The sequence below is a fragment of the Gymnodraco acuticeps genome, unplaced genomic scaffold (assembly GCF_902827175.1).
Source record: "Gymnodraco acuticeps unplaced genomic scaffold, fGymAcu1.1, whole genome shotgun sequence".
Lineage (NCBI taxonomy): Eukaryota > Metazoa > Chordata > Actinopteri > Perciformes > Bathydraconidae > Gymnodraco > Gymnodraco acuticeps.
Window position 1 is genome coordinate 8009865 of NW_022991154.1, and position 54441 is coordinate 8064305.

General features: G+C 40.8%; 1 protein-coding gene and 1 long non-coding RNA gene across 2 annotated transcripts; one reads left to right on the forward strand and one right to left on the reverse strand.

Annotated features, from left to right (window-relative positions):
• The first annotated feature begins 5573 nt into the window (after positions 1-5573).
• On the forward strand, positions 5574-9441 carry LOC117560530. The gene is made up of 2 exons (XR_004571180.1): positions 5574-5613; positions 8179-9441. It is a non-coding gene; the product is annotated as an uncharacterized LOC117560530 (long non-coding RNA).
• Positions 8047-41057, reverse strand: st3gal3a (ST3 beta-galactoside alpha-2,3-sialyltransferase 3a). Its single transcript, XM_034237435.1, is given in 13 exon segments — positions 8047-8548; positions 13366-13512; positions 13839-13985; positions 23994-24180; positions 24358-24440; positions 31231-31316; positions 33665-33725; positions 33727-33760; positions 39232-39324; positions 39444-39486; positions 40645-40657; positions 40955-41011; positions 41013-41057. Coding segments are annotated over 13 exon segments (1101 nt in total). The 3' UTR covers positions 8047-8443.
• Between the last annotated feature and the right edge of the window lie 13384 nt (positions 41058-54441).

Here is a 54441-nt window from a genome sequence, read left to right on the forward strand (position 1 = left end):
CATCTTCATGTCTATTTCTTTTTTACTTTGCTGCTACCGTTAGCGCCGTTAGCACAGCTGGGTGTCTTGCTTGAATGCTGGATGTTTAATTAGCTTTTCAATAACATCGATAAATGCTAATTAATGATAACATTTAACAAAAAAAGATATACTAGAATTTCACTCACTGAAATAATTGGAGCATAGACTTCTTGGAAGTTTTGTGTTAAACGTACAGCAAACCATATCATTGGAATTATATTTTAGTAATAATGAAACTAAACTCTTTGAGGCAGTACTGCCCAGCTATGCTTTTAGCTAAATGCTAATGTCAGCTAAACCCCCCCCCCCCCAAATGCAGACACTCACTATGACTCGCGCATGCACAGTTGTGGCATGACCACCAAAACAGTAAGATATGGACACAAGATGTGTGCAACTGTATATCCTATCCATTTGAACATGATTTAAGTGGTGGGGGGCGACCTAACATCCTCTAGGGGGGTCTGGGGGCATGCTCCCCCAGGAAGATTATTTTTTTAAATATTGAAGTTAAAAGCATCAATCTGGTGCACTTTGCGAGCAAAATTAAGAGATCTATGGATACATCTCTCAACATCAATATGAAACAACTTTTTTTTACTGTCATATATATTTCATACCTGTTTTTCACCTATTCTCTTATTTTTTTATAACTATAATGATCATATAAAGGTGTGCCTTTACCTCACTGAGCTGAGGTTATCAGAGCCGCTCAGTCTTTCAGGAGAGTCTCTCCCCTCCCGCGGCCGCTTACACAGTAAATTCCAATGTTAATAAAAGCACACAGAAGCTGTATACGTTTTTTGGGAGTTTGATTTATTTTAAATGAACACAAATACTAAAATCTAATATTGCACACTAAAACCATTTATTTTAAAAATAGAACTATTTCACATAAACCTCTGTTTTTTACAGAAGTTGAACTGGGGCAGTTCAACTAGATTTTTTTTGGGGGGGGGGGTGCCATAGTGTATGGGCGCTGTACGCAATATAGGCGCAGTTCTGTTAGTATAAGATAATAAGATGTACTTTGTTGATCCAAAATCGGGAAATTGTGTTGTTATGAAATTTCAAAAAAATGTCGCCGCCCCCGATGGGTTGATGCCAGGTTGATGCACCCTGACAACAACCAATGAGAAGATGGGCTTTAAGCGCCACAGGCAGAGTGCCATGTAGTTCCGTTATACTGGAGAGCAAGCAGACATCTCTACAGATGATACTGTATCTCCATCCCTCTACAACTCATACCAAAACAATCTAGAATCATGAAAATTACTTCAAGTCCTTGTCCTATAAACCGAGGTATCAGAAATATACACGTTGACCTTGATGAAAGAGGAAAAATGAAACAATATGTATCTACCTTTTCTAGTCTCACTCACCAAATGTTGTTGTGTTTTTTCAAATGTCATGCTGTTCGATCCTCAGGTCATACTTAAAGGATTTGTTTTGAAAGTAAGAAATACCTTAAAGACTGTAGTTGGTCATCTTCAAAAAAGGACTCTTTAAATCCTGTCTAGTTCTTTTTTTACTAAGAATAATAGATGTTTCATTGATGACATGCTTTTTCAGTCCTTAGTATTGCTCTCACATTGACCAGGCCCTGCGATGAGTAAGACTAACATGACAACGAGTGGTTAAACTTAGCTTGTTTGTCTTTGCTTAGCGGTCATTAAAGTGTAACACAGATTTGAACAGCAATGCCTTTCCTTGCATGAGTAACAGTGAGTCACTCACGCCTCGTGTTTACCTCCATTCACTCATAAACATGTGACTACTGCTTATAAAACAGCAGCTGCATACTGTGAGAGGAGCTAAGATGGGCAGGGAGTGACAGTGTAGAGAACAACAACATCACATCTTTTTGAATATTTAATAGAATCAAATGTCTTGACCTATTCAGGGGTCCCAGGGTGCAGTTCTGTACTGTGTTCGCTCAGGTCCACCCGTTGCCTTTTCAATTCAAGATAGCAGCACAAACAGAACTAAGAATAAACTGTACCATCAATTAACAATACATGCTCATGGTTTCATAGTCCATTGTTTATTTATGGCACAAAATAATTGTGACCTGACCTCACATTATCTGCTGTAATACTATATCTAAGGTAAATCATTACGACTGTTATACAGAACAATACATGTATAGGTAAGGCACTAAAATATTTCTACATAAGATTATAGTGACTATATATAAAATTGAGTTGTTCTATGTTGTATAGATCGATATTGATCTATCCATTTTATTCTTTTGATAATGTAAATGTTTTTAGTGGTGGAAGAACCCAGATCCTTCATAGTCATAAAAGTAGCTTCAATATTGCAAAAATGTCCCCATTAGTGGTAGGCTAATGTTTTATTCAAATTAATGTATGCATAATGTGTGTCATAAGAAATCAGATGAATTCCCTCCGGGTGTTCCTGATTACCAAGGACTGTACACATGTCAAGTCAGTGACCTTTAACCCCAAAAATCGAATAAATTCAATCTCGAGTTGTCGGGAAATGTAGGCCTTATCTAGAGTGATTCCCTTCAAGTGTCCTGAGATTTTGAGTTCATGAGCACAGGAAGAACTTCCAAACAAGAACAGAAGTTTGGAAAGAAAATACGTAAGGACAACCCTCAACTATAATGTCAAAGCACGAAAAAAACAACAGACTTGGCAAAATACAGCATACTTATATCTTTATTCTTTAACGTGATTTTTATGCACAGCTTTCAAGAAATATGAATACTTTGGCTTGAGCCTCTGACCAGCATAACGTCCATATAACAGCCTTAGTTGAGAATGCAGGCCAGAGTGAATAAAGCAACACAAACATACAGACAGCACAATACAGTAGATCTCAGTGAATACATTGAGTGATTGATCATTGATATAGTGACACTGATGGTGACTGATGCTGGGCCTGAGAGTGAAGTGAGTGAGGGCAATAAACAGCAACATCTTAATAGAAGGAGAAAGGGTCATCGATTTCACATCCAGCATCACCATGACCCCCCCCCTGTCTATCAATGTTAATCAGTGTTTAATCAACCTTTTTTCACATAACAGCAGCAAATGATTCCACTCAAAGTTGGACACCGTTCTGTGAATGTTAACAAATTGAGAATACCCTGTGGATTTTTTTAAACCAACAAAATGTAATTTTAAATGTATTTTTCCTCATTAAAAAAACACAATGTTCACCCTTGAGTACTAACAAGCATGTTACACACATTTCCTTCCCCATGAAACATTTGATTTTGATCATAACCTGTTTCGTCATTTCAGTTGTAAAAATATGTAGGAAAAAAACAGAGCCTGTACTGTTTAATTTAAAAGTTACAGCCTGGAATATTTCCATTGAAATCGATATCACTATCTTTAGCGAAATGAGTTAAACGGTGATGGGGCCTATAGCTCGCTATAGAATGGCCTTTCATTTGCGCTGGGTGTCTGTGAAAACATTCATATGAAAAATCAATAGTCATACAGTTTGGATCACACATCTGCAATTATGGCTTATCACCAAATAGAGCACATTGGAGATCTTCGAGAACTTTTTGTACTAACTTGTCTGGCTTTCACGACTGCTGCATTTCACGAGTCTTCCAAAAAGCAGTCAACTAGTCCATAAAAAGAGATACATCACATTTCTTTCACCCAATAACAACAATCAATTCTTATCAAAAAGGTCTAAAATGGAACAAGTAAAGGGCTGCAGTATTGTAGGCTCTTGTTCTCCTGCTGACACATATTCTATATTGTTTCAAGTTGTTTCACCAACTGTTTTACGGTTTACATAAGATGTAAAGGTTGATTCATGAATGTTAGGTTAGAGGAAGTATTTTCCACTCAAAATAAGATGTTAAAAATACATTTGGTTTTCACAGCTCAGTTTTGTTTGACCAATGCAGGATTATGTTTTAGAGGAACATAAAAACACATGTCATATAATCAAATGGAGATTAATATCATTATTATTTTGACGTTTAGTGCATCTGAAGTTGTCCGATTTTCCTAAATATAGTATTTAAGTGAATGTTGCTGCAGAAGGCACTCTTTGCAGCTAAATTGTGATTGGACAGAAAGAAAAATATATGTTTTGAATGTCCTTCTCCAAAAACTGGATTGGATACAGTTTGAAGGCCGAGAGGACTGCAGAGCCAAAAGATAAACGGGTTCCCAAAACATTTAGCACCAATTTGCTATGATCTGCTTCAATAGGGACACTTTTCGGGAATGAAAAAACTAACTCCCAAGTTATACAATATTCCACCCTATTATGCAACACTATGGGGCAGAGTTCCCGTTAGAATATTTTTTCGCCGGTCAACATGTCCGTTAAAGTTTAAATCTTCCGGACAAAATGAGAATGAGAATGCCTGTCAAAGGTCTTTGTTATTTATTGAGCTTTAAAACAAATTGATATGATTCGATATTAAACAAACTAATCATAGCAGATTAACTACATTATTCAAAAGTGAACAGTAATTTACGGGAGAAGATGGATGGATGGATGGATGGATGGACGGGAATAATAAACGGAGCACTCTCCCTCTCCTGACAGCCCGTCAGTATCATGCAGCTCGCGGATCAGTAATGAGTGACCCGACAGTAAAACTAAACATATCTATAACTAGTTACGGTAGTTTGAGAGGTAACTAAAATAGCTACGTGTGATATTCTAACCTGAAGTGTGTTTTGTCCGCTCACCGCTGCATGTGATCATGCAGAGCTGCGTGTCGACTCGTCAGCAGCAGCTGATCTCTCTCTCTCCCGTCAGATTAGACTCGCGTTTATGTCCATATCGATCAGATCCAGCTAGTTCTAGCTAATGATATGACTACCTGCTTATTAAAAGACACCTAAACAATAAGCGTCGCTATGCAACCGGGTGAGGCCGCAAAGTATAGCGCAGCATTATGCATTTGTTTACATGCCCACTGGAACCCCGAGGCATTACCAACAGATCAACGCACAATCAACCCATCCAGGACATCTCTTTCTCCACATTACGTGTTAGACATTAGAATTGACTATTCTTATCTGTCACATAAATGGCGCAAGTTGCGCAAGTGATGTGGTATTGCGCTAAAAGGAAATTATTTTGAACGGACACTTTGACCGGAGAGATTTAGATTTGCCGGTCTTCAGCATATTTTACCGGTCGTAGTCCGGTAATTACCAGCTAACGGGAACTCTGCTATGGGGACATGGAATAGCGAATCATTTTCAATACATTTGGTGTCTGAATAGGCGCTTTCACACCACAGTACTTTCCCCACAAAGGTTTATCAGAATTTAGTTCATGAGAACTCTTTAGTTCTCATGAACTAAATACAGATTACGTTCACACCGGAATAAATCCCTGGGGGAGGATTAGGCAAATTAAACGAGATGGGTCTGGCTGCAGACCGCAGCAAGGAGGCGGATCGTATAGGGGGGTTTCCTAACTTTTTTTATCCAATAGAATAATGACACTCAGCAGAAATACATACTGTAGGTGGCAGTAATGCAATTTAAGGGATTCCAGCTGCTTTTATAAATCCTCGCAGAATAAGTCATTCGTTCTTTCACGATGGCCGAACAACAAGTTGAAACAGCGGTAATAGTATTTTCCAGAGATGCATGTTTATATTTATTGTAATGTCATTTTTCTTAACACACAATTGTCTCGTTATCAAAGTACAACATCGACTATCCAACCTTGTTAAGCGTTAATAAAGTAAATAATAGTTGTATGTGGTAAAAATGTTTGTGGTATTAAATGCTAACTTAGCATGATGGTATAAACACGTTGGCCTATAGTCCCGTTTGCAACCAGGCCTACTCTACTGTTGAAATAACGTTAAATTTAGATCGTCAATAGATTATCAGGCTCGATAACAATACGGATTTGTGTTACCAAAGCTGATCATCTAATTGACCTAAGGTTAGCGTATATGCTGTGATGCTAACCAGCACTTAGCATGATGCTAGTGTACTGTTGTGTACTGTTGTATTATCTTGGAAATATAAGTAGGCCTGCCCTACATACTGTAACTTAATCAAATAATATGGTATGGATTCGGATAGACAACATGGCTAGCTTGGTTGGTTGAATTGAGTAATAAGATGTGCGGTACTGATTAAGGTTGTAACTGTAACAGTTTGTAACTACTAGTTGTAATGAACCAGACGAGAGACGGACGCATCCTTTCAGTAAATGTCGGCTGCTAATCAATATGTAAAAATAACACTTCGGATGTGTCTTCTATAATTATGTAACATTAGTTATGGCATCATCAGAAATGTGGTAAAGTAATATGATTAGAGAAGAGTCACTGGTCATCTAACACATGCTTAATAGCTCACCTAACACTATTAAAGACAGGTTAAAGAATGTAACATAATAAAAACTTCCTAATATCGATAAGCAAAAACACTAGTTATATTATACAAATGATGTGACCCCTTGAGCTGCATAAACTAATAAGAAATCCAATTAAAATATAAATATCAAAGCTCATTCAAAAACTCGGAAGGCTACAGGGGACATGGGCGCAGAGGACAACTCTCTGGGATGTACTCGGAAGATGAGCTGGCAGGATTCTGCAGCATTGACTGTTTCTATGATGCTGGAGGCACCTTCCAAGAATAACATGTTTGTTTAATAAATACTTTCCTCTTTGTATGTACTATATATATTTCTTATTTTTTTATTAATCTTACCACATGAACAAATGAATGATACACATCAGGACAGTAACTTAAACTTCAGTATTTTAGGTGTACAGAAACCTCTACTCATGTTGTTAAATGATATACAGCAATATCTTCCATAAAACGTAGTTGATTGATTTGAATAATAATTACTACCACTGCGCAAACAGTGAAAAATGATATACCTACAATTTATGAATTTGTCTTCTCTGTGGGTTGTATACTCTTCATTCTTTATGCAAATTATTTATAATTATTATTTTTCAAAGTTCGTTTATGATTCATTCAAAGCATTAAAATAAATGAGAAACAGAGAGCGTCATATACCTTTAAGAAATACGTGGGGGCGGGCTTCATAACCCTTTAGGAAACGCCCCTATACGATCCGCCTCCTTGCTGCGGTCTGCAGCCAGACTCTATAGAATTAAACCGATGACGTCTCTTCTTCTTCTTCTGCTTTGGGTTTACTGGCAGGCCGCAAACAACTTCACGGTGTATACTGCCGCCCAAAGTCCCCGGAGTTGGGGACTGGCTTCAGTAGAAGCTGCTGGGACTCCCAGCAGCTTCTACTGAAGCCTTCCGAGTAAATCGCCAGAACGCCGACACCTCCTCATCTCCACCGCTCCCATGTTTTATTTTGTGTTGCCATAAGTTAGTTTCTCTGCGTACGTGCGCCGGGCTAATGCTAATGCGAGGATAATAAAATGCCGGCTTCACAAAACTTTTTGGGAGTTTTACGGGGCGTGGTTTGCATTCCGCCCAGCCAATCAGACATAGGAACCTTTTTCTCCCACGAAAGTACCTGCTCTCTTGCAGGGACGGAAAAGGTTCTCATGAACTAATTTTAGTTCCGGCTCCTTTTGGTGTGAACGCAACATTTCGGAACTATGTCGGAACTAAAGTGGGAAAAGTACTGCGGTGTGAAAGCGCCTATCGATTATGTTTATATCTCTGTTAGAGTAGCCATTATTGATATAAGGAACGAAAACACAATGTAACAGCTGATTACACACTTCGATAGTGTTTAAAAGGTTAAATCAGTAACACATGATAAGCATCATATTATAAATATTAGCGTAGTTTGATTGCCTTTTGTTTACATTCAAGTTAATTTCCCTCTTCAGAAATGGAAGCTTAATGTCAGGCTGAGTCTGTAGGGATTGTAGTATGTTGCTAAAGAACAAACATCACTCTTCAGCGTCCGTGGAGGGAATGTGATGTTCGTGAAAAAAGGCAGCTTATTAGCCTCATGCTAAATCTGAGCGACTCAATGAAATGATTGCCTCGTCGCTCTGACACATGGTCCAGGACGGTTGAGTCGACGGAAACTGGAGGATAAATATGTGACGATATGTTTAATGCAACTTACATTCAGATCTGTGAGCAGAAGGACACTTGTAGAGTTATACTTGGCACATGCTCAATGTTTTGAACCCAACATCTCTTCATCCTATCCTCCTCTCCTCAGCCTGCAGCAGATCTAGGTGCTGATCCCCAAAACGGAAGATATACCTGAGCCGGGGCACCACATTCCAGTAAATATGCGGCTAAGAGGAGCTTGAAACAGAGGCATATTGCTTGAAATATTTCAATACAGCAGCAGGACAGTGTGTTCTGGTCTCTCTGCACTGACCACAGTGTGACAGCTGCTGCTCTCTGCTGAGAGCCTTCTCTCTTCAGGTTACAGAGCAGGTAGAGGTGCGCTGCATTCACAAGTCTTGCAGTGGAGAGCATCAGCATCCTGCTCCACAGATTCCGTTGGTCCTGTCCTGGATGACTCCAGCCTTCACCAGCTTCAGCAGGAACTTCTTCTCTTTCGATATGTTGTGAGTCCAGGACTACAGAGAAGACAGAGACACAGGACAGGAGCTAGTTGGTGGACAACACTCAACAGGCTACCTTCTAAATGTCTCACTCTTTAAACCAACATTTTATTAAAAATAAATACAATTTCCCCTTTCAATAAACCAAGCACAAAAAGGTTGTGTATCAATGAGCATTGATACACATATTTTTGAGTTTTGTTCACATCCGTAAAAAGGCCAATAACCATGGTGGCCGTCAGGTGCAAATTCGCTACAATGGCCCAAAACATTCCCATTGGAAGAAATGCGCTGCAGCTTCAAAAATAATGCAAATATAAAATCACAAATGTGCCAAAACACATGGAAATGAAGAATCATCTTCACCAACTTGGAAACAAATTCACTAACCTGACTAAATATGTGCAGCGTTTACTAAAAGCGCTCCTTTAGCAAAATGCTGCAAATACAAAACACTGCAAACTAAAAAAAATGCCCATATTGCTGGAACCGGTTTTGGGATTATAAAGTTTGCCAACTGTAACTCTTGATGGAAACAGTTTATGATTCATTCCAATATTATTGCAGATCTGCTAGTAGCTAGCTTTCTAAACCAGTTAACCTAGTTCGGAAGGAATGATGTGATCACATTGTTATAATAAGCCAATCAAACTTACATTGTAGGAAACTTCCCACCAACAGTGACTGTTGGCCATCTTTATAATCCCTGAACGTCAAGAAGCACTCTTGTTTCTGCTAATGAAAATGTTTTGGCCCGTTTGCAATTGTCGGCCACCGTAGATAACCCTTATTTAGAAAGGGAAAATAAGTAAAGCTATGTCATGCCGCTTACGCTGCTGCTTACTTTTGCTCAGCTTGTTTCTCTGATAACTTAAGACCCATGAATAAAATCCTTCATCCATTTCAAATGTCGAGTTAAAAGATTTAAAAGTGTGTGGTTCAAATACTGACACATTCTCAAGGGCATATGTCATCATACGTCTGACAGACTTCTCTGGGTTTGAAAATTGTTGAAAACATTTGGAATAATGTAAAAACACAAAACTGTTTAGGATATTTAGGATCATCCTATACTCCTGCTGCGTACTGTCATGGGATGACAAAAAGCTATCTCCATAAGCTAACACTCGATCTTTGTGGATACGTTATCTGGATAATGACATCTGATCACAGGTCCCAAGGTATACACCGGGTCCTAATACTGTAAGAGAACACTTAGTCTCCTTTCTCCTCGCATTGTGATCACATCTTGGTATGGTGAGGGTCTTGTGACAGCCAGAGACAGCCGAAGGCATCTGCTTTAAGTGACCTAGGCTAATATTTCTTATACTGTAAAAAAGTAACAAGAAATTGTCTGTTTTGTCAGCAAAACATAAAAATAAAAAACATGCTTGTTTAGCAAAGCTTTAAACATTTATGTTATATTTGAAATTGTGGTAACTGAAAATAATAGTTTTTTTTATTTTTATTTAAATTAAGACTGTGAATGAATATGAAAAACGTTAACATATTCACACACACACACACACACACACACACACACACACACACACACACACACACACACACACACACACACACACACACACACACACACACACACACACACACACACACACACACACACACACACCAAAGTTAGACACCAACTTCCTTCCCTAACTACAGTGCGGAAGCTGCATGTAATGCACCGACTGGAGACCACTGACCATCAGCAACAACCACCACTACCTCAATTTAAGGACACTATACAGAAGGCGATCATAGCAGCTCTCCGTGACAGTGGGTTTGTTAACGCTTTGGATTTGTGTCGGCAAATGTTCGTACTTCATTCCAATAATTCAGAAATCAATCATCTGATTTCTTACCAGTTTATGTATTTATTTATTACTACACCACACGTGTATTTGTTCTATCTCCCACCAATTATACAAGTAAATACCAGTATTTTAAACCTGTGATTAATCAAGACTACTCACACATTATCATTGCGATTACATTTGTATTATTGATTGACTAAATGTATTGCAATATAAAAAAAGTAATCATTGACACTATGTTATCCAGTTTAAAAGAGATGATGAAGACTATCCCTATTCCGATGGATGGATTTTGCTACTTGCCAAGAGAAAAAAAACACAGTCCATGTTGGCTAATGAAGGAGTGTAGGAATGAGTTCCAGTCTCAATTATACATGGCAGCGGCCCAGCAGCTCTGCGCCTCTTCCGACTGAAACACAAGTCTGTGTCAGGCGGTGAAAATAGGATGAAGGGATTGCATGTCTGTCTCAGTAACCTGGGCTGAGAGTGATTTATGAGCAGGCTGGACACTGTGAAGTGGACTGAATGGCGGTTTAGGCCCTGTATGCATGTAGTGCGCCGTGACTACACCCAGCAACGTTCCTATACTTGAGATTTCATACACATCCAGGCCACTAAGCAGCATGCTGGGTAAATCCCTCCTGAGAGGCATATAAATGAGAGAAAGGTCACAGTAAACTGTTCCAGTGCAGCATAAACGTGGAAGACTAACAAATACGATATCGGTCGATCGGTTGCTAACATTTGATGAGTGTTGTGGATTAAGAGTGGGATAATGAGCAGGAAATATGGAACCTGAACTGTAAACTAGTTTGGGTTACTAATGTGTCAAAAATGTTGCAAAAAAACAAACACGGTTTCTCTCCTAAATAACTTCAGTGAACCAGAAATATGAATTCTCCTCGCTTCTCACAAATTAAAACATATAAACTATATATTCAAAAGGGAATAAAATATATTTCAGACAACTTTCTGTGGAGACAGCGTCTTAGCCTGTGAGTGGGCGTCAGAGCAAAAGCATCATCTTTAGTATAATGATACTCCTGCACTAATGACTGGAGAACATCAAACTATTTTTTGTCCTTTTTCAAAAATACACATGGTGTAAGCTACACTGAAAAATTGACTTTAATTACATTTTAACACATTTCACATAACAATATTATGTTAGTTGAAAGCAATAACATTAAGTTGAACCTAATATTTTTTATTTATACTTGTATTATAGCTTTCAACTAACATAATACAGTAATGTGAAGTCTGTTGACAAAATGCATTTAATTTAAGTCAATGTTTTTTTGTTTTCTCAGTGTAGCAACTAGTAATGATTTGCTCTTTCTTTACCTTTACATCAGTTAAAGGGGCCCTATTAACCATATTTTCAGGATCATATATTTGTATTTAGTGCCTCTACTGGGACATGTCTCCATGCTTTAATGTTCAAAAAGCTCTTTCTTTTTCTCATACTGCCTGTGCTGCAGCACCTCTTTTCACCCTCTGTCTAAAACCAGAGCCCAGTCTGCTCTGGTTAGCTGGCCAGCTCTGTTGTGATTGGTCAACTGCTTAGAGATGTCCTGCAACTTAGCATATCAATGTGTTGGCAGAATGTATACAAGTTAGCGCTGAGCTTCAGCCTGCAATGTTCAAAACAACCTGACCTGGTTTCAACAGTCACATTAAAACAGTTACTAAATCAGCCTACTATCACCTAAAGAACATATCTAGGATTAAAAGACTAATGTCACAGCAGGATTTGGAAAAACTTGTCCATGCTTTTATCTTCAGTAGACTCGACTACTGCAATGGTGTCTTTACAGGTCTCACTAAAAAATCTATTAGAAAGCTGCAGCTGATTCAGAACGCTGCTGCTCGAGTCCTCACTAACACTAAGAAAGTGGATCACATCACTCTTGTTCTGAAGTCTTTACACTGGCTTCCTGTGTGTCAAAGAATAGATTTCAAAATACTGCTGCTGGTTTATAAAGCACTGAATGGTTTAGGCCCAAAATACATTTCTGATCTCCTGCTAAATTATGAACCATCCAGATCTCTCAGGTCTTCAGGGACTGGTCAGCTTTCTGTCCCCAGAGTCAGAACTAAACATGGAGAAGCAGCGTTCAGTTATTATGCTCCAAATATCTGGAACAAACTCCCAGAAACCTGCAGGTCCGCTGCAACTCTGACTACTTTTACATGTATAGAAAGGAGCATCTGTTAACATTTTCACCTTCTGTGTCCCTGTCGGAATTAAAGTTATTTAAACTATTTTAGCACCCATCCCACAGATGCACCAATCAAATAACAGTATTGATGTTGTCAGTCGGTGCTAAAAATGTATGTCCACTGAGATATACATAATGTAGGGGGGGCACCACTGCTGAATTATTTTAATTGTTTTCACATTTTATGACCAAATAAGTACAAAAGACAAAACACATAGCAAAAACAATAACGATATTTAAGAAATGTAAAGTGTATTTAAAGGTGGGGTAGGTCATTTTGGAGAAACCAGCTCGAGTGTGCTAGAATTTGAAAATACACAGCCGGAAAAAATCTGCCACTTCCTTACAGAGCCCCTCCTCTAACACACACGAACGCGCACATGACCAATGAGGGCACGAGATAAGTTTGTGCACAGATGGAAGGCTGACAGGCAGGTAGGCCATCCAGTTATTTTAGCCGGGCCGGCTAAAATGATTGGTGGTGCTTTTTACAGCACTACGGCTTCCACAGATGACTTTTTTTATGGATTTTTTGTCAAAGCACTTAAGATATTCATTGCTATCGGGATGTTAAGAGCATTCCATGGAATATAACAAAAAGTGTATCTCGAGCCGGTTTCTCAAACTTACCTACCCCACCTTTAACATGAAGAATGAATTAAAAAAAAAGGTGGGATACATGTCTAGATAAAAGTAGCTTAATGAACTGTAGAAAAAGCTCTGCCCTGTCCAGCATCAGTTTTAGTACTTGTATACATGTAGTATCAAACCAAATCAGTTCTGAAGTTACCTCTTTGATAGCTGACATCCTGATCTTCTCATAGTAATGCAGAGGGGCGTGGGGGGTGCTCATGTTGTAGCCAAATCCAGCCACAGCTACCTCATCACAGTTGTGAAGGGCCATCGTTATGGCAACTGTCCCCAGGGTTGGTATATTCTGAAACAGACATAAATCAAGAGTGTGTACGAGAACCAGAACATGTTCAGCATGCAGTGAACATGTTATTTAAACTGTATGCTTGTTGTGTTGATATCTTACAGATGTGAAATCTGAAGAATGGGTCTATTTATAAACAGCCTAATGGTAACACTTTGTTTTCAGGCTCTGTAGGTGCTCGGCTCCCTGCAGCATCTGCTGTGTGTTCACGGAGGCTTTCATAATGCAAACAGACAGTGGAGCTCCAGTGCTGACCATTAACAGCCCACTGTTGCCTCTCTACATACAAAAAAAAGGGACTTCAAGGACAACAACAGGTCTCTCACCCCTCGGCCCATCTGTCCACGGTTGTGAGGTAAGCCAATCAGCTTGAAGGAGGCCTCCTGGATGAAGTAGGGGTTCAGGATGCGCATGTCGCTGGGCTCCCTTGGAACGCTCTTGGCCACCGACTTCCAGAACCCATCAGTGCTGAGCTGAGAGACAAATTAAACAACTATTTTGTTAGTGCGACCCTCATGGTGAACTAAATGTGCACACAGTCTGGTAGGCTGGGAGAAACAGATGTTAGTGTTTCGTTGGGTTGCGAACACACCGTACATTTCTCAGCGCTGTCCACCAAGAACTTGTACTATCTGAAAGATTTAATTTAATATTGTAAGTTAGCAGCTGAGAAGGCAGGAGTATTATATTAATGTTTACACTATCCTCAGACGCAAGATGGCTTTGCATCATTTTCTTTGCTCACAGCTATCTTTTGGCGGCTGTGTCAAAGTGCACCTCATAAAAACAATCCAGCCTCTCGTAGCTTCTGAAGCTATGTATTATTGATTTACAAATTGCAGTTATGGACATAGTAATATTGTCCTCTGTGGTCCTTAAAATATTATGATATCATCCCTGAAGACTGGCTTAATATCTGTATAATCTATACTTTGCCTCCATAAAAGTGTAGTGATGTCAAATCAGTAGGGATGTAACGATATATCGAATATCGCGGTAAATAAATGTCTCAATACCGTCGTGAGATTGACAAATTATACCGCGATTTAAAAAAGAAAATGTAAATATATATATATTTTTATAAACCTTTATTCAACCAGATGGTCCCATTGAGATCATCGATCTCTTTTTCAAGGGAGACCTGTCCAACATGGCAGCAAGTAGGTTACAACATGAACATAAAATAACAGATAACACAAAAGGACATCGTATTTACAGGGCTACATGTACATACCTAGAGACATTGACAAGTACCAACAGTATATATATATATATATATATATATCTCGCCCTGTCAATAAGCCTCACCTTCTTGGCAACAACTGTATTGTTTTTGAAGTGGTGGAGAGACAATGCACAGTTTGACCCACTGCTGTCACCCATGGCCAAAGCATATCTCTCTGTCCGAGCAACATCAGTACCAAGCAAGAGAGTTTTTTCCACAGCAGGGGATATTGTAAACGCCCAAACATCCCAGCTTCTACCTGGAAATGTGGACATGCTCATATTCCTAAAAGATAACCTTGATGATGCTGAGTGAGTGAGTGAGTGAGTGAGTGAGTGAGTGAGTGAGTGAGTGAGTGAGTTAGAGTTGAGTTACTTGAAAAACTAAAGTGAAACTTTATTTATTCTATTGCAGGGTCTGATTATTATATTGTTGACACTTTAAAATACTACTATCCTACTAAAATGCTGTAAAAATCTGATTTATTATTTAATAAAGAAAAACAAAAACAAATTCAAGTAAAAAAAAGAAAGAAAAAAAGAATTCACATTTTTTTTCCCTTTATTTTTCAATATCGCGATAAATATCGTACCGTGGACTTTTTAATCGCGATATTATCGTACCATGAGTTTTTGGTATCGTTACATCCCTACAAATCAGGCCAGAGGCAATGGCCCCTTTGTTGTTAATTGCTTACTTACTCCAGCCACAACCAATTTTTTTAACACCACCTTCATATTGACACCTGTTGGGTTACGTGACTGTACCTTTCATGTTTGTGACGCTATTGTAGTGACAAAATCTATCCTTAGACAGACAGAAATATAAACACTTGACAAATACTCAGAACCTGCTGGTACCTCCATGCTAGGTGTCTCCAGGATCACTTTTAGCCATGACGACACACACAGACTCACAAGGGGAAAACAACACCAGCATTGCTGTTGTGGCAAGTCTTCAAAGAAGACTTTGAATCCTTTTTTAACTCATTGTTTTGGTTTTATGGCAACATTTGGTATAGTGTTCAGGCTCTTATCAATCTGGTTTCCAGCCGTAGCTGTTTTAAGTGTAAACACTTTCAGACACAGCAGCACAGAAGACAGACACTGTAAGGAGACTAGGTGGTGAAACGTGTGTGTTGAGAGCATTTAGCCGCTAATGCAAAGATTTTTCTCATGGGTTGGTGGAGACAAATGAAAGTTGATTGGAGGTGGACAAAGTGCACAAACCAGCAACAAGTCCTTAGCAATTTAGTGTCAAAATGTTAAGCTGTGTTACAAATATTCATCCCAGTGTCTCATCTATTGCTCGAGCTCATGTCATTTTTAAGGATTTTTTATTGTTTTACCACGACTTTGTTTTATATAAATTCTTTCTTTACTGCTGTTACAATTTACTAAATGTTAATATCTGAAACCAAAAACCTAATCATTAACAGATGTCATCTGTCACCGTAATGTTATAATAGGATATTTACAATAAATATTCACACTGTCAGTGTCAATTCGTACTACCATCACCTAGTAGTGGACAGAGGTGGAAAATATGATGGTGCTTAAGCAGCCCAGTGAAAGTAATCTCCTGAGCTGAGACCTGGGGAGAGAGGTCAACACATTTAAACACTGATGAAAAACAAGAGGAGCAAACAAAGCCAGGCAGAGAAGGAAGCCCCCGTATCCATATACCTGGGGCCATTACCCTAATTACCAGCAGCCTTATGTCTCTTTATGGACAGTTACTGAGAAACCTGCCTCTGAGTTAGCTCAGGTATGCAGGAGAGCGATGTAGGGAGAAACCAAACAGCATTGATCTGAGCTGTTGGTTTACTAGCATAGCAATGTTAACCTGTTAGACTATAAGCTCCTATTGAGAGATCAGGTGGTAATCCTGTCCTATCCGAGCGGGAACCTAACACCTCTGCTCTGCTGGCAGCACTAAGATGATGAAGTCTGTGGAAAACCCATCTGCACACAGCCTACAGGATCAAATGACAAGCCACTGACATACTTTTCACAGAGACTTGGTATGACCTAAGTGCGTTAAGGCCCGGGAGTGTCTGTCAATCAGACAGGATCATCTGCAGTACAGGGACCCCCCAGGGAACGGTGCTGGGATCGCTTCTCTTCACCCTCTACACTGCAGACTTCACCCACAACACTGCAACCTTCAGAAGTTCTCTGACGACTCTGCCATCGTCGGCCTAAAGGGGACGACAGGTAGTACAGAGAACTGACGCAGGACTTCACCCTCTAGTGCCAGAGGAATCACCTGCAGCTCAACTCAAGTAAGACCAAGGACGGACTGGTGGTGGAATTCAGACAGCGCCAACACACACCCCCACACAATGGAACATCCAGGGAGCGGACGTCGAGATTTTGATCTTACAAGTACCTTGGTGTTCATCTGAGCAATAAACTGGACAGCTCAGATAACCGCACTGGTCTCTATAAGAAGGGACAGAGCAGAGTGTAACTCAGAGTGCTGAGGAGACTGAGGTCTTTTGGAGTGCAGGGGGCCCACCTGCAGACCTCTGACTCTGTGGAGGCATCAGCCATCTTGTATGGTGTGATCTGCTGGGGCTGACCACACAGTTAGATAAAGTTAGTATTTACCTCAAAGCTCTGCCGTACCCCAGTACAGCATCACAGAGCTGCTTGCATAGCTGCAGAATCTTTATATGACATTACTGCAACATGCCCGCTTCAATTTCCAGACTTGGGACCTTTTTCACAGGTTAAAGGAGGTTGCTAAACAATCAAATAAAGAAAAAAAAAGGCCACACAAATAAAACCTGATAAAGACTACTTGTCGGTTTTGAGGCAAGATAAGATATATTTAAATATAAAATGACATTCATTTGTTGATGCTTCCTTTGCAGAAAACCCTGTCCAAGGAACAAAGTCAGCCATGATAGATGTCACTTGTGTCACACAATGCCAGCTCTCAGTGTCTACTTTGCCACTTTCCTTATCCTAGTGCAATCCATCTTCCTCCAACCAACACTTGCATAGTGAGTAAGTGTGTGTGTGTGTGTGTGTGTGCATGTGACCACTAACATTGTGTCTACTACACACCCCCATTCGCGAGCAGGGTACTTGATCTGCCGCCCTGAAGTGTTGTTGTAAATGAAGCCGGTCTCATGAGCCTCAAAGTCCTTTAACACCATTACTGTTAATTCAACAAACTTGTGAGGCAATGTCAAAAAGTACATGTGCCAACAAAGACACATTCTACCAAGTCTTCTAACCACTATAAGTGTCCATGTGCGATTCAACATATTTGTAGTAGTTTGTATGACATGTTGTCCTATCTTGTCTAAAGGTGATCTACAGTGGGGCAAAAAAGTATTTAGTCAGCCACCAATTGTGCAAGTTCTCCCACTTAAAAAGATGAGAGAGGCCTGTAATTTGCATAGGTACACTTCAACTATGAGAGACAGAATGGGGGGAAAGAATCCAGGAAATCACATTGTAGGATTTGTAATGAATTAATTGGTAAATTCCTCGGTAAAATAAGTATTTGGTCACCTACAAACAAACAAGATTTCTGGCTCTCACAGACCTGTAACTTCTTCTTTAAGAGCCTCCTCTGTCCTCCACTTGTTAACTGTATTAATGGCACCTGTTTGAACTCGTTATCAGTATAAAAGACACCTGTCCACAACCTCAAACAGTCTCACTCCAAACTCCACTATGGCCAAGACCAAAGAGCTGTCAAAGGACACCAGAAACACAATTGTAGACCTGCACCAGGCTGGGAAGACTGAATCTGCAATAGGTAAGCAGCTTGGTGTGAAGAAATCAACTGTGGGGGCAATTATTAGAAAATGGAAGACATACAAGACCACTGATAATCTCCCTCGATCTGGGGCTCCACGCAAGATCTCACCCTGTGGGGTCAAAATGATCACAAGAACGGTGAGCAAATATCCCAGAACCACACGGGGGGGGAACTAGTCAATGACCTGCAGAGAGCTGGGACCAAAGTAACAAAGGCTACCATCAGTAACACACTACGCCGCCAGGGACTCAAATCCTGCAGTGCCAGACGTGTTCCCCTGCTTAAGCCAGTGTCAGAGTTCCCGTTAGAATATTTTTTCACCGGTCAAAATGTCCGTTAAAGTTGAAATCTTCCGGACAAAATGAGAAAAGTGCCGGTCAAAGGTCTTCTTTGTTATTTATTGTGCTTTAAAACAAATTGATATGATTCGATATTAAACAAACTAATCATAGCAGATTAACTACATTATTCAAAAGTGAACAGTAATTTACAATAACACGGGAATAATAAACGGAGCACTCTCCCTCTCCTGACAGCCCGTCAGTATCATGCAGCTCGCGGATCCAGTAATGAGTGACCCGACAGTAAAACTAAACATATATATAACTAGTTACGGTAGTTTGAGAGGTAATTAAAATAGCTTACGTGTGATATTCTTAACCTGGTGTGTGTTTTGTTCCGCTCATCGCTGCAGGTGATCATGCAGAGCTGCGTGTCGACTTGTCAGCAGCAGCTGATCTCTCTCTCCCGTCAGATTAGACTCGCGTTTATGTCCATATCGATCAGATCCAGCTAGTTCTAGCTAATGATATGACTACCTGCTTATTAAAAGACACCTAAACAATAAGCGTCGCTATGCAACCGGCTGAGGCCGCAAAGTATAGCGCAGAGCATTATGCATTTGTTTACATGCCCACCGGAACCCCAAGGCATACCAACAGATCAACGCACAATCAACCACACAGGACATCTCTTTCTCCACAGTAAGCGTAGGACACAAAACATTACGAATTGGACTATTCTTGTCTGTCACATACTCTTTTGTCTGTCACACTAAATGGCGCAAGTTGTGCAACTGATGTGGTATTGTGCCTAAACGGAAATTATTTTGAACGGACACTTTGACCGGAGAGATTTAGATTTGGTCTTCAGCATATTTTTACCGGTCGTAGCTCCGGTAATTACCGTAAAACTCTGGTCTCAGACCCGTCTGAAGTTTGCTAGATAGCATTTAGATGATCCAGAAGAGGATTGGGAGAATGTCATATGGTCAGATGAAACCCAAAATAGAAACTTTTTGGTAAAAAACTCAAACTAGACGTGTTTGGAGGAGAAGGAATGCTGAGTTGCATCCAAAGAACACCATACCTACTGTGAAACATGGGGGTGGAAACATCATGCTTTGGGGCTGTTTTTCTGCAAAGGGACCAGGACGACTGATCCGTGTAAAGGAAAGAATGAATGGGGCCATGTATCGTGAGATTTTGAGTGACAACCTCCTTCCATCAGCAAGGGCATTGAAGATGAAACGTGGCTGGGTCTTTCAGCATGACAATGATCCCAAACACACCGCCCGGGCAACGAAGGAGTGGCTTCGTAAGAAGCATTTCAAGGTCCTGGAGTGGCCTAGCCAGTCTCCAGATCTCAACCCCATAGAAAATCTTTGGAGGGAGTTGAAAGTCCTGTGTTGTCCAGCGACAGCCCCCAAAACATCACTTGCTCTAGAGGAGATCTGCATGGAGAGGAATGGGCCAAAATACCAGCAACAGTGTGTGAAAACCTTGTGAAGACTTACAGAAAACGTTTGATCTCCGTCATTGCCAACAAAGGGTATATAACAAAGTATTGAGATGAACTTTTGTTATTGACCAAATACTTATTTCCACCATAATTTGCAAATAAATTCTTTAAAATCAGACAATGTGATTTTTTCTTCTCATTTTGACTCTCATAGTTGAGTTATACCTACGATGAAAATTACAGGCCTCTCTCATCTTTTTAAGTGGGAGAACTTGCACAATTGGTGGCTGACTAAATACTTTTTTGCCCCACTGCTATGGTGTCTTGAATATCCACACTGGTAGTGTTGGTGAATGCCTGCTGTGTCACAGCCTCCTCATGGCAGCCTCTCATTTACACTCTGAGCTCTCGCCAACTATTCTGTTTTCTATGTAGTTTTGACAATATAAATAGTACGGAATAAGTGGAAAAAGCAGTCCACATTTTATTTTAAAAATCAATATCTCTATAAAGCATTTATTTTGTTGCACTCAAATTGTATACAAAAAACATGAGAAAGTACGGTTGATGAACAATTAAAAAAAAGACAACTTGCACTGCCACAGGGAATTGCACTGCCATTGCCACACCAGGCTAAACGCTGTGTAAATTGGGTTGGATGTCCTGTTTAGGGAATCCTCTAATGCAGTGGTCGCCAACCAGTCGATCGCGATCGACCGGTCGATCGCGAGTGTGGTGCGGGTAGATCGCGGACCGTTAAAAAAAAAGTAACAAAAGAAATAAAAATAAAAATAATAATGTTTGAAAAATACGTTTTTAGATGTAAACCTATCACCCACCACCCCGTTAGCAGGTGCCACTTGATTGACGTATATTTGAGACACCTCAATAATATAATACATTAACCGTGCTTTACGTGAACCTCATCATGACACAAGAGAGGGCTACAATTTCCCGTGTTCAGTGAATGCAACAGAGGCAAGTCACCAGACCAATCAGAGAGTTGCATGGAAATACCTATGGGAAATACACATGTGCTTGTGTCATTCAAGCTTGGCTCTGTGTGTGTGGCAATAGCGCATTTAGTGTGATAGAGAGAGGGAGAGGGAGGGAGAGAGAGGGACCGGTGCTAACGGGGACCGTGATGTTAGCATCTGGTTAGCTAGCGGCACTAAAGGACATAAGGAGCTGTTTCCACAACAGGCTGGAGGAGAGTCCTCCCCTGTCAGACTGAGGGGCTCAGGTGAGCTAAAGGACTGATTGGTTAGCTAGCTGGCTCTGTTGTGATTGATAAACTGCTTAGAGGTGTGTCGGAAATGTCACATACCATGTGTTGGTGCACTAGCCAATAGAAGCGTTACATAGTGAGTTCACTATGTTACACAAGTAAACAAAGCAGTCTAATTGAAACATTTCAGGCAGGGGGGCAGAGTGTGGGAAATAAACTTTGAGATTTTAGCCTTCGCTGACCATTTACCCACTCTTTTTCAGCTCAGGAGCTACTTTTAAAATGACCACGCCCAAATGATCTACCTACAGGGCCACCCCTGCACCATCTGTGTGCTAGTGGACTAAACGGTGGATAAACTGTGGCGCGCCTACACTAATTGCGCTGCATAAGCGCATAATAGTGCGCCGCATTTGCGCTTCAGATGAGGAGGTGAGGCCCCCTCATAACTGCATGAACCCGTATGGCACAATACAACTCAGACTGGCTTACCTGTACGTCAATCAAGTGGCACCTGCCATAGGATGGATGATAGGGTAACTTTTTTCTCTTTTTTTTTTAAATGCCATGCGATCTACCCACACTACCCTTGCGATCGACCGATCGACGTATTGGGCACCCCTGCTTTTCATATAAAACCTATATAACCCACTGAATGTATGTTAGTATTTACAAGCCGTTTCAATGCATGTGCCGAATAAAAAAGAATGGGGGCTAGACTAGAAGTCAAAAGCTCTCTGCAGGTCACAGTGATACCATGTGATAAAGAGTGCTGAGAGCTGATGGGGATGGCAAAAAACAACGCCAAGTCACTTCCACTCTAGATATGAGCCCGTTGACAACAAAGGTAGGAAGCAATACAGCTGGAACAGCACACACACTCTCTGTGCTTCCACCTGTCAGTGGAGGTGCAATGTGATCCAGGACAAAGACCACCCTGGTGATAGCCACATGAAGCCCTGTCTTCCTTCTCTGCCTCCAGAGCTGCAGCAGAATGACAGCTGCTTTCTGATGTGCATCAGAGCTGAAGTCTCAGACTCCGACTCACCGCCCTCTGGCTGCCAGTTGGATAGACATGCACACAAGATCAGTACTGAGTTTAAAAAGAGGAAACACATTGTGGCTCACTTCTTCAATGGTGCATCATTTAAAACTAAGAAATGGAACAAGATATCCAAGGTATACCTTTGCCTTTATATCAGCTGTAACTGGTGCTATTGGTAATCTGTCTATCTTTGAAAACATTGTTTTAGAGGTTATAGAACCACATCTCTAAGCTTGAAAGTAGTCCATGTGAATTTGTAGTTCAATATAACAAAATAGTGTTGGAATGACTCTTCACTGAGAACTGACCAGACATTACTTGCCTGTAAATATTGATATTTTGATCTATTTAGGGATTTACGGGCATTTGACCCCATTTGCTTTCCTGCCACAGAGGAATGTGGAGGGAGTACAAAGCAGGTATGTTGTGTTCGGGGTGCAGGAATGTGCTACATTCACAGTCAAGCATGTACAACCATAAAGCCTACAGCAAGTGTTCTGAACAGACACAGGGCAGCGGGACAGTAGAGGAGCAGGTTGTGTACGTTTGGTTTATGTTGAGGATTATAATAACTACTCAACAATATTAAATTATTACATTTCTACACAATCTACACAGAACCCTCTCAAATAATAATCCAGGATATCGAGTGTGTGCTTTGTCTACTGTGAGCTGGGATGCCCCCTAAATATCAATGGTTCTAATCAGTCGAGAAGAAAAGTTTTAAAACACGAGTCTGGACTGAAAGCAATTTGTATAGGCATACTCCCAATACTTATCCCATACAATATCACCCACCACTGGATTTGTAATGAAGGCCCAAAAACGTGACGCTGTGTGTGTGTGTGTGTGTGTGTGTGTGTGTGTGTGTGTGTGTGTGTGTGTGTGTGTGTGTGTGTGTGTGGTGTGTGTGTGTGTGTGTGTGTGTGAGAGGTGTAAGAGTGTGTGCTGTCTTTTCTGTTGCTTTGGCTCGGACCACACCTATCTTCAAGCTCAGCCTTCCTTTTGATCTCAACTTCTCACCTGTTGACTTTTCGACTCCAAGTCGGGCAAGGGGCGAAAACTGGGGACGTAATGTGGGGGGCCCAATGACCCCTATGCACCGTATTTTTAAACAACATTTTTATTTCCATTTTAACTACACACCTGTGAAGTTTTGTGAGTTTGGCTTCCATAGTGTGTTCTAAATGTGTTCTAAATAAAGCTTAAGCACACAGTTTGTGGGGCTTTACATTTCTGACTGTTTCATATTAGAATTTCTTCTGGGTGATGGTATATCTCTGCCAACGAGTCAAGTTGACATCAATGTTTGTCAAAAATGTCATCACTTCATTATCTCTGAAGGCATGAAAAGCTTTGAGATTTGTGAATAAATGGTGTGAAAACACTGCACTGTACACCACCAGCTGCCTATAGCTACATTCGCTGCAGCACACCCGTGAATTATTTTTTAGCTGCCTTACCAGCTTCTGGCTGAAGATCATGTGTCGCAGCCACTTGAAGTCCAGAGCTTTAAAGGCAGAGAGGACGAACAGGGACTCAGGCTCGTAGCGCTCTGCCTTCTGGATGGCCCCCTCTGGGTAGGTGATCCTCATGGTGGTCTTGGAGCCCACATCTTTCTCAAAGCCTTTCACTGGAGCCTCGTTTAACCTGCAACACACAGCTGCAAAATCAATCATAAAATGACCTGTCCAAAATAATCAAAGCTGGTTAACATGTAGTTTAATCTGCAATTGTACAACATTTGATTAAACAATGACTACTTGATTACAGGGAGAGTAATCGAGTTGCATCGAGTCAAGTACCTCCTTCTGTCTCACAACGTACCTGACCACCACATCGAACTCATCGATCCTCTGTCCCAGAGACTTGTTGGCGAGGATTCCTCCATTCCCTACGATGATGCAAGTCTACAGTCCAAACTGATCACACAGAAAAGATCCACAATTTTTTCTACTTTACTCTAATAATTGAACGTATACATTTTTCGTTGAATGTCTGAAATGTACTTTTGCTTATACATTCATAAAAAACTAAAAATGTTACATGCCTAGTGTTTTCTCCTCCCTGACTATAACCGTGAACAGTGAGGCTACAACTTCAATGAAATATGTATTCCCTCCCTTGTGCCCTTCTTCAACACACTCAGCTACATAGGAGATGTGGCAGTAGTTTTTCTGTTAATCAAAATCAGTTGTTACCAAAACAGAAAGGCCACCGTGGTAAAAATAAATAAATGTATATATATTCATTCATTCAGCTACTTAGGACTTTATGTTCTTTATGATATATCGTCTTTTCCACAAGTAAAACAACTGTTGCATTATTAGCACAAGTTAACAATGTGGTCAGTGTCACAATGTGGTGAAAATAATGATTACATCCTTGTATTGTAGACTCAGTGCAAAATGTGTCCAGTGTTTAGTCTGCTCCGCTTGATTCGGAGTGGAATAATAAACAAATTCCTTAATGTGTGAGCTGGCTGATGGAAACAGGGTCAGTGCACAGTGTCTGTGAAACTGATGAGTTCCATATGAAGACAAAGTGAAATGAAGTAGCTGATGTGTGATCCAGTCATTAATGTTGGACTTTCAGGGTACACTGACAGAATAATTATAAGCACTTGTTTAGAATTTAAAACACATGGCGCTGTCTTTTTTCAAGCTAATCCTAGAGGCATTTTTGATTTCCAAGTAAGGCACCTTAATTCCAGGGTCACACGAAGAACTAGATTTGAAGCTTTTTGAACATACAATGGATTAGAAACAAAATCAATGACCTCTTGCCTTTGACCAGTATAGTGTTATCAACAGCTCCCGGAAATGTAAGCTCTAATATTACACTAGATAGTAAACTAGAATGCTTTTCAGCCATAAACCTTGAACAATTGAATTCAATGATTCTCTCTTCTAAACCATCAACGTGTATCATAGACCCAATTCCAACTAAGCTGTTGAAGGAAATGTTTCCATTAATTAGCACTTCTTTATTAAATATTATGAATATGTCTTTATTATCAGGCTATGTTCCACAATCATTTAAAGTTGCAGTAATAAAACCTCTTCTTAAAAAGCACAACCTCGATCCAGAGGTTTTAGCCAATTATAGACCTATTTCTAATCTTCCGTTCCTCTCAAAAATTCTTGAGAAATCGGTCGCAAAACAGTTGTGTGATTACTTAAAAAACAATGATTTATTTGAAGATTTTCAGTCTGGCTTTAGAACACATCATAGCACAGAGACAGCTCTGGTTAAAGTCACAAATGACCTAATAGCCTCTGACAAGGGACTTGTCTCTATTCTTGTTTTGCTCGATCTCAGTGCTGCATTTGATACTATCGACCATGATATCCTATTGCAAAGACTAGAGCACTTATGGCGCATTTCCACTGCAGCGGGTAGCCCCGTTTAAGCGTCCTTAACCGTCCTCAAGCGGCCAGGCCAGTTTTTGGTGGCCTTTCCATATAGCCTAGTACCGGCTAGCGGGTACTTTTTCCCTCTTTTTCCGGCCCCATAAAATCGTGGTTCTATCAGACCAGGGCCAGGGCTGAACTAGTGACGTCAACACTCTCGACTGCTGATTGGTCAGAGAGAATCGTCACAAGATCGCGCGTGAGTTCATCCCTAGCGTCGCATATATATTAGAAGCAAGCTTGCAGCATTTTTATAAACAGCATTTTGTAAACGGATGAGCTACAAAAATGGCTACGTCTAATAAGAAAAGCACACCGTGGTCGACCGAGGAGGTGACGACGTTCCTACATCTCATTGGGGATGATCAAATCCAGCGGGAGCTCGACGGAACAACTCGAAATGTGAACAAAAACAAAGCCGATCGCCCCGCCTACACTGCGTTGCTACCCCAGGTCCTAAACTGTAATGGAAATGCGCCACGGCCTGGGCCGGCCAGCGAGGCAGCCCGAGGCCTGAGCGAGGACGCTTAGGGACGCTTAAACGGGGCTACCCCGTTGCAGTGGAAATGCGCCATTAGTTGGCATACAGGGAACTGCTTTAGGCTGGTTTAGGTCCTATCTATCTGAACGCTCTCAGTTTGTACGTGTCAACGATGAATCTTCCATGCAAACCAAAGTTAGCCATGAAGTGCCACAGGGCTCAGTGCTTGGACATATTTTGTTCACATTGTATATGCTTCTGCTAGGCAATATTATAAGAAATTATTCTGTAAATGTCCACTGTTATGCGGATGATACTCAACTATATTTATCCATCAAGCCTGATGAAACCAATCACCTAAATAAAATTCAAGACTGCCTCAAGGACTTAAAAACGTGGATGACCTTAAACTTTTTGATGTTAAACACGACCAAAACAGTGGGGACCTCTCTCCCTGCGTGTGCCTCTCCACCTCTGTTTCCTACTTCTTACTTGCTACCCTATTCCCTCAACCTATCCTAAGGGAGTGCATGTATGTAGACACGTTAGTTTAGCTGCTATAGGCTTGGACTGTTGGGAGGGGCACCTTACTCCGTCTTTCTGGCTGTTTGTACCTGTGTACTCTCATGTTCCGATTAACCCAGCTTCCTCCAAATCTCTTTTTTGTGTCCATATATACGCCGGGATCCTGAGTCGAGGCTAATCCTGTTGCTGTGGTCGTGTGTCCTGGATCCTCTATCCTGAGTACTGGATCTGAGTCCTGGACTTCGAGTCATGGCTGAACCTGTCTCTGCGGTCCTGCCAGACTCTCACCATACTACTTCCCTGATGGCTCCCACAAGATTGCTGACATCCTCGTGGATTCATCTTCGTATTACAGACACATGCATTTCCAAACATTTGGTCTACCTATGTTGTAAATGTATTATCTTTTCGATTTACACACGGCATCTATTGCACGTATGTCCGTCCTGGGAGAGGGATCCCTCCTCTGTGGCTCTCCCTGAAGTTTCTCCCCTTTAAACTGTGGGGTTTTCTCTGGAAGTTTTTCCTTGTACGATGTGAGGGTCTAAGGACAGAGGGTGTCGTATTGTCATACTGATATTCTGTACAAACTGTGAAGTCCACTGAGACAAATGTAACATTTGTGATATTGGGCTATATAAATAAACATTGAAAAATAAAAAAATAAAAATAAATAAACATTGATTGATTACATTTGTTCTTAAGTAGGGGAACTTCTTAAGAACAATATGGGCTTAAGCAACAGTAAGACTTTTTTATTGGTAAACTGATTACATTTAGATTCAAATGTTTGTTCTGGTTACTCATAAACATAGGGCATAAGAGATTTAAGACAGAATTTGTTATTTTGTGTTGAAAAATTTAATTTTTGTCTTTTTACCCATTCATAAGTTCAGATGTACGGAAGAGGATTAGGGCTACAAGTGAATGTTTTTTCAAATATGACCTAAAGTGTTTTTGTTTTTTTTGTTTCGAGATTAGAGACCTTAAAGGTAGGGTAGGTAATTCACTTCAGAATTTATTTTTGTTATATTCCATGGAATGCTCTTAACATCCCGATAGCAATGAATACATTAAATGCTTTGACAATACATAAAAAATGTCATCTGTGGAAGCCGTGGCGCTGTAAAAAGCACGACCAATGATCTGAGCCGGCCCGGCTAAAATAACTGGATAGCCTACCTGCCTGTCAGCCTTCCATCTCGTGCACAAACTTATCTCGTGCCCTCATTGGTCATGTGCGCGTTCGTCAGGGGCGGACTGGGACTACAAATCTGCCCGGGACTCTCGACCGGCCCACTTCGGTACCGCCGGCCCACCGCAAGTAAATACCGCTAGTAAATTGTCGACGGGGGTGCTAGTGACTTACCGCAGAGGTAGACATTAAGGGTAAAATGCCACTGGCCCTCTCCGTAGATTGTATTGTCACTGGCCCCACCATTGTAACCACTGGCCCGGAGCATTCGTACAAAAGAAAATCGACTAATAATGAAGAAAATTAACACATTTGTTGCAATAGTAATTTATGCCCTAACTACATTACTACTTGTACTACAACATTTGAATCATCAGTTCTCCCTCATTTTCCTCAATTGTTCATATTTGGTTTATTAAAATAATGATATTGTGGTCATTGTTAAAAAATGTCTGCTATTATTATTATGAGTATTATTATTTGTATAATGCACTTTCTGCCTTCCTGTCATTAGGAGTTAGACATGTAATGCCTATGTAATTGATTTGATTAGAACCTTCATTATCCTAAACTGCTGGGACATTTCGCCAATACCTTTATATTGTCTACTCTTCACTTACTTGTCAGCATAGGTCGGCATTGATGTACAGAGCCGACAGAAGACCTTGTTTATATTGGCATCATATTGAGAGGTGCAGCCAGTGACGCCTCCTAAAACCAGGAAGTAAGCTGCTGGTTCCCTCGACAAAAAGCAATGGGATTTCTCCACAGGGTTTTGGAAAATAGCTAGAAAACGAAACAATTTAACTAAATTGCTAGTGAAAATACCAATACCACAGGACCATTTTTTTAAAGCAATATTTTTAGTGGCCGAGCGGGTAAGTGGAAAGTACGTTATGCTGGCCCGGGGTGTCTAAATAGTGCTTCCGGGCCAGCGGGCCATTTAATGTCGAGCCCTGCCGGCCCACATAGTCCGACCGGCCCACTTCAGTACCGGCCCATCGGGATTCGTCCCGATGGCCAGTCCGCCCCTGGCGTTCGTGTGTGTTGGAGGAGGGGCTCTGTAAGGAAGTCTGAAGGAAGGGGCAGATTTTTTTCGGCTGCGTACTTTCAAATTCTAGCGCACTCGAGCTGGTTTCTCCATTCTTACCCACCCTACCTTTAATCTTCTCTTCTTTACAGATTGGAAATACTATATTGTTGATTAGTTTCACATGAGTATCTGTATAACATCTGTATTTTTTGCTATACATTTTTTGCATTTATAATATCTGTCTTAAAAGATTACTAACTGTTTAGTTTTCTTACCTAAGATCTATTGTGACCTAAAGTCAGGTGATGATGGAATAAACAGTATATAAAGGAACTGGAAATCCCATTGCACACTTTCCTGACTTGCACACTCTGACTACTTTTAAATCCAGGCTGAAGACTTTTCTTTTTGTCGCTGCTTTTAATTTAACTATTCATATCTTAGACTGCACTGAAACTTTTATCCATGTATTTTTTCTTTTAATGTTTATTTTATTAGCTTTTCTTTTTAATGACTGATTTTAAATGTCTTTTCTTAATGTCTTTCATTTTTTTGTAAAGCACTTTGAATTGCCTTGTGTTGAAAGTGCTATATAAATAAACTTACCTTGCCTTGCCTTCCTAATGAAAACAAGACAACCAAATGCCCTTGGTAAATAACCGTGGTGAACTGGAGAATAGAATTTGAATAGACTGGCCAATACAATTTGACACTGATTCGGCTGCTTAAGGCGAGACACCCCAGGTGAATAGGGTAATTTTTTTAACTTAAGGTATCTGCTAGAAATTTCTCCAGTTAATTACTTACAATAAGGCAATTGTTTTTGGGTATTACAAGTTTTCTGAAATAGCAGTTTTAAATATGCAAATGACCCATTATCTCATTAAATATGCACATATTTTAACACATTTCAGGAATCGAAATCTGAACTTTGGATAAAGCCCAGGTTCAAAATTCTTGTTTTCATTTTGTAGTCATAGTAGTATCTAAGGCTTTTACAGAAGGGATATTGGATATCTATTTTTATCACTCCATAAATCAGAAAATACTGTCAACAGCCCTAAAATATAAATTTTTGCGCCATGGTTTTTAGGTATACAATGTTGTATAATTCAGGCTATGAATGATATATGAACAAACCCTTCTGTAAAAGCCTTCATAATATGATAGGAATATTAACTGGAATGTTTTGGTATGTACGTGCTACTGAAGTTGAAATTTCGAACTCAGAGTAGGAGAAAAAACTCATTTTGAGAAAACGACCTTTAAAGATTGCAGTGAGGCGCTAGCTAAACCCTCCTGTTCTTTGGATGATAGCTTGCGCATCGACGCACTCCGTGAAGGTATTTCATGTTCGGGTCATTTGTTTTTTGTATAACCTTGCTTCGTGCAAGTGACAATTGTTGTCGTCTCTCTCTCTGTGAACGTTTTTTTCGCCGTTCTTTTTGCCATTTTGAGATTTCAATTTCTAGCGGAAAGCTAACCAGGAAGTGTTTTAGCACACCACGTGACGCATCTGAACGAATCACGTTGTCAGAAATTGACACCAGCCAATGAGATTTCGTTTTCTTGGTTTAAGACCCCTTTGTGCTTTCACGATTGGTTGCCTAATACAAAGGAAATGACCATATTTGGATCTGATGAGATTGTGCAGGAGACACAGCTTTCAACGATATCTCTGTGACATGGTGCACACAGCGGTCCGCGGTACTTTATGTTACGTTAGAATGCTAACTTTTGGTGAATTTAGGAGAAATCTACAGACGCAAATAGACACAACTATAGTAAAATAAACACTTCAAATGTGTATTTTGTACGTTTTCCTTTCCAAAAGCCTGAAGAAAACATGTTATAGAATCAAAATAGCACAAAATCTCAAAATTGACCAGTACTTGAAAAACGATGTTTTTGCCCTGCCGTGTCTCGCCTTAATATGTGTGCATTTTAAAAGTAAACTGTTAACAGTTTACAAATTATACTGATGGTAGCTTCAAATACGTCAGTTGTAAAAAACGATATTGTGATGACTGCTCTGTTTTGATTGGCGAATGACTGAACATCTAGAACCCACTTACCTGTCAAGATCCTCCCCAAGGCCGTAGTTCTGAGTGGCTGACAGAAGAATATCTATGAGATTTTCTGCAGGTATGTGAGAGACATGAAGGCAGAAGAGAAAACAAGTGAGATGAGGTTGAAAGTGAACAGAAACTTCCCCCCAGCTATGATGCCCCCATCTCTGTGATGGAGAGATATGGCTGGCAGCCAGCCACTTCTTCATCTTTGAATGTTATACAACCATTAAAGCGCATTCTCATTTGTGACCTGCTCTATCGAAATCAGTCGCATTGACCCGAAGACACATTTTGAGTTGTATACACTGCTGGAAAGAGGAGATTCATAGCTTTCTAATGATATCAGGATTGTTGTTGTACTCCAAATATTAAGCAAAATATGTCACATTATATAATGACTGTCACCGAGTCATCATTTTGGAGAAAAAGGGCCTTCAAAGTTTTCTCTTCTCTGGAATCCATCGATCTGATTGATTATTAGCAATTGATCAAAATACTACAGAGGGAAGATATTTTCGTTTGGATTACTGGTCTGGGGGAAGCTCGCGAGTGTGTGTGTGTATACGTGTGTGTGTGTGTTTTGTGTAATTTTGCGTTTGTGTGTATTGTGTTTGTTTCCCCGGGGAAAACCCTCACGAGAAACACCGGCTGTTGTTATGCCTACTGTGACATTAGGTTACTACTCCGTTCTCCGCTTGTAATTATGCCGTTACAAGCTTCAAAGTTGTATTTATCATCTGAATTTGTCGAAACAAGTTTAATATTCTGAAAGCCAAGACCTTGTTTAATTTAAATCAGATGAAAACAAACTGTAACGGACCCTGCCGTGTTATTTATGATTACTCTACGCGTACATTCATAATGTCAGCCGGAGGGAGGGTGGCCGGCGCTGCGGAAGAGCAGATTGCGAATGAGAGGTGCCTGTCTTCGTCCCTTTACAAGCTTCAAACATGTATTTATCGTGTGATTTTGGAAATAAAAGTTCATATTCTGAAAGCCAAGACTTTGTTTATTTCAAATCAAACAAACACCCCGAATCCCCTTGTGTTTTTACGCAAATCCACGTTTATTTGAAATGAGCCGTTGCGACTTCCGACTGATTTCGATAGAGCGTGTCACATTTTTCGTCAGGTTTGACTTAATTTCAAGGGTGGGGTCTTAGGCCCCGTCCACATGGAGACGAAATCAGTTGAATCCGCTAACGTTCTCTATCGTATGGACGGTTGATCCACACGAGGCCGAAACGGAAACGCGGACTCAGAGCCAGAATCCGATACACTTTGATAACGGCTCCCAAAGTGGGTAGGTCTGAGGACGAAACGATTGCGGCTCCATGTGTACGCCCTATACGATCATTTCCTGAAAACAATGACGCCATAGCCCCGTCTCTCCCCAAACTCTCTGCTCACCCCCACGTCACCTGCGTCATTGCTGATGCATTTCGCCAACAACAACACAATGGCGATCACAGAGGCTGCGTTCGTGCTCCAGACGCTACTTGAAACTTGATACAGATTTTAGTGCAAAAATTCTACAGCTCCTCTACCACAACCCATCAGCAACAATTATAATATAATATAATAATAATAATAATTAAATAATATCGTCATCGGTCTGTATTCGCTGCTTTTGGTGTATTTTGTGAAGTACATCGCCACTTACAGGTCCGGCATATGTACTAACAGCGTCTGAGCGTTTTCGTGTGACCGGACGCGTTTCTTGAAGCCGTCTCTGTGTGGACGGGGCTAATGACATTTTTTCTTATTAAGCACAAACTAATTTCAGCTATAAAACTGAAATCAGTTTTTGCTCGGGTTCAAGAGGTTTGGTAAAGAAACATTTCCACTTTTAAAAAAAAAAAGAAAAAACACTGTCCAAACACAGTTTGGAAACAATAGAAAACAAAAAAGCCTGGCCCTGTCCAAAGTTCGACAAGACTGGGGATGAAACCGAGTACATGGTTGGCCCCTTGATGGTTTGTGTCCACATTTTACAGAATTACTAGGAATTCACTCCTGTCACTTTCTATGTAAACAAAAGCCTGTCCACATCTTATATGATTACAAGAGTTTCAAATAATTATCTCCATTGTACGATTTATTTTATAATAGTGGCAATGACAAACAAAAAGACAGAATTGTTTGAGAGTGATCAGGACTGGTGGAAGGATGCAGCCATAGGGTAACCATGAAAGGAGGCTATTAACCCTTCCTTCAAATGTGACAGCTCAGAGAGGTACACACTTAAGGCATGGTCGGACCACAAGATGTACAAACTAGCTGTTTGAATCTTCCAGAGGGCTAGTGTACTTTCCCAGTTTGGTGGTTAGAACAATCTAGTCTTAACTTGTGAGAAATGTAGTGCAACTTAAATGGTTTTACCTTCAACTACAAAGAGAAGAATGTGTAATCATACCTTGGGACCTCACACCAAATGGAGGCGGTAATCACCAATCTTGGTAGAATCGTTTGTAATTTTGGATCAATGAACATTGGCGCCAGTTTGTTGAACCTGTTGATATAAAACAAACGGGTAACAGCAAGTAAGAATGAAAGAACTTGTGTTCTTTAGAGCAATATCTGTGGTACACCCGTATGGTGATGTGTGTAGATGCACTGATTAATGGAAGAATGCTTAAGAGGATTTTACAGCATCGTGTTACCAGCTAATCCACAGTCTGTCTGATTTCACCTTCACCAAAACAAACTTAAAGACGTGTGAATGAAAGGACAGAGCTGCACATTCTGCACAGTGAGGCTCGGAGCAGATATCCAGTCTGACCTTTGGCCACGGAAGATCCACAAGTTTCCTTGACAAAAGGGTGGTAACTGGAAGGCAGGAAAGCATGATCCATCCTCTTCCCTTAAGATTTAGACTGGTGGTCAGAGGACTAAAACTGGCAGCCTTTTTTGTCACAAAAAGAAATAATAACCCACGTGGAGATAACATTGTTTTAAACCAACAAAGAAAATATAAACATGTGATTGATTTAGTTGTTACATGAGAATGATAACCTATTCTGCACTGCTCTTTATGGCACCAGATCGACTAAATCATTGATGAAAGACAAACAAAAGAGTTCCCTTTTGCTTTCACATAGTACCCCTGTTTGTATTTTGCTAGATCAAACAGGAAATTGCTGATATCTTTGTGTGTTGGGGATTCAATCTCCGTGTTGCGTAGCCAAACGAAGTTGATTCCAACTCGTCAGAAAACCACCGAAACCATCCTCGGTTAGATCTTTCCACTGTTGCAGCAATCACCGACTCTGGCTAGGTCGCAATAAACCCTTAAAGGTGGAGTAGGTAAGTTTCAGAAACCGGCTTGAGTGCACTAAAATTTGAAAGTACACAGCCGAAAAGAATCCGCCCCTTCCTTCAGACTTTCCTTACAGAGCACCTCCTCCAACACACATGAACGCGCAATGACGGCACGCCCAATGAGGGGCACGAGATACATTTGTGTGTGCACGAGATGGAAGGCTGACAGACAGGGCGGCAATCCAATCCGTTAGTAGCCGGGCCGGCTAAACGGATTGGCTGTACTTTTTACAGTATTACGGCTTCCACAGATGACATTTTTTTTATGGATTTTTTGTCAAAGCACTTCAGATATTCATTGCTATCCGGGATGTTAGAGAGCATTCCATGGAATATAACAAAAAGTGTATCTCGAGCCGGTCTCTGAAACTTACCTACCCCACCTTTAATTCAGCAAGTTCTATGTGAAATGATTCTGTTACTACCTGCTGGTTTTTCCCTACTGTTTCTCTCCCTGCCTGTGGAGCAACAGTGGCTCTGATGCACTCTTTGGAAACAGACCAATAAGGCAGCAAAAAAAGAAAAACATTGCCACAACAATAACAATATGGATTTTTGTCCTTTTTTCAACTTTGTTTCAAAACCTTTTCAGGATAGGTGTTGTTAGTTAGCATTGGGTTACAAACAATGCTCTTGTTGAACGGCATTGCAGGGACAATAGAAAAAGTGAACTCATGATGATGTGTCAATAATGGTGCAATAGTGTACAGTAGTGTTTTACCCACTTTTTCCCTGATGTTGCTACATTCTGAAGATATTTATGTAGAAATCGGCAGGAAGAGAGCAATTGATTTTGTTAGCATCCGGGCAGGACAGTCCTGTTGACTAAATACAAATAGTCAAGGATCCATTGAGTCAGGTTATGAAGGGTTTGGAGCTCTATACCGTAAAAAAAAAACATGAATGGGGAAAAGGTGGAATTAGAAAAATCATTTTTAGGGAATTTGACTTGTCTGTTGAAATTGTTGAAGTACAGAAGGTGTTGTATAGTGGATGTGGTCTGCCGATTGGGTCACTTGGATGTAGGTGCACCCATTAATTTAATCAGGGTGATTTGGTGGCTGCTGTTTTTGCTGAATGACACAGCTTTGATTAGCATCAGAATATTGTCCATTAGAAAATGATTTATACTTTTCAATTAAATTAAGATTTCTTTAAAGATTTAAGAATCACAGCTAAACTTTTTTGGTAGTTTGTCAGAAAAAAATGTATAGAAAAATGTAAATGAATCACTCTACATAATCCAACTGTCTGTGTTACCACCTAGTTTCCTTTATAATGAAGTTGTGCTTCACTTGCTTGTAAAACAAAAATAATACAGTGAAGGGTATTTTTTATTGCCTCAGCATGTTATGCTTCATTTAATCTCCACATCTGTCCTCCATTTTGAGGGATTAGGCTGTTAGAGAGCCAATGTATATTTAACATTTAAGACATTTTAAAAAGTCCTCCCATTTGGGAAAAACAAATTAATCTGAAAAGAAATAATCAGAAGAAAAACAAAATCATTATCAAAAACAACTGCTATTTTTTTACTTCGAAATGTTTAACTGAGTCCATTTTGAAAAACCAATGCCTACAAAAAGTACACAAACATTAGCTGTGAAAGAGGTAAAACAAAGAAGACAAATGTTCTTTAAACCGAGTCAACCCCTCCAGGTTTTGGCAGCTTGTTTCTTTATGTGAAATATCACATAAGGAACTGCAAATGAGCTCTGATTTGGTAACACAAAACAGCTGCTAATCAGTCAATGTTGGAAGGTCTTTGAAATAATTGATAGACACCTGAACACACTTAGTTAAGAAATCAGCAACTAATGATGCATTCTACCCTTCTGTCCTCAAACTAACGCCACATTTCTATTGAATTGTACTGGCTGTAATTGCCCTCGTATGACAGAGTTCCTCTTTTTTCTTTGCGATTGTCAGCTGTAGGGACGGCACATGAGTCTTTCTACCGTGAATGGAGACATCTTTTCATCGAAGGATTGTGAACTTCAGCACTTTATTGTAAGGGGTTTGCTGGCTGTCAGTTGTTTTAAATTGGGTTTAAAGATCTGTTTTTTTATTTTTTTATTGAAGTGGATATTGTGGATGGCTGCATCTCTATGTATGTTCAAGTGTTAATTTTTCTAGAGTCCTTTGGTTTTAAACTTGTTATTAAATGCTATGAAAAGGGGTGAGTTGTCATAATTGAAAGCTGTGATTGACGGCTGTGAGTGAAGGATTTGTAGACTCTTTAACTCTCCATAACTGTTACAATTCTGTGTAATAAAAACTGTTACATTTGATAATAAGGAATATATAGAGATTGTTTTTTAGATATTGTGTCGTTTGGCAGCAGTGGCTCGTCTGTGGAGACTTAACTTGGGAATCAAAGGCTCTGGTACCAGGAGAGGCTGCTGTTTGCTTCCTGACCACCCTCACAACTGCTCTACATATGCTGTTTGGATGCTTATTTCTATGTGGATTTCATTAATTATAACTTCGGAAATTGGTAACTGGGGATAATCTGATGTTTGCATCGCTTATCCTCAATACTTATTTGTAGTAGCTTTTGCAACACTGTAAATGTCACTTGCTGCGGGACAAATTAAGGATTTATGCTTCCGATACACCAATGAACTGACTTATTACATATCCCCTCTGGATTATCACAGTCGCTTTTCAGTCACCATGTTGTCTGTGCATATGAGAAGCCCAAAGACTGGTGCCCTCTCATTTATGACTTATAGTTCAAAACCTGCAGTCTCATAGATCTGACGTTGAACATTGAGCTTACAGTAGGAATGATTGATTCTCCGGCGCTGCTGAATAAAGTGGTTGTTTAACTCTACTAGATGTTGACATGTTTAGGGGCATATTTTGTTTTCATGATAGTCCTCACAACTGTGCAAGATGCAGTCTAGAAACCCAAACGGGTAATAATAAGGAAGAAGCCGAGTTAATTTTAGCAGCAGCAGAGTGAACGCAGGGGGTCAAGGATGCCCGGGGGCATTTTACCATTCCTTCCTGCCGATCAAATCCTCCTGTGTTATTTTAACATGCTACAGCTCCGACTGTGTGAAGACACTTCATCAATTGATGCTGTCTGAAGGACCTGGTGGATTCCAGGGTTGCGTGTCTCTGGTGCTCGGAAAGTAAGTGGATAAGTGAACCGGCCGGAGGGTTTCTCACGCACTGGGACACCAGGGGAGCAGAAGAGGACAAAAATAGATCTGCACCACACATGGGCCCATGTTAGACCACTGATCTCTGACTTTTTTTATACATAGTGCAGAAAACATAAGCAGATGAGGGGCTTTCACGGTGTGGAGACTCTTTGGTTTTTAATAATGCAGAGGTAAGAAATGGGATCTTTCCCTCTTTCATACCACTCTGAGCTGAGAGAGCTTACCATTAGGGAAGGTAAGCAACTTCCAACGAAAAGAGCCCTATAAAACCTATTGATTTACGAGTAGAAAACATACAATATTATCTTAATATTAACAACAAAGAGTCAAACTTAGTTATAACTGTTGGCATCCTACAGAAAAAAATTAGAGGAAGAGTAATACATTATCTGTAAAACCCCTCAGGTAATCAGTTTGTTATTGGACTCCCTTAGTTACTTGCAGTTTCCTGTGGCATCGACTCACTGCTTAGATGATCAGCCCTTTCCCAAATACCAGAGCAAACCATTGTATTTGTAGTTCTACGTCATGTAGCCAGCTTGTTACTCCATTGATTCAGATTACACACAATCCAATGATCAACTAACAACCGGATCTTTACAGCTTATGTCTTCCCACAAAATTGGAATATATCATACATTCTATATTAATGATATGTCAAGCATCAAATCTTCCACTGCAAGTATTCCTTTGGATAAATGCATTCTTATTCCTATATTGAAAACACAAGGCCCCTGGTGGGGTTAGAACCCTGGACTTTCTTTATATAAAAGGTAACAGTGTTTATTCTGAGCTTCACAAATTGTGTGTGACACAAGTGATCACAAACAGAGTACTATGACTGTCATCGAACCAGCAAACTGCTGGCTTAGAGTCTCTTGGCCACCCTTTGGACAATTGGTCAGGTCATCTGTGACTTCTAAACTGCCACTTGCTGCTGCAGTCAGTATTCTACACAAATAGAAACTTTCTCTAGATTTGTTTTCTGGTCTGACTCACCAGAGTGAGGGGCTTACTCTGGTGAGTCAGATAATAAACTGCTGTGTCACTGTTGTTGCACACCTGAATGCTAGATTGTAATGGGTAACGGCAGTCGTATATTGATATGAAAATAATGGCCTTCGCATTGACATGATTTGCAAAAAGATATATATATATAAAAACTCAGATTGTGCATTTATTGAAATATAAATTGTAGCTTAGAACATCATCGCAGTAATAACCCCAAACCAGTGTCGAGCTGTATCCATGTCTTACACTGCTTATATCATGCATTTGCAGGGATATTTATAGACTAAATAAGTAACCATGGCAAAACACTGTATTATATAGAATGGACCCTACTTTTGGCAGCTCTGCTCTAAAAGAACCCAAGATGGACCGGGATTGCATGAGTTTATAATGCCAACACCAGGGTGACAACATATCTAACAATTATAATTGATGTGTAAAATGCTCGGTCACTTTCATACATTGTTAGTGTTCTTACCTTGGATAGATGGCTGTCATCTTAGCAGCTGCATAGCCAGGCTTACAGGCTCCCTCACTGAGATTGCCGTACTTGTACATCAGCTCTAACGGCCTAAAGACATGGAGGAATAAAGTAAGGAAAATAATTAAAACTCACACAAATTATACACACAGAACAAGTGCAATGATTTGGGAAGGGAAGCGTGTATTAATAGTAAAATGTATACTCACAGACTGCCATCCAGCTTCAGAAGGAACCCTTGTTTGTCATACACTAGACAAAGAATTAGGGTTAACAGGATGGAATTCAATAAAATGCAAAAACATGTAGAAAATCATAGTTATTTGTATGACATTGACATATTTAATTTGTTAAAAGGAAACCCTGACAAAATGTAACACTAACTACTACATACAGTATTGTTATTTCGATACATGTGGGTTACAATATTTACAGCTCTCAGCAGTGACAAGACAAAGGTACTGAAACATGGAAAGTGTATAGAATAGATCTTGTATTTCACCCTTTATTTTGCCTGTTTTTAGAGGCTTTATTTGTCCAAATCATGTACACAAATGATTGAGACCAGCTCTTAACAGATAGTAGATAGATATCCAGATGACACAGTATCGCCCTCTGCTGTTCTTTATTTTCTTTAAAGATTTGCAAGGTGTTGTAAACATTGGTGACTGAAAATCTGACCTCCAATTCTAATGCCTATCATCGAGACACCATGATCATTGATTGATGCTTCACTCTTTTTCACTTGTTTAGTTTCCATAAATTAGGTATTTTGAAACTCTTTTACAACCGTTTCAGTTGTGAAGTCAGAACCAGAAAATGATCACAATAGCCAAAAGATTGGCCTTATCTAAAACATGTTCATATGCATGTGGTATTCAAAAAGTTTGAGAAAGTTTCATTTGGTGCTAATGTGTATAATGCTATGATCATTGAAAAAAAGGATGAATAACATACACAAATATATTAGCATAACTTTGGCTTAGGCTGTCTTTTATTGTGGTTGTAAATCAAGATTTAGCTCCAAGTTTACTAATGAAAACTTCATACAATTCATTCCCTTTCTGCAAATATATCCAACAGACTGGTCCTTTAAGTAACATCACCCAGTCCTTGTCACGGCCAGCGATGTACCTCTAATTACTTGCTTTAGATTTGTTATGTTTTCCCTTCCACTTTTCTCCTGTATTCTCCTGTCTGTTTCTCTGGGGGTGCATCCCAAGTCTCTGAGATTCCCTCACTTGCATAGATTCCTTAAGGCTTAGTCCCTCCCAGCGGGATGCATGGAAAATAAACTGGGAAATAATACGAGGAGAGAGGAAATAAGTAAATGTGCTCTTCGAGAAATGAGACGTCCTGTCCTCTGCAACGTCACACGAAGCAACGTCCATTCGTTCTGCATTAAGCGACTGCTGGAGTGCTTCTGTTGCACAGATATTTCATATTTGAAAGAGTAATTCACTGCCTGACTGTCACAACAGTAATGTCCTTTGATGCAGATTTCTCCATAAAATGTGTTATTTTTTCCAATCATAGCTTAACCATGTCACATGATGTATGTTTTTTTTTAATAGGTTTGTGAATCTCACACATGGCTTCTTCTTACAAATGAACATTTATCCCACTTCATTTGAAATACCTAAATTAGTTTAATGTTTGGACATTCAGCAATGAAAATACAGAGATATGAAGTCCTAGGAAGACTCACATGAATTGTGGCCCAGCCTTTCATACTGATCCTCCCAGACGAGTAGTAGAGGAATCCCAGGGCCATCATGGGAGCACAGGCCCAGGAAGAGGTTGCGGGTGGGTTTCATTCTCATCTCCACCTAGCATACATGGTCCATCCCACACTGGTGGCTGTATGGAGAGGAAATACAACTGGTTAGTTCAGGTCTCACACACAGCCTATTATTATTTAAAACAATTGACCACAGACACTGAGACAACCATACATAACTCTGGAAAATGTAAGAGACCAGTGCTAAAATGTCAGTTTCTTAGTTTTTTTACAATGTATAGGTATGTAGTTGAGTAAAGTGATTTTTGTTTTCAACGAGATATAAGATTATATTTGCAGAAAAAAACAGGTGGTCAAATAACGACAAATAGGTAGTGGTTTCAGACTTTAAACAATGCAAAGAAAACAAGTTTATATTAATTTCTGAACACCACAATACAAATTAGCATTTAACTTCGGAATAGTTAGAAGCAATATTGATGGATTTCAATACAATTATAATGTTGTAGTAGTCTGTATTTCTCCGGAGCTGTATGTTTTCATTTTGTCTACCATGACAATTAAATATATTTGTTTTCAATGACATGAAACAGCATTCAAACATTTTGGTAAAATTGTATTCCATCTATTTCAGACATTAAAACTGTGGGCCTCAATATTTAACCCCTAAACCTAACCAAGATAATTAATGTAATTTTTTATGATACACTACCTTAAGGACAGTTTTTTTGGACGTGACCATTTTCATGGGAGGGCAGAGTGCATTTGTTGTGATGTGTTATATTGAAAAAATATACACACTGACACACACGGCTTAAAGGGGGCATTTAGTCGGTAAGGGGTATGATTGTAACCACTAACGTGAGGTCAGTTAATTGCATTTACACTGAACAATTAACAATGTATAAACTGTGAAAAATAATGACGGGGACTACAGAAGGATGCATGTTATTGTAGCTAACAGCTAACATAGCTCATGCTGTACAATAATGATAGCATGTTAGCTTCAGTAAAGACCAGCTCTACTTCCGCTGGCAGATGGTAACAGATGTAAAACGCGCTGACATGAATATAACGGGAGGAATATCCTTAACATTGAATGAATGTAACAGAAATATAAAACCAATAGGTATGACTGACTTAGCTTGCTACGTTAGCAGGCAAGCCATTCAGTGACTCCTGCCGAGCAGATAACGTTACCGTTATGTTTTCAAGTTGACCTCAAATCCGTCGGTTGCTTCCTACCCGCCGTCTGTGGCACCAAGCTGCCCATATGCATAGGTCAGCATTAACGGTGTGTGAAAACATTCGAATACTCATTACACGTCTTGCATTTTACCAACACACTTGAGGGGCAGAATGTGTGTCCCAGTCCCCTCAGTGTAAGCTCCATGCACGGTGCTCAGCGGGGCTACCCAATTGGTCCAACCTCTGTACGGAGACAACTGCACGCCAAACTTCAAACTAAAATCTGCTATTTAAAGGTGGGGTATGTAAATTGAAACCGGCTCGAGATACACTTTTGTTATATTCCATGGAATGCTCTTAACATCCCGATAGCAATAAATATCTTAAGTGCTTTGACAAAAATCCATGAATACATTTCATCTGTGGAAGCCGTATTACTGTAAAAAGCACGACCAATCATTGTAGCCGGCCCAGCTAAAATAACTGGATGGCCTACCTGCCTGTCAGCCTTTCTGTGCACAAATTTATCTCGTGCCTCATTGGTCATGTGCGCGTTCGTGTGTGTAGCATGCATTGACTGTATATATAAATTGACGTTGTGTCCGTGACGTCACCCATAGGATTTTGAAGAGTTGCCGAGAAGCCCTTAGTAGGCGGAGTCGGCTACTAACGGCTCGACTGTGACGTCAGAGTCTAATCCCGCCTGCTCCAAATAACCGCAAAGAGGCGGAGCCGAGGCGGGACCTGCTGCCTCCGAACTGGAAGTAAACAGAGCTAGCTCAGGCAGTGTTTGCCAACTTGGCGATTTTCTCGTTAAATTTGGCGGATTTTCCAAACCCTCCGGCGACTTATTTGTGTCAAAAGCGACTAACGGACTAATCTAGCGATTTTAATGGTGTTATTAGCGACTTTTCTGGTGTTTGGAGACTCACATTGTTCTGCAGTTAACGAGCCGCGGATGCTGCCGTGAGCCCCGCCTCCCTCCCATAGTACTCACAGGCGCTCAGACAGTTGCCTGGATGGCGTTATATTTGTGCTTCTATCCTGAGCGCGGCACTTGAACAGTTTTGAGCACAGAGAAATATATTTTCTCTCGTAAAACTCCTGCTGCGTGCGCAAGCAGACCGCTGCACGCGCTCTCTTCTCCCCCGCTCGCTCGACCTCTCCAGCCTGCGCGCGCTCAGCTTTGCCTGCGCTCGCTCAAGTTGTCACAGCGTTACAAATGTGCCACAAAACCAACCAATCGGAGAACTCGAGAAGGTCAATTCTGATTGGCTGGTCCAGCGCCATGTAGAGAGAAGAGTTGCGACAGCGGAAGTCCAAAATGCTTGATCGTCACGTGGTTCAGAGAGACTCAGAAAGTTCCCGGAAGTTCGTGGCGGGCCATTGAATCACGATTTGAATGCATTAATAACAGGATATAAATGCAATTTTTGGTAATTAGTGGTCAATAAAGGTTTTGATTTGCAATATTTATACAACATATCGATATGTGTGTAGTTACATCAATGTGTTTTTTTTTATTTAAATGTGCTAATATTTGAGGATTAAGATAAAATAAGAAGTAGCCTACTTTATTGATACCAATTGGGGAAATGTTTACGCTGCAGCAGCAAAAGACAAGGAGGCATTGTACATTAGACAGTTAAAAGACTATAATTAAACAATCGAAAATGTAAACATCTTAAATAGAAATAACATAGCATTACAACGTAGAAAATATACAGTGTGAACAGCTATCTTACCTGTTAACATACATATTAGGCTAACGTTGCCTTGGTTAAAGAGCCTGTTGTTTATTGCTTTGAATTCTTTAAAACAAATATTATCTTCTTAAAACTTGTATGGTAGTCAGGAGCATCACATCCTAATGTTTATTGATATATTTAGAGGGAGGGAAGGAAGGTTTAAAAATTCTGATTAGATACATTTCTACAATTCATGGTGGTTTCAGTAATCCCCTGGTAATAGAGGACCTAAGTAATCTAAAGTACTAATGTAATCTTTATGACTTTCAGAAAGGACAGGAGACCGGCAGAAGCCTATCAAAGGACTACCAGCAGCAGCATGATGATGATGATACATGTGTTGTTTTAGGAACATCCATGTAAATAAATGGAATTCAATAAACATTGAATAGCATATCATGCAGTTTGTCTGTGCCTTTTCCTCTGTGTTGTCCTGGCATATCGTCTCCCCCATGGTTTTCTGTGCTGCCGGGGGATGCTCCAAGCGCTCAGAGAAAGGAGTATGAATGTAAGGTTTCCCCACTGACACAGAGAGGAGGAAAGAATGGCTGGCTCAAGTCAGCAGGAGCAATTTAACTATCACAAAAGACAACAACAGCAACAACATATGTGAGGTAATCATATTTTTCACAAAACGAAGACCACACCATTGGGAAGCTTAACGTCTGTTTAATAAAAATAAGGAACAGGGAGAGGCTTGCAAAGCTCTGGGAGGTGAGACTCAGGTGCAGGGTGAGGGTCTCATTGCAGGTCTTCAGGCTCCATTGAATCCCCGTGGGGTTCTTGTGCTGAAAGAGGGAGACAAAGACAGGATAAAGGGTTATATACATCTAGCAACCTATAGGATGGGAAATTGCTGACCTATTTTAAACTTACCTTGTGTTTTCGCTCTCACTTAAGTCCCTCTCCCTTTGCCATCAATCCAACATCAGCTGAGCTGCAATATAATACAGACAGGTAATAATCAACAGAATCACAAGGACATAATATGGCTCTTCTAAAAACACTCACCCATAAGTTACGTTTTTGTTTACTGTTTGGAAGTCTCAAATATCCACTCTAAATCCATATCAATGGCGATGTATCACACAAATAGCTCTCTTCCTTATTATTGTATAACGTTAACTATATTATACTAGCTGGAACTCCAAAATGGATATCCTCATTTCTCCACCCACTACAATCACACGCCCCAATGTTATATTTAACTAATATGTAACTCCCTCCACCCCGGATAAAGCACGTTAAGAAGCCCCCTTTTCTCTAATTCCACAACGTTGGAAGAAATAACATTAAGAGAACGGATTAATAGGCTGTTCATGGTTAACGTGTGTTGCTAACTTTATCCGGTATCCTAGGCCTCATCTGTCCGGTTGAAAATTAACGCAAGCATATGCCCATTGTAAACAGGAAACAGAAGTTGGTCCAGGTTCTGGTCAACCCAACATTGTGATAGAGAGAGAAACATGTTTTGTCATTCTGCCACCTCTAATGCTTACGGCAAGTAATCAATACCTCAGAAGGGTTCATGTAGCTACATGTATGCTACGGGTTGTTAGCGGTTTGCTTAAACTACCCCTATAGCTATGTTGCCGGCTAGCAAACTCAGGCATTGCAAACAATAACATGATATCAGAAAACTAGAAAGGTATAACTCACCTGACACTGTGTCGTGCTATTCTCTTCATTCGAGTCTGTCATGTCCTGTAAATGTCAACGATAGATGTGTAATAAGAACGTCAACAGCCTGATGGCAACCGAAAATCCCTCTCTCATCTCAGATAGAAGATATGATTGGAGACGACCAGCCAATCAGAATTGACCTTCTCGAGTTCTCCAATTGGTTGGTTTTGTGGCACATTTGTAACGCTGTGACAACTTGAGCGAGCGCAGGCAAAGCTGAGCGCGCGCAGGCAAAGCTGAGCGCGCGCAGGTTGGAGAGGTCGAGCGAGCGGGGGAGAGAAAGCGCGTGCAGCGGTCTGCTTGCGCACGGAGCAGGAGTTTTACGAGAGAAAATATATTTCTCTGTGCTCAAAACTGTTCAAGTGCGCGCTCAGGATAGAGGCACAAATATAACGCCATAGCCTGGCCGCAGCAGAGCTGCTGCTGCAGTCAGAGCAGAGAGGAGACAACCACACTCCCCCCGCGTCGAGACTGCAAATGAATTGCGCATGCGCCAACTGCTAAGCCGTCCTGGTTTTGGAGCGGGATTTAAATGTTGAATGTAAATGTTTCTTCACTCACTTTCACACTATAATAAATAACTGCCTTTGCTTTGCTTTGCCTCACACAGCCTCAGTCACTCAATCACCTCGTCCACTGTGTGTGTGCCTCTCTGTGACAAGCTAAACATCATGGCACCAGTGGCGGCGGGGTCATTAGGGGCAGGTGGGGCACAGCCCCACCTAGTGTCAGAAGAAAGTATTACAAATAATGATTACAAAAAAATACTAAAAAATAAATAAAAAAACATATAAAATATATTTTAAGGTCATGTTTAATAATCTGATTCGTCTGTACATTTCTGTTTTAGTCTGTGTTCTTCTAATTAGTGTCTAGAGTGCCGTTTTGAGCTGTTTAGAGCCATGTGGGACAAAAACCCGATCCTGCCCCTCCCTCTCACAGTCTAAGTGAACAGTGATTGTAAAAACTACACTGCGCATGCTCAGAGTATTTTTCTATTTAATGTGTGTGGCAAAAAAATAATGACCGTAGGGGCATAGTGCTCCCATCCCCACCATACGTCATCTCACATAATTCAGAATTGATTGGCTGTAAGTACTCACGTGTGCAGTGCTGCGAACGTCACGTGTAGTTTTGAAGAGGAGACGAGAGAGCAGCATATAGCTAACATCACCAGCGATTAAAGAAGTAAAAAACTGAAAGAAAATGAATGAAGTTGACCATTTACTGGAGCACACATTTGAGACACTTAGTCTCGGAGAGAAACTGGAGGTAAAGCGCCTCGGTGCCCACCATCCACCGGATTTTCCAAATGGTCCAGAACTGCGGGGCAAAGTTAAACGTGGGTTTAACGCTGAGTGGTTTGCTATAAAAAGAAATGGCTAACGGCGAGCATCCAGAAGAATTCCCTCTTTTGCTTTCCTTGCCTGCTTTTTGGTGAAGATCAAGGTACTTGGTCGAGGACAGGTTACAAGGACTTAAAGCATCTTTCGGAGAGGACAATGAAGCATGAGAGCAGCAACAGTCATTTGGAAAATGCCGTAAAATTGGGATTACTTGGAAGGGTGAATGTTGCAGCTCAGATTGACAGCGCCTACAGACGCGGCATTGATTCTCATAACAGGAAAGTGGAAGAAAACAGGTACGTGCTTGGTCGGATCATCGTATTAAACTGTGTGGGAAATGTGAGACAGCACTGCGGGGCCACAACGAGTCGGCGGACTCTCTGAATCCAGGGATATTCAGGTCAATTTTCGAGACAATGTGTGAGGGCGATTCCAGGCTTCAACGGCACTACGAAGCTCAGCTTGTTTTCAAAGGGACATCAAGCACCATACAGAATGAACTCTTGGACTGCATGTATGATGTGTACAGGGAGGAAATAGCCAAGCAAGTGGACAACACATCATTTGTTGCCGTTCAGGCCGACGAGACAACCGATGTCTCCTGTAAATCGCAAATGGTGATTGTGCTGCGATACATTATGCCTGACCTCACAGTTACAGAGCGTTTTTTGGAGTTTGTGGAAGTAAAGGACAAAACTGGTGTAGGTCTCTCTAAACAGCATCAAGGCTGTTCTGGAACCCCTGAAGCTGAAAGAAAAGCTAATCGCTCAGACCTATGACGGGGCGGCCGTCATGAGCGGTAACGTGCGCGGGGTACAGACGGTGATGAAGGAGACGTACCCAAACACTCAGTTTGTTCACTGCTACGCCCACCAACTGAACCTGACCGTGCAGCAACTGTGTTCAGCAAGGATGAGCATCCTGAAGGTGTTTTTTGCAGATCTAACTGCTTTTTCCACTTTTTTCTCCGGTGCTCCAAAACGTGTTGCAGCTCTTGCAGAGGCAACACAGAGACGCATCCCACGGCCACCGGCTGTGAGATGGAACTTTAAAAGCAGAACTGTGAACGCGGTTTGGGAGACCCGAGATGCACTACTTCAGTGTATGAAGCATATACGCGCACAACCAGGATGGGATGCGGTCACCATAAGTGAGGCATACGGCCTGTCAGAGAAACTTCGGGACCGAGCATTTATGCAGCTCCTGGAGTTTTTTTCGTTGCTTATGCCAGAAGTGGATGTTCTATACAACACTCTGCAAAAACGAAGCATCGATGCACCTGGGATCAACAGCGCGCTCTGCCGTTTCAAGGAAAATGTTCAGAAAATGAGGCAGAAAACTGATGCATTGGCCGCCACTGCTCATGATGGAACAGACGAGCCAGGCCGACGAGTCAGCAGCACAGCGCCGGTGATGAAGGAGGCTTGTGACACAGTCATCTCACAGGTGGAACAGAGGTTCTCACAGAGTGACCATTTGATCGCTGCAAAGCTTGTTGACAGCTCATTCTTCCCACAGCATGTCCTGTCATTTCCTACACCTGAGCTTGACTGCGCCGTGAAACTGTGGCCTGCGTTGGGAAACAAGGAGAAGTTGAAGTCTGAGCTGACCACGCTCTACCGCCACAGTGAGCTTCACACTGGAAACACTGCCCTGTCTCTGTTGAAATCCATTCACGAGAACAACTTGGAGGAAACGTTTGCTGAGACTGTTATTTTGGTCAAAATAATAGTGACAACTCCGATGACGACATCCGAGTCAGAGAGGAACTTTTCCACCCTCAAAAGGATAAAGACTTTCACTCGCAACACCATGGGACAGCCGCGACTTAACGCATTGGCCATGCTTTCAATTGAAAGCCAGTTGATCCAGCAACTACAGGACTTCATCCCCAAAGTGATAGACACATTCTGTCAGAGGAAGGACCGCCGTGCCGCTTTTCTTTTCAAGTGAGCCTTCAGCTTTGGTAAGTTCATTTATGTCATATATTTTGTTGATCTTCTGTGTTTTGCCTCTGCTGGATCGATTGATATTGTGACCTCGATGATGAGTGTCTGTGTTTTCCTTATATTTACAGTCTATGGTGTTTTAATGCTAAAGCATTACGGTTGTTGTTATTGTTAAGAATTACTTTGTGATGGTGACCTTTACTCCATGTATGCATTACTATGACATCCCCACGCTGTGTACGTAAATGTATGCGCTCACAGTGTTGCTCCTGTGGTCTTCAGTATGTAATTTGACACTCCCCCCTCTCTCTCTCCTCCCCCCTTCTCTCTGTCCCCCCTCTCTCTCCTCCCTCTCTCTGTCCCCCCCCCTCTCTCTCTCTCTCTCCCGACCTCTTTCTGCCCCCCCAGTTTTGTACACCTAGAAACGCCACTGCATGGCACAGTCTAAATTGTATTCTCAAAAATACAGAAAGGAGTGGGAATCAAACCCTGAGTATAAAGGATGGTTGAAGCCATTTATTGGAGATGACACACGGGCAGGGGCGTAGCTGGGGGGGGGGAGGTTAGGATGATTCCAAGGGCCCAGCACTGGGGGGGGGGGGGGGGGCAGAGAACACTATTATTATCTTTTTATTAATATGGTTTTATTATTATCCTAAAGTAAGTTAATGTAGATGACTCAAAAGTATAATTGCCTGTATTAAATAAAAACGTCACAAAAGAAACAAACAGGTGCTTGTTACTCTGACAGAATGAGCACTCCTCCCTTCATTCATTGCATGGTATGGGCGCCTGAGCAATGGAGCAAGCGGAGCATGTGCATCCCCACAATTGACCTTGGGGGAGCAAACGTGTGCTTTTGCACCCCCACTTTTTGATCATATGTAAAATATGATATGTCCCCCCCAATATATCACTGTAAACATAAGTATGTAATTTCAATCGAATTAATAATACGCAATGAAAGAACTTGTGCTGATTATAGATACTTAATAGCGAGTTTTTAAGTTTCCAAAGATTGTGACCCCCCCCCGCATTTCGCTCACAATGGTTTGATCAACTGCCTCCCACCCACAGCAGTCCTGATGCAGGTAGGCCGAGTGTAAATCACCGCGACCAGTCTGTCATTGGTGGCAGACCTTTTCAGTAAGTTGTTCAAACAAAGAATATGTTAGACATGTCTTTACTTCTACCACTCAATACAATAAAACACATTTATAATCATCACCTTCTCTTCATTTTCGCTGCATTGAATTACAGGTCACTCTTTATGTTAGCTAGCGGTTAGCTGACGTTTGCTAGCTAGCTAGTAATATCAACCAGTGTGTGTGTTTGACTAGCTAGCTACCTGGTAGATCGAAGCCCATTAGAGTTTGAGTTTATTAGGATCCCCATTAGCTGTTGCATGACAACAACTAGTCTTCCTGGGGTCCACACAAAACATAAAACATTACATTCAACAAGACTTTTACAGAACAGTAAATAAAAAATAAAAAACTGATTTCCGAAGTCCATTTTCCTTCAAGCATTGACTTTCATATTTTCCATCATATACCACTTATTTTCTGATTTCATTTAATTGGAAAGAAGATAATAAAATAAGAATAAAGTACTTATATCTATCTGCATTTACAGATGCCAGCCTTCAATTATCTTAAGGTACAACTACCTGAAATGAAAATAAAAGAAGAATGAATTATAGAATGATAGAAGATAATATGATAGAAGCCCATCTCCTACTGTAACTAACCTGCACACTGTGTGTGTGTGTGTGTGTGTGTGTGTGTGTGTGTGTGTGTGTGTGTGTGTGTGTGTGTGTGTGTGTGTGTGTGTAGCCAGCCAACCAGGTAGAACATGGCAGAAAAAAGAAAAAATCATGTATTCAACCCAGTTCAGTGTATTCATACGTGTATTATTGCTCTCCTGTGTAGAATTATGTGGTGGTGACAGTGCAGACTCAGGGAGGAGGCAGAGAAGGAGAGAAAGAGACACAAGAGTTACAGGTAATGGAAATATCAGTCAGCTTAAAGTGTAGGATAACATAACAAATTAAGACACAAATACTTGGATAATATATTCCCCCCTCTCTCCCTTTCTTTACAGAGTATTTTAAATGACTGAGAGTTTATTGTTTTATAATTGTGTTCAAATCTTCAGTTAATATATACTTTTGTCCTTGTGTTGTTCAAATCTTAATTTAATAAGTCAAAGAATGTTGAGATTTGTTGTTTGTTCATTCCTGTATTGGGTGTAATTTTCAATTAAATAGACAGAAGATAAAGTTGATAGTCAGTGCATGTTGATTTCTTGCAGTCCATTACAGTTCATTAACTTCAACAGGGTTTTCGAGGTTGGGTTTCATCGTGTCGTTTAGGGGGTGGACGCAAGGTCATGACCCCACCAGTATCCAAGAATCCTGAATTGTCCCCATCAATAGCTCAACACTTGTCACTCGCGCCTCCTCGAATTACTTGCGCGTGTAACAGGTAGGGCTTTAGCACTCTGCTGAGAAAGGCAGCAACCCGGCCGCTACAGCAAAAAAGCTAGTGCAATGCAATAAATAAATGGCCAAAAAATGTTTAGCGCGCGCACTCGCATGGATTGGGGGCCCACAAATAGATTCTTTCATGGGGCCCAGAATTTCCAGCTACGCCCCTGCACACGGGCATACTGCCTTTATTATAAGGGGGATTTATATGCCAAACTGTCATGTTAAAACCCCAAAACATACTCAAAAGGCAAAGACATTTCTGATCTACTGTCGTCTGGATTTAACTCCGGTGGTTTCAAGTTTTGATCCTTGAAGGGTTGGGAACGTTTTTTGCCTACAGCCGCCATTACATGATATGCAAATTAGGCGATGACGTTATTTAGCGACTTCTGGCGACTTTTCGGACAGCCAATAGCTACTTTCCTTACTATGGAGTTGGCAACACTGAGCTCAGGCTAAGAAGCTAAGCTAACATGAAATACATGCATACCAAGTTACTGCTAACAGTGTAGTTCCCCTATATAAACGTTACATTCATAATCAAATGAGACAATCTGCAAGATAATTAGCTATATTTTGTTATTCTTAATGCTTGTCATTCACACGTTGAGCTAACGGAGCCGCAGTGGGCTAGCTCCGGGACGCCGGCTGGAGCTAGCCCCCTGCGGCTCCGTTAGCTCCGGCGGCCACCACTGGGATAATTGGGTCCCCTATTAACATTTGCTCCCATTTAGCATTATGGGCGTCATAGCCATAGACTATAAAAGTCTTACCCAAGGCTGAATCATAAACTAAAATGTATATGTATGCATAAAGGGTTACGTCCTTAGCTGGCTAATAAGTAACAAGCTAAGCTACTAAAGCACCCAGATATTGTTCTAAACTGTATTAAAGTAAACAGGTATTATCTTGAACTGTATTCATCATCATCATCTTTTATTTAAAGAGACTCTTGGTCCATTATTACAAAAACATACAACACTCAAATATAAATTAAAAAAGGCAGTTATACCAATGTTTCCACAGAGGTGACTGGTATCGTACAGCACTGAAACACGGATTTGAAAGCAGCATAATGACAGAGTTATGAGAAACATTCAATCGACAGATGAATTTGTACATTCGATTTCTCAAAAGAGCATGGAACGTGTTGACTCGTGCGTTACAGAACATTTCACTCGCACTGCACCACCTTGGTTTTCTAAGCAGTATACGCAAACAGTCATTATATGCAACCTGGAGCTTCTTGAGGCTTGCCTTCTTATACTTGACCCACAAGGGGGCAGTATAGAGAGGAGTGCAATAAGCTCTAAAGAGGTTCACCTTAACCTTATCTGAACACCAAGAGAGTTTTCTAGCCAACATGTTGGCTTGCATATATAAGACACGCCGCTGTCTATACATGTCATCATCATCAGCCATTTCATCTGTGATGATGTGTCCCAGATACTTAGTGTTACAGCAAACAGACAGCACCTGCCCTGACAGGTAGAATGTTGGAAAACAAAGGTTCTTATCCCCTTTTGCTCTGCAGATCATTACAGCGCTCTTCTTAGCATTGTATTTAACGTCAAATTTGACTCCGTAATCAGAACAAACATTTAGCAACTGTTGAAAACCAGCACTGCTAGGAGAAACAATAGCCAGATCATCGGCATACATAAGATGGTTTACAATCACATTACCAATCACACACCCTGTTTTACAGACACTTAAATCATCTGATAGATCATTCATATAGATATTAAAAAGGCATGGTGAGAGGAGCCCCCCCTGGCGGACTCCATTACCAACACCAAATGGCGCAGAGACTGCATTCCCCCATTTGATCCGCATGCTCTGGTTGGCATACCAATAAGCCAGGATCCTAATTATACTGTTAGGCACACCCCTTTGTCTCAATTTTAAAAACAGTTTATGGTGGTTAACTCGGTCAAAAGCCTTAGAGGCATCAATGAAACCAATCAGAACAGTGGAATTCTGTCTTCTATATGTTTCTACCATTTCCTTCAAAGCATAGATGCATAGCTCAGTACCATGCTTAGCCTTGAAGCCAAACTGGTTATCTGAGGTACATAAATAGGAACATAGTCTATCTATCAAAATTCTTTCCAAGACTTTGGATAACACACTGGCTAGAGCAATTGGTCTATAGTTATCCAAGCTCCCTACCTTGCCCGCTTTGTCCTTAATGACAGGCACCAAAGTAACAGTCAACATGGAGTCTGGCAACATACCATGAGTCATGAGGCCGGTAAAACAAATGGCAAGAAGAACTGCAACCTTCGGGCTTGCCAGTTTAAGGTGCTCTGCAGTGATTCGGTCAGAGCCGCATGCTTTATTATCAGCTAGCTGTGCAATTGCTCGATAAACCTCTTTATTGAAGTGAACATGTATTATTTGTATTATTTGGGACTGTTTAAAGTAATCCTATATATCTAAACCTTCTTACTTACACTCCATGACCCAGAGACCCTGACACACACACATACACCTCCTCCTGTCTTCATGCAGCACACACACATAAACTCCTTAACCCAGATATCAGCAACACACACACATATGCCTCTGCTTATCAGCATGCACACACACACACATACACTTTCCCTCACTAACACACACACATGTTCTTTTTCCAAGGTCCTTGCTGGGAATAATCCGAAGCACCAATATATCTGTGTACAATGTTTGATTGTTTAGAAAATAATAGTTTGTGTGAAACCTTCCCAGGGAAATTAAAGGAGTTGGGTCCGGTGGAAGATAAGAAGTGGATCTCCACCCCAAATATATCCATATATAGCCTACTGTTGTTTCTTCATGCAAAATACCCCCTGTTTCTGACTGGCTGGTCCCGATATCTGTATCGCACGGCAGTAGAGCGGGGAGCCCGGAGTGTTCGGTTTCAGGGCACTCTGTATTTCGTATTGTGTTTTTACTGTATTAAAATCAGATTATTGTTATAACTTTTATGCCGGTGTGTTGAACTCCCTCTTTTATCAATCTGACCAGGCTCATCTAACGGACGGCGCGGAGCACAGGTGGGCTTTAAGCCACCACTATT